Consider the following 63113-nt stretch of genomic DNA (forward strand, 5'->3'; position numbering starts at 1 on the left):
GTCTCCTACTTTTTATGATAGCGCGTGCCCGAATGCACTCGCCACCATTAGAACTTCTATTAGAACTGCAGTGTCACGCCAACGTCGCATGGCGGCTCTACTTATTCGCCTTCATTTCCATGATTGCTTCGTTCAGGTTCGTTTAATTTGTTCCCTTTCGAAGTTTGACCATCGGGTCCCACTACAACAATTGTGTCAAATTTTTTCAGACTTATAAACCTCTAAAATGCATTTGTTATTCGAGTTTATTATCTATTATCTTTATTATTATTTGATTTATCATTTATATAAACTATAATTTAAATATTAATATAGTAGTTATTAACATTTTATCATTATCTTGGTTAGTGTATAATTAACTCACTATAGTTTTCATTTCTTTTGAATTCTTGCACTTACATAAAAACATAAAACTTGCAGGGATGCGATGCATCCATTTTACTAAACGATCCCGCGACAACTGAGAGGACAGCACAGTCCAATACTGGGGTTGGAGGCTATGAAGTTATAGATGCTGCAAAATCCGCAGTTGATAACATTTGTCCAGGGATAGTTTCATGTGCTGATATACTAGCAGTCGCAGCACGTGATGCTTCTGTTGCGGTAATAAATGATTTAAATATATATAACTTTTTAATATTGATGAGTTATGAATAATTTGAAAATATTCAGGTTGGTGGTCCTTCATGGTCAGTAGGACTTGGCAGAAGAGATTCTCCTGATGCAAACCGAGCACGAGCTGACAGTGATCTTCCACGAGCCGATCAGGATCTACCGTCGCTCATTAGAGATTTTGAGGCAAAGGGTCTGAATGAAAGAGAGATGGTTGCTTTATCTGGTTAGAATTTTTAAACTTGTACTCTATATATATATATAATTTGTAGCAAAATAATTAATTGTAAGCTAAATGTTTAATTTGTAGGAAAAATCTATAAAAAGGAACTTATAAACTTAGGGAATGTTAACGTGTCAACTGTGCAAAAGTAGTGTAATTACACTATGTTGTAATTACACTATACTATAATAACACTATGTTGTATATATAATTACACTACTTGATTCTCAATGTTAATACGTTAATTAAATTTGTATTTGATCTAACCCCAAAAACTTATACCCTATAATTTGTAGCTATATATAGTATGTGTAAGCTAAATGTTAAATTTGTAGTAAAAATTATATAAAAATAAACTTATTAACTTATACCCTATAATCATTTTATGTATGTGTTTTATGACACATGAACTATATTTTCAATAACCAGGGTCTCATACTATTGGTCAATCACGGTGTGTCGCATTTCGAGCCAGGATATACAGTAACGGCTCGGACATAGATGCAAATTTCGCTAGCACGCGTAGACGCAACTGCCCAGCGAATAGAGGAACCGGAGATGGAAACTTGGCACCGCTTGATTTGGTGACACCAAACTCATTTGATAATAATTACTTTAGGAATCTTGTTCAAAGAAGAGGTCTTCTTCAATCGGATCAAGTGTTGTTTAACGGTGGCTCGAGTGATAGCATTGTGTTGGAATATAGTAACAACCCTTCAAGATTTGCATCAGATTTTGCTGCAGCCATGGTTAAAATGGGAGAGATTGAGCCACTTACTGGTGCTAGAGGAAGCATAAGAACTACATGCAGTGTTGCCAATTAAGGAAAAAAAAAGTTACATGTTTATTACTTTAATTATTTACTTACACATTTTTTTTGAACCCATGTTGAAGAAAAATCTTGGATTGTCTTTTTTTTTTAATAAGTTTTGTCATATGATCTTTTTAATAATTGTAAATTTTGAATCAAAAATATATCTTGCATATTTTCATTTACTAGTGTTATTGTCAAGACCATGATGTCACAAATGATTGATTTTTAAGTGTTTGATGACAAGTTGTAAGAACCCATTAGTACCAAGATACTGAACATGGTGTAAAATTTAATGTTATGAAGCATAACTGGTTAAATTACATATATAACTTTTATTGTTAATATAGCCCAGCTATTTTTTATTCCCAGTATTACGAAGGTTATTTTACATTATTTGTTTTTAATATTTATATACTTTTTAGAGTTTAATTTTATTTATTGTAAGGAAATTAATAATATACATAGAGTTTGATGATAAAAGAGTTTTACAAATATCTAAGACGTTATAACCCAATTTAAAAGTTATCTGGGTATAGTGAGACCCAAGACCTCCTTATTTTTTTTACTATAAAACTGTTTCTTAATTATAAATAATATTTTTTTCAAAAAAAAGTCATATAATAATTTTTAGTATATCCTATTTTATAGGATTTTCACATCAATAATTTGATAAGAATAATTTTTAATTTAATGAGATGTTATAACCCGTTTAAGGAATATCTAGGTTTGGTAAGACCCATACACATGAATTCGGGTAAAATACATGAAAAACCTCAATTTACAAATAATGCAATCTATTGGTTTGAGAGAATGTAGGAAACAACCGGTGTTTTATATTATTTGTTTCTAATATTTATTTATTTTTTGAATTTTTATTTTTTTATTGTATGAAAGTTAATAATATAGTTTGATAATATATTGTTTCACAAATAAATGAGATGTTATAACCCGGTTTAAAAGATATATGGGTTTGATGAGATCCAAAACCCATTTATTTTTTTACTATAAAATTGGTTTTTTAGTTATAAATAATATGAATTTTTTTGTAAATAAATCAGATATTAATTTTTAGTGTAATTATACTTTATAGGATTTTTATATCAAATATTTGGTGGGATTAGTGTTAAATTTAAGGAGATGTTATGACCCGTTTAAGAAATATATGAGTTTGATGAGACCCATACCCGTGAATTCGGTTCAAATGCATGAGAAACCTCCATTTAAAAATCAAGCAAATCTGATGACTCCAAAAAAAGGAGGAGCGACCACATCGCGACACGAACGTAGGATTTTTATGGTTTCGTTTATATATATATTATAGATGATATCAAGGTGGCTAATAAGGTGGAAACCTGTCAGATGGTGAGGATTCAAGTCTCGTATTAAACAAAAACAGTGTATCATTTGTCGCTCAAAAAGAATAAATAAGATAACTAGTCATTAATGAAATGCATGATAATCAAAGTTAAAGATACATATGTAAGTGGTAACATAGCATGTACTCTAAACGAATTGTAAAGTTTTGCAAATCTTTATTAACTAGAAATATATTAACACCAATTCACCAACTTTATAAACGAGCACTCCTTGTGTTCAAAGATTTTCTCGTTTCTCTCTTTCCAAATCAACCAAAGAGCTAACGCCAATATCGCTTGTATTACCTTACGTACCTTTTCTCACTCAACACTTTGTGTTGCGCACGTAGATTTAAAAAGGTTGTACCGATTTACACATACCGCTTATAGGTAAATTCACCCACGAAAGGATGATTGACCTAAGTAGTTTTATGTCTAATATCTGCAGTGTACGTATCAAAAGATGATTTGTAGTTTCTTTATGTTGGCCACATAAACCACATCTCACGATCGACATGATTATATATACTTCCTAAAGATGATTTGTAATTTCTTTAGGTAGTCACTATTCACGTGTTAGTATTTGTTTTATCGTTTTTATTCCCACTAGGTAGCGTTTGGTATGCAGGAATGATAAGGGGAAATTGATTCATTGCGTGAGAATGAAGAAAGTGGTGTTTGGTTACCCAATGGAATGGAATCATCCATTACACATGGAATCCCATTCCATCAAAACCATTCCTTCTCCCCCCCCCTCCCCCCTTCTTTTTTTTATTCCATTCCTCCATCACCCTACTTTCTCAACACCGCCACCACCTAACAACAACAACCACCACCGCCACCTGACCGTCATCGTCACCACCACCTCCGCCGCCACCACCAACGCTACCACCACCACCTGACCATAACCGCCACCACCATTATCACTGCCTGACCACCACTACCGTCACTGCCACCCTATCATCGCCATCACCACCAATGCTACCACCGCCACCCCCCACCACACAACCACCCCGCTAACCGCTACCACCACCACCGTCGCCATTTCAGTTTTTTATTTTTTATATTTTGTAAAAAAAAACATATTTTGGGATAGGACTATTTTTATCATTTCTATTTCATTCTTACAATTTTTTTATACCAAACAACAAGTAATTATTCATTTCATTCCTATATGTTAACCAAACAAGACAAATGAATGGTAATGATCCATTTCATTCCCTTGTTCATTCCATTTCTTCTCTCATTCTATTACTTCCAACCAAACATACTCTAAAAGAATGTGTCTAAGAGTTCGAAATAATTAGTTATATACTTACTATTTTGTACATAGAATGTTAAACATTTATATTTTTTAGGTTTACATATATGTTATATTTATAGGTATATTGGTTTTTATTAGTCTCAGCTATCTCCTTTTGGTCGATGTCGGTCCCAACTAACGAATTGGCTGCTGACGGTCCCAACTTTTAATGTATTTGTTCCCAACGGTCCGCGACTAACGGAATCCTAACATCGTTAGTTGCAGGTTACCAGAAAAACGTTTTTGGTCGGAAAAGTCACATTTTTTCAAGAAACACCGCCACCACCACCAATTGACTCACCACCAACCAACCACTACCACTTGAGCACTACCAACCGTTTCCGACGATGGTTCTAGAGTTCCGACGACCTCAATAATTGAGGCTTTTGCTAAAAAAGATTCCTAAAGGTCCGACACAATGTTACAAAGATGTTTAGGACAAAAATGTTGAGTTTCCCCGGCAAAAATGTGAGTTTTCCGGACAAAACATTTTCCCAGCACCTTACAACTAACGACGTTAGGATTCTGTTAGTCACGGACCGTTGGGACCAAATACGTTAAAAGTTAGGACCGTCAGCATCTAATTCGTTAGTTGAGACCGACATCGACTAAAATGTGATAGTTGGATTAATAAAAACCAATATAGCTTATTTATATAATATTAATAGGTACTTGATACTAGGAACGAATGAGAGATGTATTAAAAATTATAAATATATAAACGGTTGTTTTTGTGTAACGAATATTACAAGTTTAAGTTTAGCAAGTCGATACGAATAACTACCAACGGATCCATCATTCTTAAACACAATTGTAATCGTCGTTGACCATCTTGACTTTCCACACCATCAAAATATTCACTCAGGCCTATTCTTAGATATCTCAACAATATCCCAATAATAGCTTTTTATTGACACAATTAATTTCAGTCGGGTTTAGAAAAATAACATTGCAAGTCCCATTTTATTCTCTTTTACACTTTGTAGGGAAAATTCTAAAAATGTCCAATAGTCGTCACGCGTATATTGTTAGTGTCAAGTGTCAACGAGTAGTTTATAAAATACTAACGTGTAACACCAAAACTGTCTGGGAGAGGTATTTTAGGAGAACAAAATTACATAAACGAGTATTTTGTAGAACAAAATGTAAGGTGCGGGTATTTTGAAGAACAAATTTGCCAAGACGAATATTTTGTAAAATTTTGAGTTTTTGAATATTTTATTAATTTGGCTCATAAATAGTTTTCTTTTATAACATTTAAAATATAAAGTTTTATAAAATTCTGAATATAACGTTGAGCGTGCTTTCTTTTTAATCTACGCCCCGACATAAATATTATTCAAAACAGAGTCGCATCAAATTTATATCGAAACGTGCTTTGAGTCGTTTAAGGTGCTATTAATGTTTTTTCCTAAACGACTTGGTTTTGTTATCCAAAAAGGGATGGCGGCACAACTTGTTGTTAGCTTGCCTTTTGTATTGTTTTAAACGCTACTTTTTTCAATGATATATAAAAACAACTAAAAATGTATATGAATTAATAAAATATAAACGAACTAATCCCAAGCTTTAGGAAAAGAGCACGAGCCTAGTTAAGCTCAGCTCGTTTACAACCCTACAGTTAGGTGTAACAACTCGGTTTTTTCACACATCCAATACCCGACCCGTTTTCGTGTTTAGATTATTTTTTTTATATCACGTTTATGGAGCTAATAATAATTTATCCTTATTGGTTATTGTATTTATTCAACTTATGAAAATAACTTTTATATATATACATTTTTCACCTAAACTATATTTTCACTCTATGATGTACCCATCTATTAAGTTGAAGGACCATGTTTGCAAATCTGTAAATATATTAGTATATTATATTATTTACCCATTGACCTTTAACCCAATTCGTTTACCCGTATCCAAACCCTAACTCGTGACCCGTTTACATTCCTTGAACCATAATTATCGTAATAACTTGGAAACTGAATCAATACATGTATTATACATACCATATACGGCCAAACGGCGATTTAATTATGTTAATGATCTGCTATGATCCGTTTTTCTTAATATGCACAGCCGACGCCACCTAGTCCTTATTATACACGTTAACGAACACCATAACGCAATTAAACACACAGTTACCACCCTCACTCCATCTCCAACGTAACCCCTAAGGTTAATTGTATCAACACAGCATCTGCATATCGATTCGTGATCCATATTTGGCCGGCGACTTGTTTTATCAATCAACACTCGTTTAAGCATCATTAAAGGTAATTAAACATACTGTCTAACTCTTTTTTATGCCTGGGTCCTTAACCCCATCTTTAATTAAACAATTATAGTCTGGATCGATGTATTTCGAATTCTAAAGTTTATATCTTATGGGGGTTTGAACAGATTTTGTACTTAAGTTTTTGTTTCTATAGCCTTATCAACTAACATCCTGGCGCGTTTAGCTTGGTGTGCGTGTGTTTCAGTCATGAGCCGGCTGGGGGCGCAGGTTCGAGCCTCTCCCAGCCGAGCCTTTATTCTTTTTGTTTATGTTGTCTTTATTGACGTAAATAGTTTATATATATTATAATTAATATTAAACATCAAATAAACTTAATTCTATCAAACCGACACCTTTAAGTTTTACGTTTCCTGTCAAATAATCTTGTTATAGATTTTTTAGTATATATGTATGTATATTATCTTTAATAAAGTATTATTATAAGGACATTTTGCATTGTATTTATTTAAACATTATTAATCATATGTATTATAATTATTTAAAACATCTGTTTACTTATATTTTATCTATTTAATATAATATCTATTACATATAATTCGTTACTCATTATCCTCATTAAAAATGATTATTTATATACTTATATTTAATTTATCATAGTCGTATATTAAATTATATCTAAACTAATTATTTGTAAGTTCGATTACATATTATTTATAATTAGGTATAATTAATTGTTCAATAGTTATAATGTTAGAAATCAACCGCTCAACTAACATCTTACTAATCGCGAATCATAACTCAAATCCTATTAAAATCCTAATTTATTAAATCATGTTATATCGCTATAATTAATATTATTATCATATTTAACTAGGAATCCTTGTCGGTGTATCCCGAAGGGTTCATCATTCTCACATCATCATCGTTTGTGTTTCGTTCATCTAATCAGGTGAGTAATCACTCCCCTATTTTACTTGTTTTCAAATATTTTCGGGACACTTGCGTACCATTTATCATATTATTTATCTTATTATTTCTCAAACACAAACTGTGATCTTTGTGGTGTGTATCAATTGAATGATTGCATGTTACTTGCTATTTGCTTACTTGCTTACTTGAATCGCATTCGGAGAGGTCCAACATAATCTCATTATAGTATGATCATACGACCGTCGTAGTGGCCAAAGCCCGATCGCATTGGCAATGGTTTCACCGACACCTCATTTTTGGTAACCAATGCCCATTCGCATGGCAACGGTTTAGCCATTTCTTTATGGTTGATTGTTTATGTATGTGCTATGGTTTAATTGGTTATACTCACAGATAACAGTTTTGCCTATTTTTTATTCACTTATATCATTATATATTATTATCATTTTTGTTTGTGTCAAAACTGGTGATCTACTCACTCAACATGTGTTGTTGACAAACATATATTTTGTACGCATTTGCAGGTTATAGATTGGATTGCTTATCGAACTGAAGCTCACGTAGAGATGACCTTATAATGTTAAACATAAACAAGAATAGTTGGTTTGTATTGTAATTTTCTCTATTTTTGTTGTACTTAAATGTTCGTTGACAATTAATAAATTAATTAGATATTGTCGCTTTACAATTGCTTGATAGTACCTTGTGAGCTGTGGCAATCAGCTCACGCCCCGACATTTCCGCCATAGGTTGGGGTGTGACAGATTGGTATTAGAGTCGAAGGTTTAAGATAGGTCGTTAGAAAAGTCCTAGAAATATGCTTAGGACTCCATACGTGCCTATTTGTTTACCTTATGTGTTATATTTAATTGTTTACAGCTTACGTAATTACCTGCTAGACTAAGCACCTATTTAACTGTTTAGTTTAATGCTTATTTTACTGTCATGCACACACAACTACGAGACTATGTCTCACCCTCAAAATATTTTTATAGCTCCGAGGCAATGCCTCATCCCCATGATATATAGTTACTTTAAATTTTTGTTGATTGTTTTCATTGACGGGAATTTCTTTTAGGATTTCCTAAGTTTTGCATTTACATTTTAAGTGTTTAACGTAATCAGTTAACGGTTACATTTTTCCATTGCGTTTTATTATTTTATTACTTTTTAAATGTCTAGTTGGGTGAAAAATCCATGGGACGCCATGGACACGCCAGCTATTCATTTTCAAAATTATTATATTTACGATATTTGGTTGAAGCATTATCACGTGTGGTGATACATCGATAAACTTACGTTATTTATTATTATTTGTTTATGTATTTTATTTTATTTGAAACAAGTTACGATTTGACTCAATTATTTAATTATTCAATTGCATTGAACCAAGACTTATTGATTCAATTCATTCACATACTCACAAATATTTTCATTCCCATGATGGAGCACAAATCATTCACTCACTGGGACTCTGTTATCACAAGTCCATTTAAACAATTTACTATTTAATTATCTAATCGGTCATCTCGCACTCATATTATCACATTCACAAATTATCAAGAACAATTAATAACTATTTTCTCATACGCATATTATAACATCATTAACCTATCAAATATAATAAACGTATTATTAAATACCTTAATATTTAAACAATATCCCTCATGTTCACGATTATCACGTTATCAATTAACGAACTTATCACAAGTAACTCAATACCCCCAATAACAATCAATTACATCTCACTTATCACCCTCAAATTTTAAGTATTAACATTTTAATTTGTTATGCTTCGATAAAATCTCATATCAAATCACCCCATTGATTATATCATCTACTTAACAAATTGTCGCATAGATTATCTCATTTAAATTCTGACTTATCCTTAAGTCATGATTAACGCTGGCACAACTTATGTCGAATTTCATTTTTTTTTCCTTAAAAGAGATTTACACAATTTATTATTTATACTCATTTAATCTCAATTTACATAATTATAGAATGATTTCTACATCACAATATAGATCATATATTCTCTACACACGCTTTATGACCGTAAGTACAGTCAAAGAGATAGCTCCTGCAATCTCTCGGGCATAAATTCTAACTCAAAACACTAATACAATCTATTTAATCTTGTCCACTAATTTATTTCAGAGAAAAGTTCGATTCATTTACCCTTACTCACCCTCATAACAACGATAATAACAAGCGCAAGCTTAATAATCGAGTTTAGGTTACTAAGTAAACCAATTATCAATCTCAACGAAATCATAGTGTCCCAACAAGAAACCTTACACCGGAATACGCTCGTTACGTCTTGTAAGGCCCCGTTACCGGTAGCCCTACTTCCGTGTTGGATTTACTCATAAACGCAGTTCTAAATATCAGAGTTAATTAAAACATTCGCGGAACATTAAAAACATTCAAACCATTACATTCCATAACCATAATTCTTGTCTTATCGGGCATTCATAGTCATTTAAAAACAAAACATAGTCTTTTAAAATAAAACATCATAGCAAAATCTTCAGATGCCAGCTTCGTCCAACTCTGCCATGTGTCCTCCTCAAGCTACCTGCCTCATTCTACTCACCTGCGTGCATACTAAAAGTCAGCTACGCTGAGTGAGTTCTAGTTAATCATATAATCATACAATACCTTCTTACATTTCATACTTAACCTCTTAACTTTCTTTCACACACACATAAGTGCATATACTTTCATTCTTACCTTCATACTTTCTTTACATACATAATCATACGTTTTAAAGAGCCTTTCGCCCTATAACCTCACAGATATTATAAGGGTCTGGTCCATAACATCACAGATATTATAAGGGTCTGGTCCCTAACATCACAGATATTATAAGGGTCTGGTCCCTAACATCACAGATATTATAAGGGTCTGGTCCCTAACATCACAGATATTATTAGGGTCTGGTCCCTTTGTTTCGTGTAACTGTACCATACCTGTTCATACATACTTTCCTTGACAATACGTGCAATCCCCGAAAAGCGTTCACGTACCATCATCATAACATACATACATTATGCATACATCATATATTTATACATACATCATATCTCTCATCATACTTATCTATCATATCTTAACTACCACCTGACGGTTCATGCAATATCCGAAGATCGTTCACGCACCGTCAAGCAATCATCATACATAAATCATACAAGGCATACACTTATCACTTAAGATAAGTGTATTAACTATCACATCGAGTATGCACACAGCCCCGAAAACATAACAAGGAAGTGGGGCTAGAAACTCACCCGAATCCTGTTACGCTCTCCGTTAATCGTTATTCCCTTCTTGAGTTGTGCACGGCTAACTGTATAATATTTACATGTATCAATTAACTACTACTACTCATGTTGTATTTCTATCTTTATATAACCCACAACGAACGGGGGTCCGGGGGCAGCGCCCCTGGCAGCGGGGTCTAGGGGCGGCAGCCCCTAGCAGGGTCCAAGGGGCAGAGCCCCTGGCTGGGGTCGAGCTGCCAGGTCAGCTTGGAAAAATTTATTTCCATTAACTGTCTTAACACATTTTTCATTAGGTTTTTAATTTATTTTCCAATTTGCTAACTCCAGCGAAATCATTAAGCGAACTTAACAATATTAAGCGAACTTACTGTAAGCGAACTTAGTGTTAAGCGAACTTAACATCAAGCGAACTTACTGTAAGCGAACTTAGTGTTAAGCGAACTTAACATTAAACGAACTTATCAACAGCGAAGTTAATTGCAGGCGAAGTTAGACATCAACGAACTTGGGGTCTAGCGAAGTTAATCATAGGCGAACTTGTCAACAAGCGAAGTTATCAGTTAGGCGAACTTGCTTGCAAGCGAAGTTAAGCTTGCAGGCGAAGTTATGGCTGGGCGAAGTTAAGCTTGCAGGTGAAGTTGCCCAGCTGCGCTTCTGTTCAATCTTAATCCCCCAAAATCATCATCGTTTTACTGAGAAATCCATGGGTATGGTATTTGACTAACCCGCGATCATTCCTATGGTCGTTTTTGGATAAGATTTGACCCGAAAACACGTAAAGTTTGGACCTTTAATTTCATGAACGTTCAATACAAGATCTACGGTTTATCTTAAACGAACCGTACATGTTTATGGGTTTACTAGGTTCGTCCTAGAATCAAGTTCGCTACTTTACGTTTCGTTTAGACCCGATCTATTACCGTTTCAAGCTTCAAGGCTAAACGTTCAATAAAACGTAAACTTTAAAGGTCAAGAACATACCTTTTGTGCTCGTTCGATCTTGGTTAGCTTGTTTAGGAACTCCAGATCTCGTATCTATCTTGAATCGCGTGTGCTTGCTCGGACCTCACCTCTCTTTCTCTCGGCCGAAATATGGTGGTGTGTGTTTTTGAGTGTGTAGAGATTTGGATGGATATAAATGAGGGTTTAGGGTGTTAGGTTGGTTTAAGAGGGTATTTATACCCCTTGAAGCCCATGGACCTAAAACCCATTACCACTTAGTCCACCTTAATTAATCTAAGTCCATGATCCGTTCTTAACTCGATATTAATTAATTAATAACGCGAAATCATTAAACGTAACTTTCGTTATTCAATATTATAAAATTTAGGATGTTACACGTCTTATTCGCGACTTTCGTCATCCGACTCAATCCTTGTGTCATTCTTACACTAGCTATAACCGTTATGGTTATCCCGTTAACACTTGCCGTACACTGCCTACGACACACGACATCCCACAACGGTCTATGTCGTCGACTTAGCTTTATACACCTGCTACACATGCCTTCTACAATTACGGAGACCCTAATCATCTACGCAATGCATTGTTCTTTACTCATTCACGCCGAGATTAAATTATACCGACACCGTACCATACTACCCATGCTCATTTAGCTTAAACCTACCAACTCTATGCCTTTCAGACTTTCTTCATGTAACAAGGTTGTTCTCGCTTATTCGATTCTAAACCCACAAGACCTAATTTCATCAAGCTTACCTTAGTCAAACCTCGTTTTCACAAACCTATTCGAGGTGGCCCAAATAATTCGATCTTAATTATTTAAGTTTTCATAAGCTCAATTAACAAAGGTGTTTTGAATTAAACCAATCGTAGTTATGTTTTCACGAAGAAGATTTTTATCGTCGTCATCATTTTCGTCTAAACGTATTTTGTATTCAATTATACCTTAAACGATTATTTGTAAATTAGTTATTTTGGAACAAACCCAACTTGGAAAATCCATCATTCTAAGTATCTTTTTCGCATACAATAAAATTTTTCTTATCTTTCCAAGGATCAATATTGTTGGTTGCGTACGTATCTATACGTTTGGTTTTACTTAATAAAAAATAATAGGATTTGGTTCATTAACATTTCGTCAACTGAGCAAAATATTTAGATCCTCATAAATCGAAACATTTATTTATTTATTTATCATTATTATTTTTTTTTTCAATTATAAAAGACACAATTTCGACAGTCAGTTATTAGTTGACCATATTATTCAATTTACCTTTTCTCATTTACCTTGTTTGCTTATTAAATTATTGACAACGTGTCAATTTCTACTTTGATTTTTTTAACATTTTCATACGTCGTGTATTTATTGATCTCGTGCATTACAAGTTACCTTTCATCTTGTAAAGTTTTATCATTGAAATTGAATTGTTATAGTTATATTATTATTGAACTTGTCCTCATTTAAACAAAATTATTTCCGCAATTGCGACGTTTCAATGTTGTATAAAGTTCTTTTTAAATTTCATGAGTTTCTCATTTAACTAAACTAAACCCCTCAAAGTCTTCGTTTAATGTTGTTCAAATTTGTGCTCTTGATCTTATGAATTCTACCTCGAATGTTGCAATATTTAAAAATTTCACAAGTTGAATTGTCAATTAATTCCTTCTTAAACTTTTGTTGATGTTATCCTTGCAATCATAGAATTTTTGGTAAGTTCACATAAATTTGTTAGTTGGCTCGTATCCCCACTCTCTTTCTTCACAATCGATCTTGTCGACGCATCATCTATCCCAACTTCAATGTTTTCGTTTCTCTTAACTTTTAAGTTACTTTAAAATTTTCACTAATTTCATTATTCAAACTTGAAAGTTCACCTAAATTGCGTTATTAGAAATATTTTATAAAATCTTATGATTTTACACTTATAATAAATCAACTCCCAATGGTCTTATAATATGTTAACAATTTCCTCATATTCATAATAAATTAATAACTTTTCTCACAAAATCATGCCTTACAAATATTTTGTAAACCACATGATGAGACGAGTTATGTGGACCATCCGACGACCAAAGTAATTATGGAGGCCTACATAATTATCGAAGTCCTCGCATGGAAATCATAATGCGTGCAATTGTGTGTCATAATATAGAATTGAAAGTGGTTGGAATAACGGTACAAATGTAAAGATGATAAGAACATGGTGGATACGGTTTAGCCCTTTCTTTATGGTTGATTGTTTATGTATGTGCTATGGTTTAATTGGTTATACTCACATATAACAGTTTTGCCTATTTTTTATTCACTTATATCATTATATATTATTACCATTTTTGTTTGTGTCAAAACTGGTGATCTACTCACTCAACATGTGTTGTTGACAAACATATATTTTGTACGCATTTACAGGTTATAGATTGGATTGCTTATCGAACTGAAGCTCACGTAGAGATGACCTTAGGATGTTAAACATAAACAAGAATAGTTGGTTTGTATTGTAATTTTCTCTATTTTTGTTGTACTTAAATGTTCGTTGACAATTAATAAATTAATTAGATATTATCGCTTTACAATTGCTTGATAGTACCTTATGAGATGTGGCAATCAGCTCACGCCCCGACATTTCCGCCGTAGGTTGGGGTGTGACATTAGGGCTGTAAGTTTTACCCGAAACCCAACCCGAGATGTAACATCCCCAAAATTTTGGTCCAAATTTGACAACTAAGTAAAGTTGAAGGATCAAAATTATTCCCTAAAATAAGTGTTGGGAAAATTTAAAGAAAACAAGATCATTCTATAAGGAAATATAATATCCCATAAATAAAGTCATCTAAATGTTAAAGATATGGAATAAGGAAATTCCATCCCACATTGAAAGTTGTAAGAAAGTGGAAGCATTCCACATGGGTATAAATAAGGAAATTAAAACCCATCTCACATGGAAAGTGGTAAATAAATGAAAGCTCTTTATTAGTAAGAGAGTTTCTATTATAATATTCTTATATGCCTAGCATGCACCAGTGGTCCTAGCGGAGGGTGCGAAGCACCTGACGCACACGAGCTCGGGCTCGGGCGTTGGGCGATGGGCGCAATGTGACGCTTTGATGGCGCACTTTGCACTTCGCACGCTCGCATCGCCGCGGGCCGCTTAAGAGCCGCCTTAGTATTTTTGGATAACGAGATTTAGACCTAGAAATGACAAGCTATCAAAGACAAGGGGCTGAAAATGAAAAATGGTATATAGTGACCCATCGCGCTACGCGATGAGTCCAAGAACAGGTCCATCGCATACCGCGATGGTTCGTGATGACTCAGGGGCACGTGTCACACTCTTGTGACACGTGGCAGCAGGGAAGGACACGTGGCAGGCCACGTGGCGCTCATGCAGAAATGGCGGCGTCGCGCTACGCGACGGCTAAGGAAGAGGACCCATCGCGTACCGCGATGGGGCCCAAATTCAGCCTATAAAAGGGGGGCTCACGGCTCCTTCATTCTCACACCAAAACTTTCTCTCTCTAGATTTACTCTCTCACTACCTCGGTTTCCGTGCCGACCCGACAATCGTTACCTCGTAATCCGTGCCATATACCGACATTACCTCGAAGTACGTGCCATCCGGAAAATAACCCGACAATCTATCTCGAAGTACGTGCACAACACGACGACCACCATATGTCGCCTCGTTTTGCGTACCAAGCATCGTAGTGCGTGCCAAGCTCTGAGATTCCAACAATTAAGCTCTAGTACGCGTTAGAAAGTAGAAGTGCTGCTCAATCAATCTTAGTAATAGAACTTTGAATACTCGTGCATGGTAGGGGTTCAGCCTAAGTCATTATTTTATTATTATTATTATATGACTTAGACCATAGTCGAGGGTATAGCCCAAACCTTGATCATAAGCTTTTAATATACAAAGGATTATAGTAATGTTTCTTTACAATTAAGAAACACATAATTTTCATTCATAAGGATTTAGTCAAAATATAGTTTCTTAACGATTAAGAAACATAGCATTTCATACACAAGGAATATAATAAAAACATTATTTCTTTATGATTAATAAACATAAGATTTTACATTCAATACTAGCAGTCAATGAATGTTTCTTCTTGAAGAAGAAACAGATTATAGATGTTTCTTCATGAAGAAGAAACTCAGCATATGATTTGGTAAATAAATAAAATACTATATGTCTCAATATTTTATTCAAACAAATGATCAATCAAGGTTTAAAGCTATCAAAACCACTAAGGGTCTGTAGCCGGATCAAGTAACGATCTGGATAATTATATGAACCTATTTTTAGGTCAATCAATCATTCACAGTCAAGGTTTCAAACGAGATCACCAATCATTCAGAACAGACAATCACAGGTGAATACGTTAACCTTTTCAATCAGTCAAAACATATTTTATACTCAATAAGATGAACGGGTCTTTGTTTAACGAGTCAGTCAATGTTTGCATGAGATTAAATGTTCTCTAAAACGTTATAATACAATATAGACAATAAAAGCAACTCAGACCGAGTACACATGTGTCTGGATACAAACATAACTGTTCAGTCCATCAATCAATGGCCAGGAAGCCGCGGGCAAACTGTCATAACGAAGTTCTCCTTGAAGGGGCTATACGCATATAGCTTGGGGGAACAATTGTGTGTGTGTAGGGGAGTGGTACAAATCCCAGATGTTGCCATGCATCTGCTGAGTGTAAAGAAAACTATCATTGTATTGTAATTGTCAATCAAAATATTTTATAGAGTCATACGTGTTCATCAGCATATAGCTGACGTATTTTCCCCACATTTCAGGAAATACAAATTAGCACAGGTAGCAAGACATTCATGGAGTTAGATGCTCGCAAGGTAATGATGGCTCAATTTTAAATCATTAAAATATTATAAACAAGATTCAAAATACGATTTATAAATCAAACACTCGGTATTTATTATCAGAGAAGTTTTCAAATAAATTAATATTATATTCAAACCAAAGTCTTCCGCTAAAATAAACAGCAACTCTGATGTATTTATAAAACAGGTACCAACTATTGGTCATGCGCCTAGGCCCTAAGCCGTGGTGTGACACGAGAAAATCCGTACCCGAACTCGAACTAACCCGATCCGAGAAACCCGAACCCGAGAAAAGGCTAACTCGAATCGAAGTAATTCGGGTTGGTTCTTGAGTCCAAATTCTAGGTTTCGGGTCAACCCGAATAAACTTTTAGTTTTAAAACCATATATATTTTTAGGTATTATAGGCTAAGTTTTAGCCGCTGACGTTGTCAGAATTTAGTCCAAATCGACCGTTCTCAAACCTATTATGAATCCATTGTTTATTTTTTATCAAGGTTTCAAATTTATGACTAAAAGCAACTATAATCCAACACCCTAATCACGTCATACTAAAGACGATTATGTCGGTCTTGTTTATTATGGTTGAATTTTGTTAAATTTTACTCTTTTTAGGATGTTTTATCGGTTTATTTATGTTTTATTGTTGGTTTATTTACATTATGAGTAAAGAATAATGTGTTTCATTTAATGTAGTTTTTTTCTCCTATGATACTCGAAACCCGATTAACCCAACATGAAGAAACCGTGAGAGATTTGGGTTGAGCTTCGGGTCTAGATTTAGAACTTTGAAACCCGAAGAGCCCGACCCGAAAAACCCAAAAAACTAACCCGAATAACACCCCTACCTAGAGTTGGGTACCGAAAGAAACAACATTTTGTTTGGGATACTTATTATCTGTTATCTAGTGTCTACTATGTATAAAACAGAAGCTTGGTGTCGCAAGGCATCTCATTATGCCAAGTGGCGGTCTGGCATTGGACAGTTTCAACGTCATGGATTTTTGCTTTTCGTTCTTTTTATTTTGGTATCATAATGAACGTAATTGAAGCCAGCTGAATTCATGTCAACTCAACGCCACAACGCTGAGACCGACAACGCTCAGGTAATACCGACTCACCGTCACAACGCCTAGGTTTTATCGACCTTTTTATTTTAGTTTTTGTATGGTAACAAACATAAGCGAGACCGACCGAATGCGCATTGACTCACCACTGCAATGACCAGGACTAAACACTCAGGTTTTACCGGCTTTCTTTGTTTTAGTTATGATACCGTAGCAAACATAACCGAGATTGACCAAATTCACGTCGACTCATCGCCACAACGCCCACGTTCTAAATGTTAACAATTTGTCCCAAATGTCGTATGCACATATTGTATGACCGTATCAAGAAACATTGTGGTAGTAATGTGTCTTTCCTCTATACATAGACTTAAGTTGTAGCTATACGTGGTTAATGCAAGTGTGTTAAAACTTAAAAATATACAATGAATCATTCTAGAATATAAAAATAAAAACGTAAAAATCGTATATTGTATAACATGTTAAGTTACGCTTTTAGTTTCTATCACATTTTCTATAACTAACTTGATTCTCTGAAGATAAGTTGTTAGGATGGACCACTTAAGGCTAAAGTACAACACACATTTCTCACAGTCTAGAAAAAGCCAATTTCTTTACAATAATGTTGTTAGGGTACGACGCATGCTAAAATTGGCCAATCGCCCATTTCTTTACAATAATGGTGGCCTAAAATATTTTTTTTTTATAATTTTGAGCTTTGGCTTCCGGTATCGTAACAGACGTGATGGAAACCAACAACTTAGTGTAAACTCACTGCCTTAATGCCCGGGATTGACAACAGTCGAGTTTTCCTAACGTTTGAGTTTTACCGACCAACGCCACCCCGTTGGTCCATATGATGGAATTTAGGGTGACAATTGGACCAAACCGCCGTGGTGTTTGTCACATGATCCGGTTTGTCAAGATATTTTTGTCAACTATTTATGGGTCACGTAACTCCTCTCGTAGTAGCTACTGTTATACCGTGTTTATCAAAAATATTATTTTTGTTTTCAGTTATAAGATCATTATGACAAAGTTGGCATATATAAGATAGAATTGGTGGAGCTTGGGATTGAAGATGATGATAAAGATGAACGCAAAGCGGAGTTAGATTTTAGAACCCGCACAAGGCAAGAAGGTTAGCTAATGGCGTAAAGATGTAAACTTGAGCAATGAGTTATGTATTCAAGGTATCGATCACTATTTAATCACATGTAACTAAAAATAGGAGTGATATATTCAACAAATCTTAATGTTGTTCTATGTTGCAATATGGTTAGATTATGCAATTTCACTAACTAAAAGTTCATACTTCATTAATCATGATCAATGAAGGAGATCGATACACATTAAATTGTTGCTACAAATTAAACTAGTAATTGACTTGAACACTAAAATCTGACGGAATTTTGACAAGATCCGATGAAATTTGATAAAATCTGAAGTAAGATTTAACATACATAATTGCTTTTAAAAATCATCACGTGTATAATTGATATTGTTAGGGATTGCTTATTTAAACTACTTATTAACTTATTATATAAGTTTAAAATGTGTTATTTTGCTACTTCTTTTTTAGGAAGAACATGACTTTTTGGGAAATTTGGGGACTTAGTTGATAGAATTAACTTTTTGCACGAGTATATAGTTTTAAATAAGCTAATCCTAGTCAATCTATCTATCTATCTATTTATATAATATAATATATATAAACGAAGATGTAAAAATCCTACGTATCGCGATATGGTCGCTCCCCCTTTTTTTGGAGTCACCAGATTTGCTTGATTTTTAAATGGAGGTTTTTCATGCATTTGACCCGAATTCATGGGTATGGGTCTTACCAAACCTAGATATTCCTTAAACGGGTTATAACATCTAATTAAATTAAAAATTATTCTTACCAAATTATTGATGTAAAAATCCTATAAAATAGGATATGATAAAAATTAATATCTTATTTATTTTAAAAAAGATATATAAATTATTTAAATTAAAAAACCAATTTGATAGTAAAAAAAATAAACGGGTCTTGGGTCTCATCAAACCATAAGTATATTATTAACTTTCATATTATTTATAATTAAAAAATCAATTTTATAGTAAAAAAATACCAATTTTATAGTAAAAAAATAAACGGTTATTGGTCTCATCAAAACCACATAGTTTTTAAACCGAGTTATAACATCTCATTTATTTGTGAAACAATTTATTATCAAACCATAAATATATTATTAACTTTCATACAATAAAAAAATTATAAATTCAAAAAATAAATAAATATTAGAACAAATAATATAAAACAACCCCCGTAATACGGGGGATAAAAACTAGTTTCCCATAAACTGTTAAAACTTATGAGAATTACGAAAGTGCCTATTTTCATCTCTTAGAGCAATGGAAATGCCTCTCACAGGGGCACCGTGAGAGGGCTTTTGGCGCCGTGAGGGCGTGAAACACCACCCCCTTCCTCCGTGAAGGGGGCGCGACCATACCACCGCCACTTCTTTCACGACATTGTTGAAGGGGGGCCACTTGATTTCAAACGGCTATATAGCCGTTGGAGGCTATATAATTAAAAAAAAGTCTTTTTACCTATAAATTCCCCACTATTTTATACAAAAAACATATCAACCTCACACCTTTCTCTCTACTTTTTATAAACTTTCTCAACTTTTATAAAAAAAATATCATGGTTCCAACATGCCTCGTCTAACTCCGGAGCAATACGCGTTGTGGCTCTCCCAATATTTCGGTCATATTCCCGCACCAAACGTCAACACACAACAACAAGGTATTCCGGAGCCGAGGAAGTCGGCAAACTAATGGTTGAACAGATGCGAGTGTTCAACCTTAGGGAGGATGAGAGGGAGAGGCGGAGGATCGAGAAGGAGGAGATGGAGATCATGGCTGTCGACCTTGACACGTTAACGGGCTTCAAAAGGAGGTGGTACGAGAAAAAACAAAAGGAGATAGCCGAGAAAAACGAGTGGGTTTAGGAGTTTTTTTAATAAGTAATGTAGTTTTTATTTTATGCACTTTTTTATTTAATTTATTTTTATTTATTTAATGTAGCTCTTTTATTTAATTTAATGTGTTATTTCAAAAAATTTAATTTTATAAAAATATTAAAAAAATTAATATAATAATGGTTTCACCCCCTGTTTCACACAACTCATTTCCAGTAAAATATGTGCATGTGAAATGTGTATGTGAAATCTGACGTGGCGCATACGTGGCAGTAAAAGGGTGTTTCACCCCCCTGTTTCACCCCACCCATTTCCATTGCTCTTAAGTTAAAGTTTTGTCCAAAAATATTTTTGCTCCCAACATGTCTATAGTAATAAGGTCATACCTATCTTATTCTTGTTGTCAAACAACTTTTTCTTGACCACTTAAAACATAACATCTGGCAATACTTCCAAAATTTGCTCCATAAGTTTACCTTCATTGTTCTTTTCTCATTCTGCTTTCATCTCTTTTTTCTCTATTTATCTCCTTTACCTCTAGATGATAGTACGAACACAAAAAACCATTCTCCTTGTTCATTATTTCAATTTGAGATCCTCTCTCAAACTATATCAATAATTTTCTATTTGCTGTGTGTGCTAGCACGACCTACACTGAAACTTGGTGACTAAGTAGCACGGGAACGGGTACAGGACCAGGAAACGAGGACGCTACGGGTACGAGAAAAGGCAAAAATAAAAAATCCAAGATACAGGTACGCCAAGGGTACGACCCAAAAAAATTTTAAAAAAACAAAAATAGATTTAAACAAAGTCCAAAAAATATAAAAAAAAATACAGTATGGAGATCTGCTCACGATTTTGAGATTATGGAGTATAAGAAGATATATCATATAATATGGACGGTTTGTTTGTTTTTTTATGCCGTCAAACTAAACTCAAATGTCTCATGTTATAATTAATTTATAAACCTATTATAGGAATTTGAAAAATTAATTAAAAGCCCTAAAATTTCAAGGAAATGTTTCAGAAACTTCTATGATGCCGTACCCAAGCCCGAAAACTTATAACATCCCGTCCCCGATTTTTAGAAGCGGTCGGGAAACGTTTCGGCGGCGTTTCCCCGGCGTACCCGTCCCCACGCCGTCCCCGGGACGGGGACTCCACTTTGTTTTGCGTTTCCGTGCTTCCTAGCTTGGTGAAACCAACATTGTAAAAGATGACAAGATTATTACAAAAAAAATTGTAACCGCAAAATCACTTGAGAGGTGGGGACTGATTGATATTACTGAAGGGCATGAGAATCAGATCGACCACCAAGTCTTCATCGGAAAATTGAAGAACCTGAAACTTGGTGAAACAAAAAGCCTGTCAGGAGGAGATTGCTGACTTTAGGAGTTTGTGTTTGGGCCTGATCAATAAGTATAATGAAGTCAACGGAGTCAAACCGGCCCATATCGTCGTGTTTCGTGATGTTGTGGGCGATGAGCAGTTTAACTGTATAAGATGGTGTTGGACAGAGAATTGGTTGGTATGAATAAAGCCATTTGCACCAAAGAGTACAGTCCGTTTTTCACGGTTGTTGTGGCGCAAAAAGGACACACGGCCCGCTTATTTTTGGATAAAAGGTCCGGGAACGTGCAACCAGGAACCGTTGTGGACACAGACATAGTCCATCCGACTAATTCTGATTTCTACCTTTGCAGCCATTTGGGGGACATTGGAACGACATTGCACGGTTATTTGGGACGAGAACGGGTTCCCACCCGATGAGATGTAGAAGGTGGTGTACCACTTGTGCTACACTTTTGCACGTGGCACCAATATGTTATCATTGGTCCCACCTGTGTTGCGGATCTTGTGGCGTATAGGGGTCGGATGCTTCAGGAGTTGGAAAGGGGTTCGGGTTTTGACGACCTTAGTGAAGATGTTAAGGACTCCATGTTCTTCATTTAAGCTGGGATGGTGAGAAATAACGAGTGAGTGAGTATATATATATTTGTGTGTGTGTAGATCTTCATCAGGGATGACTAAGAACTAGAGGTTTATTTGTTTTCATTCATTGTTAATGAATAAATCACTTTGAGAAGGACATGAGATTGTTTATTGCCAAGATTGAATCTTAGACATGATTGAAATGAGAGGATACAATTCACGACTCCAAATTTACTGAGAATGTATAAATGATACTAGTTATTAATATGGTGAAACGTTTTTCTTTAAGCAACGTAAGAAAACAAATGATTTAGAGTTGATCAAAACTATAAATGTAATTAAATATACATCTATAGTCATGATCGACCCATGTTTATGTAAATATTAATATTTGATATAGGCATATAGTAGCTTTTAGAGAAAATAATAATAAAATACTTTAAAGGAAAAAGTTGAGTCAATGTTTAATTGGTTGCTTCTTCAGTCCTTCCTAGCTCCTTTTATACTTCATTCTGTTATGGGTCACAATCGTTGTACTATTTATGTTATAAAAAATGTGATAATATAAGTCTATTTGTATTTTGGTATTAGTTAACCATACTTAAAATTAACGTGTAAATGTTTTTTTTATACTATTCGTAATGTTGTGTGCGCCCTTATTCCCTTAACTGTCACATTATCTGTCACATAATACGTTTGCAAATCATTAAAAACTTCAATTTTATTTCCAACTCTACAAATATCCTTAGTCTCTTCATTTTCACATCATCAGCTACCCATTACCAAAAACCTTTTTTTATTATTTTGGGGTCCACTTTTCACATGAACGAGACAGACTCATACCATTGTGTAAGGTCATACGTAGTGAGGCACTATTGTGGGTCAAAATCTTGATCATGATTATGAGTCGTAACTTGCCATCTGGATCCATAACATGTTTGGTATGATGAACTAGCATTTACATTATCTTAGTGGTTATTCTTGCAGGTTACTCTACTCGTTCGATAATAAAACGGCTAGTAGACCAAGTCTAACGTAGAAGTTAAAAGACCAGTCAATTAACACGTGAATGATCCTAGAGGAAGTCCACAACAGTCACTAAATGGAGCTCACATGGATGCTGGATTTACCTCTTAGTTTGTTACTTTTATTTTATTATATACTGAGGTCGACGCAAGTTAAATAGCACATCTTTTACACTCGGTCTTTAATCAGTTTCGTTTTCATTTCGATTCAGTTAACCTGTCTTAAACCGATTTTGATGGAGAAAATTACCAACCAGTTTTCAAACTAATCACTACATAATTAGTTTCAAACCAATTACAACCACCAGCTAATTTGAACAAAAATAACCAAAATATACGCACACTAAGACCATCCGTACTCACCGCGTTTTCGCGGCGTTTTGCCATATCACGTCGGGGCCAAACACCCCCCCCCCCCCGTTTTGGGTATTTCTTTTTTCCGGCGTTTTCTATACAACGCGAGAAATGGCTCAAAAATCAATAATATATCCGTTATATATGTTTGTTGGGTAGTAGAGCATGCTTGTTGGGTGGTGGTAACCGATGAGAGGACGCCGGAGAATCGAAGGACGAAAAGGATTCCGGTGAGTGGTGACCGGTAAGGGTTTTGTTGGGTGGTAGTGATGTTGTGGTTGGATGTTTTCCGGCGAGTTTTCCATGGATGGTGGCGATCTTGTTGACGGGATCAACTGGCGGGTTTATCCGATGGATGAGAGAAGAAGATGATGATGATTTATTATTTATTATTCTTCACTATTGGCATGCTGCTTCTATATTATTATTATTATTATTATTCTTCATTCTACCACTACAATATTTATTATTATTATTATTTAAAAAACAAAAATAATAATAGTGACTGGGCGCCACGTGGCGCATAACACCTGAGGATAGGGCTTTATGACTACACCATGTTTTTGTATAAAAACATAACTCTGACTAGGCGGCACGTGTCGCATAATGCCTGGATCACGGGCTTTATGACTACTCATGGTCTAAGGCTATGTGTAGTGAATGGGCTACAATTGGGGGCGAATTGTGACACGTGGCGCCCAGTCAGCATGGAGTGGAAATTTGTTTTTGGGGTGTAATGGTGTAGGAGCTACAAGTTGGGCCCACGGTTTTTTTTATTATTTTCTTTTTATAACTAAACTAAACAAATAAAAACCAATTTATTCAAATAATTAAATAAAAATGCATTAAAATTAAAAAGAAATACAAAAAAAAATACATACCTAAAAACATACATAACTAAAAATATAAAAAAATATATACTGTAGCTCGGTTGGCGTACATGTTTAGGTTCGGGTTGAGAAATTAAAACGGATAACTCGGTTGGTTTAGGTTCATCGGGTTCCATTGTAAGTTCACGTTCGGTTGGTTTTGAGAACCATGGTGTTGACCGAAAGGAGGGAATGGGAATGGGTGGTTCGGGTTGTTTCTAGGATTCATTTTGCATATACATATATACACATACACACAACATATATACATATACATATACATATACATATACATATATACATATATACAATATATATATATATATATCACACACAACATATATACATATACACACATGTATATATATATCACACACACAACATATATACATATACATATACATATATATACACACACAACATATATACATATACACACACATATATATATCACACACAACATATATACATATACATATATATACACACACAACATGTAATAAAATAATAATAAATCTTCTTCTTTCACGGCGACAAAACTACCCGTCCCCGCCTCATTTCGCCCACATATCGCGGGGGCGGTGTTTGCGCCCAATTTCGCCCATTTGTCGCCCGAGCCCACGCCAACTACACTCAGCCTAATAAGTAAACTAAATGGACCCACACGTTTGTTTTCACCGAAGATTCTAGACTCCTGTTTTTGCTTGGTAGCCAAGCCACAAGGGCAGTATCGTAATTCTACTTTACATCAAACAGTTAATAATAATAATATAATCCCATTTTCTCCTCTTTATTATTATTATTATTTATAATAATATACTATGTATCACTTGTCACTCTCTCAATCATTCTCACATTTTTAAACTCATTTAGTTATTTAGATCCCTTGTGGGTCATTACTCAACTCAAAATAGTCTTATTCTTATATATATAAAAGCAAGTGTGTTAATGTTTATTTATTTCTTCTTTTTTTTCGTTTTATATTCTAATGTCATGTTTATCCTTAAGTAATAAAATGAAGCAATTTAGCTATAGAAAAAGAACATGCCAAATGAGATTGAAGTGGTCGGAACATTGCTTTATTATTTTTTTAGTATTTCAGGTATATAAAATTAAAGTCAATTATAACACTTTCTTCTTTAAAAATTTTCATTATATACATTGACTATAATATCATAAATTTGTTTATTGACATACTAACCATTTAAATTTATTCTTTTGGTTTGTTTTGGAATGCTAGAATCATGTTCTTCTTTTCTTAGCTATCATATATATATAGCTAGCTTTTATTCCCTGTAATACGAGATTGTTTTTATATTATTCATTTATAATATTAATATATTTTTTTGGATTTTAATTTTATTTATTGTAAGGAAGTTATTAATATACTTAGGATTTGATGATGAAAAGGTTTCCCAAATAAATGAGATGTTATAACCCGGTATATGGGTTTGGTGAGATCTATGACCCCGGTTTTTTTTTACTATAAAATTGTTTCTTAATTATAAATAGTATCTTTAAAAAAAACCGGATACTAATTTTTAGTATATCCCTATTTTATAGAATTTTCATATAAAATATTTGATGAGATTAATTTTTAATATAATGAGATGTTATAACCCGTTTAAAATGTTATATGGGCTTGGTGAGACACATACCCGTGAATTCAGTTTAAATGCATGATAAACATTCATTTACAAATAAAACAATATGGTGGTTTAAGAGAATTTAAAAAGATTTCGTTTATATAAATATATTTAAAATTAAGATTTAATACATAATCTTGTTTTATTATATATTATTGGCTTGTACTTGAAAGAACCTGTGTTTTCACACAGACATCTATATCGCTTTGACAAGATTTACATGCAAGTATTGACTAACTTTGATTATTGATAAACTAGGTATATTGACCAACACAACCGCAAACGTATTGTATAATAAATTTTTTCTTATTAGTAAATATTTGCGTAATGTTTCTTTAGTAATTCCTATAATTTTAATATAAATTGTAATTATATTAACAATATATGATAATTGTGTTGTCGATTCTGTTTTGATTAATGTTCATCAATTCCCCCGTGTAATACACGGGGCTCAAACTAGTAATAATAATAATGTATTTGTCTTATCTTTTAAGTGACGTGGACGAATGCGTTTTTGTTCAATATAATAACGATTATAACAAGATTTTCATTATTAAATAATAACTTAACAAGTGATTGGATTCATGAAACTTTTATTGTCACGGGGCGAAACTAATTTTTTTATATCTTCGTAATTTAAGCTTTATAACAAACTATAATGATATTAACCTACCTTTGTGAGAGCAACATATATTAAAGGATTTTTCAAAATGCAATTTATAAACATGAATATAAAGATTGATTAAAACTAGTGAATTAGTTTTTTTTTCTATCGAAAAGACTCAAAAGAGTTATTAATTACCATATTAAACTAAATGCTTATAAGTTATAACCCAATGGTACGAAGGTAGATAAGATGGAGCCCCTCTCGTGTTAGGGGTTCAAGTTGAGGTGACTCGTTACATGACACTTATTTATCCATTCTTTCAATTGATCGATAATTCGATACATATCTAAGGTGTTTTAAAGTTTGAGTTTCATTTGAACAAACATTTAGGCTGGGTGGTATGGGGCAGTGCCCCCATCACCCCCTGCCACCTCAACCCAATAACGCCCCTCACACCACCTGTTTGTGTAGTGCTGATGTGGCGGGCTCTATTTCATACCACCCGACCGTAGAGTTTAAGATTTTATGGAGCGTGAAACCTAAAAGACATTATATTTAATTTGTAAAAGTGTTTTTAAGTTTAATATTTAATAGATCATAGTTAAATCCAAGATATTTAAGATATAAAATAAGAAAAGAGACTTGATCGAAGAAGAAAGTTAAGTCAATGATTCATTAGTTGTTACTTGTTCCTACCTTTGAAAGATAGCTTTGGCGTTACATAGACTGCTTTATTACTTTATATAAATAATATAATTCTTTTTGTTATTAGTCACAATCGTCGAACTACTTTCTTTTAATAACGTTTAAAATTACTCTAATATCCGAATAAATTTTTTTAAGACTGGATTCCAAACGTTCATATGATTTTGACGTTTCAGACATGACTCACCCAGAAACATTATTAAGGAGGAAACTTATCATTTTGGGAAAACACCATTGTCAGGTTTCAAACTTAAGACCTCAATGATCTTGAGTTTTAACCATCACCCCATGCTACTACTAAGATACAAGGCCAATTGCTCGTCAAACTATTCATATTAATGATCTAATATTATTTTTGATTATAACTAACAACTAATGCTAAGTGGTTTTTCATAAAAATATATATTTCTTGTATTTAGATTCGCAATTAAAATGAATAAGTGATTACACTGATATTAAACCTAGACCGGTTAGATCGAGAATCGTATCCCTTGATGATTTGGTTTGCATGGAATAGAGCATCACTTGTGGTCGATTTCAGTTTTGAGATTTAGGTTTACCCGTTAGGTCTAGTCAAGCTTGACTTTTGGACGAGTCCGGTTTTCAAATTGAGTAGAGTCATATTTTCAGGACTCCAAATATATAGAGAATGAATAAATTAAACTTATTACAATAAGGGGGAACGTTTTGCTTTAAGTAACGTAAGAAAACAAATGATTTAGAGTTGAAACAAAACTATAAATGTAATTAAATATATATCCATCGTCATGATTGACCCTTGTTTGTGTAAATATTAATATTTAATATAGTAGCTTTTGTTATTTGATTGCTAGCTAATATGAAAGTAAAAACTTGCATATATTTTTATACTACTAACTTTATGTTTTTATATGATCTTTTAAACTGTTTTTTTTTCAACCGATCAACAAAGCCCGGTTACATGAGATGACTCCGTCCCTCACCAGTTTTAGAAGAAATCCACCGTCCGAAGTCCACTGTGGTAAACTCATGGCTCGCGCACGGTATAAATTTGTCAAAAATGAAACTTTAACCAGCAAACTCCTCAAGAAAAAGTCACTTAGGTACCGCTAAAGCACCGCTCCTCTGGTACCTTTTAAACCGTTTAACTAGCGAACTAATAGAGCATCCGATTTAATATATTGTTTTTTAATTATCAAGAGGCAAATAATAACAAACACAAAAGGTGAAGTAAACGACTACTACATGTTCTTTACTTTCTCAAGTTCTTTTATATGTAGCTTGTCACACCATGATACCATTAGTAATTTTTTTATTAACTTATATTCTTGTTGTACCGGCAATATCTAGGCATATATTTTTAATTTTGTCTTATATTTATCGCAATCCTCGTACTATTCGTACATAATAAAACAACAATAACATAAGTATCATATTATTTATAACTATAACTAATGTGATACGACAATATTATTTTTGAGATCCAACGATTATATGTAATTCAACGTTATTTCGATGAGATCCTACGTTATTTTGTGAGATCTGACTATATTTTAGTGAGACCAATGGCATACAAAAACATTTCTTTTTTTAAAATCATCACATGTCATGTTTAAACCACCAAGTTCACCAATTATAGAATAAATAAATCAATAACTTTGTAATCAAATATGATTCGACAATATTATTTTTGAGATCCAATGATTATATGTGATTCAACGTTATTTCGATGAGATCCTACATTGTTTTTTGTGAGATTTGATTGTATTTTAGTGAGACCCATGACATACGGAAAACATTTCTTTTTTAAAAATCATCACATGTCATATTTAAACCGCTAAATTCACCAATTTTAGAAAACATAAATCAATAACTTTGTAATCAAATATGATTTGACAATATTATTTTTGAGATCCAACAATTATATGTGATTCAACGTTATTTCGATGAGATCCTACGTTATTTGGTGATATCTGACTGAATTTTAGTGAGACTTTATGACATACGGAAAAAATTTATTTTAAAAAACGATCACATGTCATATTTAAACCGCCAAGTTCACCAATTTTAGAATAAATAAATCAATAACTTTGTAATCAAATATGATTCGACAATATTATTTTTGAGATCCAATGATTATATGTGACTCAACATTATTTCGATAAGATCCTATGTTGTTTTGTGAGATCTAACTGTATTTAGGTGAGACCCAATCGCATACGGAAAATATTTCTTTTAAAAAGCTATCACATGCCATGCTTATATCGCCAAATTCATCAATTTTAGAATAAATAAATCAATAACTTTGTAATCAAAATATGATTCGACAATATTATTTTTGAGATCCAACGATTATATGTGATTCAACGTTATTTCGATGAGATCCTAAGTTATTTGTGAGATCTGACTGTATTTTAGTGAGACCCGATGACATACGGAAAACATTTCTTTTTTAAAAATCATCACATGTCATATTTAAAGCGCCAAGTTCACCAATTTTAGAATAAATAAATAAATCAATAACTTTGTAATCAAATATGATTCATCAATATTATTTTTGAGATCCAACGATTGTATGTGATTCAACGTTATTTCGATGAGATCCTACGTTATTTTGTGAGATCTGATTGTATTTTAGTGAGACCCGATGGCATAAGGAAAACATTTCTTTTAAAAAAGCATCACGTGCCATTTTAAATCGCCAAGTTCACCAATTTTAGAATAAATACATCAATAACTTGGTAATCAAATATGATCCGGCAATAATTTAGTGAGATTTGACTGTATTTTAGTAAGATCCGATGTATACAAATATAACAACTTTATAGAACTATCGCCTGACATATTTAACCCTCAGGTTCACCAGTTTTAGAATGAATATTTCACACATTTTATAATAAAATGCACATTCTCTTCCTTTTAACTCTTATAAACAAACATTTTGGTGACAACCTTAGATCAAACTCGGTATGTTTTTAGGAAGTTTTTACTCTTTTAGAAGCTTCAAGCTAAAAAAAAATCTACTTTAATAAAAAATATTGTTTGGTTGAAAGAGTTTGAAGCTTTTAGGTTATGAAAAAAAAATCAATATTGAAACGTTTCTACTATCAACGTTTAAAAAAACTACAAGCTTCTATAACTCAAAATCACTTAATTAATTTTCCAAAATATATACATTCAGTATTACGTTCTTTTTTTAGTTATGCCCATTTTAATCATTTTATACATCTTATTAAAAGTTTCATCTACTATATCAAACACTCAAATACATCTTAAAAACAAAAACCAACTTCCAACTAGAGGTGCACAAACTGGTTTAAAACTCAAAAACCAGTTTGGGTTGAAATCAGTTCGGTTTGGTTAACAAAAGTCAAAACCAGTTTTTTATCAGATTCGGTTCCAGTTTTCACCGGTTTCGGTTCGGTTAACCCCAGTTTTCAAACCAGTTTTCTACATAATCGGTTTCAAACTAATTCCAATCACCAGCTAATTTTGCCAAAAAATACCCAAAATATACACACACTATTAAGTAAATTAAGTGAAATAAGTTGGTTGTGGCTCAATGGTAAAGCACTCACTTTACAAGTGAGAGATAGGGGGATCAAACCTCACTACCACCAACTTATATGGGAGATATGAGGGATGACCCTGGCTTGCCAGGGTTCGAGTCCTGATCTCACCCGGTTTTACCGACTTCTCGCTGTCGGGTTTTATCCGGCTTCTCGCTGGCGTGGGGGTCGGGTTTTATCCGGTGAATCCTTCAACAGGTGGACCGCTAGGGGCTCCGTCTGGCCGGACTAGAGGCCGGCTCGGGCTACCTTTAGCCAATGGGGGCCGCGTACGGGATACCCGGCGTTACTTAGTTGCCCGTTCAAAAAAAAAAGGTAAACTAAGTGGACCCACACGTTTGTTTTCCCCGAAGATTCTAGACTCCTGTCTTTGCTTGGTAACCAAGCCACAAGGGCAGTATCGTAATTCTACTTTACATCAAACAGTTAATTAATAATAATTAATAATAATAATAATAATCCCATCTTCTCCTATTTATAAGCAATCCATCACACAAATCATAAGTCACAACATTCTTCATAATTCACATTCAAATAATAATAATAATAATAAGTAATGGATCGTAGCAACTACAACAAACGTGGTGGTGGCCGGAACACCGGCGGCGGCAGAGGCGATTACGGACGTGGTGGTGGTGGACGTGGCAACTGGAATCAACAACAACCACAACAGTACGGTAATCAAGAGCAGCAACAGTATGGTAGAGGTAGAGGTGGTGGTGGTGGTAGAGGAAGAGAATCCGGTGGTCAACATGGTCAACATACTTATCAAGCACCTGCTGCAAACCCTAACGCGTGGAATCGGGTTGCTTCGGGTCACCCGGTTGGATCTCAGGCTCCTCCTGCAAACCCTAGCGCGTGGAATCGGGTTGCTTCGGGTCACCCGGTTGGATCTCAGGCTCCTACTGCAAACCCTAGCGCGTGGAATCGGGTTGCTTCGAGTCAGCCGGTTGGATCTCAGGCTCCTACTGCAAACCCTAGCGCGTGGAATCGGGTTGCTTCGGGTCGACCCGTTGGATCTCAGGCTTCTTCGGGTCACTCGCAAACCCTAAATCCGAATCGACATGGTATGAATCGACGTTATTATTTATTATGAATCTATTATGAGTAGTTAATTAGTGTATTAATTATTGGTTGATTGAGTTAATAAAGTTTAATTGGTGAGAGATTGAATTATTATAGGATTTGACCATGTGTAGTCATAAAGCTCCACAGGGATTATGAGTCGTGTCGTCCAGTCAGAGTTATGGTTTTGTACAAAAACAGGTGGGAGTAGTCATAACTCTCCACCCCAGGCATTATGCGCCAGGTGGCGCCCAGTCATTATTAGTTTTATTTGTTTTTTAAATACTAAATCATTTAAATAAATTAACATAAAATTAAAAATTACACTAAACTTCCAAATAAAAAATACATTAAACTAAATTAAAAAAATACATCAAATTAAAATAAAAAAACATAAATAATACTAATAAAACTAAAACTCAATTATATTTTTCTAAAATTTTCGCTCGTCGATTGGCTTTTAGAGATTGGACTATCGGGTCGTCTTCGGATAGCTCATTCGTATAGAAGTGGAAGTAGTGTGTTAAAAAAAATGAGGTTGGTTTGTTTATATAGAATAAATATAATTAATATAACTCTTTTTTAAAAAATTGCCAACGGCTCCAAACCCTCCCAACGGCTATTTTTTTTATTTGTGTGCCAACCCCCGCGTTTTGTATACAACGCAGCCAAAAATCAATTTCACATAACGCAGGGAGGGGGGGGGGGCGGTGTACCCCCGCGTTTTCGTCCTCAACGTTGGTAGCAACGTTGCCACTACGGGTGGTCTTAATAATTGCTATTAATTTGGGGGTTTATAGTTTTTTTTTGTGCTAGTTTTGAGTAATCATGTTGGTTTAATTTTGAATAAATTTAGGGATTTTACAGTAGGGGTGTGCGCGGTGCGGTTTTGGGCTAAAATCAAACCGAAAACCTCAGTTTTTGGATTTTGAAACCTCGGTTTTGTCGGTTTTTGTCATTTGATCTTGAAAAATTTAGCTCGAAAACAAAATTAGGCTGAAAATAATGAATTTAGGTATAATTTAGGTATAAATAATGTTGTTTGTTATTAATCAGTGGCTAAAATTATTTAAGTTATAAACCAAACCAAAAACCTCAGTTTTTGGATTTTGTAACCTTGGTTTTGTCGGTTTTTGTCATATGATCTTGGAAAATTTAGGCCAAAAACAAAATTAGGCTGAAAATGATGAATTTAGGTATATATAATTCTGTTTGTTGTTATCTAATGGCTAAAAATATTTTAGTTAGATATTTATTAAATTCTTATAAATTACTTAACATAGAAATAAAAATGTAGAAATTTGGTTTTTTTTTTTAAATTTGGTTTAGATTTTTTCGGGGAATTTTTTCGTTTCAGATCGGTTTTTTTGGTATCTTACACACCCCTAATTCACAGTTTTCACTTGATTTGAGTAGTCATAAAGCCCTGTTTTTGAATCAATTTTGAGATTTACAGTATCTACACGTTTGATATAGCCCTAAATTTATTTTGAATTAATTTAGGATTTACTGTTTTTATTCGTTTAAGTAATTTTATTGCTCTAGTTTTGAACCAGTTTAGGAATTTATTGTTTCCACTCATTTTAGTAATTAATTGTGTTGTTTTTTGTTTTCAGATCTTCAAGTTCAAGAAATTTCAAATCGGATGCCATCTCTTAGTGTTACGGACCACTCAAAAGGTGGTTTAGTACCAATTAAGCGTCCTGACCGTGGTACACTTGCAATGAGACCAGTGAAGCTTCTTGTGAACCATTTTCCTGTGAAGTTTAATCCATCGAGTTCAATCCTCCGCTACGACGTGGACGTTAAGCAAGAGTCTGATCAAGAAGCATCATCTTCCACTCGACAATTGAAAAAAGCAATTCCAAAATCGTCCTTGCGACAGATTCAAGAGAAACTTTGTTTGGATTATCCTGATAAGTTTCCATTAAAACAGCTCGGTTATGATGGTGAAAAGAACATATTCAGTGCAATTGTGTTGCAAGCGGGCACTTACAAAGTTGAGTTTTTTGGCCGGTCTTACTCGTGCACCATCAAGTTTGGAAACGAGCTAAACCTTTCAAAGCTTGATGATTTTGTGAGAGCAAACGCATCGCAGGTTCCCCGTGATGTTTTACAGGCACTGGAAGTTGCAACAAAGGCGAATCTTTATAGGGAAAAGGTGTCAGTGGGTCGAGGGATGTATCCACGCGAGCATAGAAAAGAAGATGATCTTCATTGTGGTGTGGCTGCATACAGAGGATCCCAGCAGAGCCTGAAGTTCACTTCGAACGGGCTAATAATGTGTACAGATTATTCTGTGATGCCTTTTCGCAAGCGAATTGATGTTCTTGACTTCCTTATAGAACACATTCGTGAGGTTCAGTCCGTTGACGACATCAATAGGTATAAAAACAAGGTTATGGCCGCTTTGAAAGGGCTGAAAGTGAGCGTGACTCATCGCCGTACAAAGCAGAAGTACACGGTGATTGGTTTGACTGATAAGCTTACAAAGGACATATCTTTCGAGATGGAAGATATTGAAGGTGAGAAGAAACCCCATATGGTTATGTTGACTGACTATTTTAAGGAAAAGTGGGGTAAGGAAATAGTGCATAAGCGTATCCCGTGTTTGAAAGTGGGAAACGAGAAAAAACCAAACTTTGTTCCCATGGAATTCTGTTTCTTGGCGGAAGATAGAAGGTTTCCGAAGGAGAATCTGGGTAAGGAGGCTGCAAGGAAGCTTAAAGAGTTGTCTCTTCTTGCACCTGAAAATAGGAGGAGGCAGATACTCAACATGGTTCATGATGAGTATGCACCGGGCAGACATGGGTATGTTGTATTTATTTTCTCAACTTTTTATTTTAATTTCTTTTTAAATATATACATTTTAGCGAAAATATAGTGTGGCATGTTGCTACTATTTTATTTTCTTTATGCTAGGTTTCCACATGTTGCTTTTAACTCATGATGGTGTTTTGGCTTTTCATTTTTGAATTGGCAGCATGTAAGAAATCTAACATAAAAAATAAAAAAAAACATAGCCATGAAGATCTAATACTAAATTTGTTTAAATGATAGTGTCTGTAGAAAACCATTCCAGGTCAACATAACTTATAAACTGGTTTTGATGTGTTGCTTTGATAGTGCATCAGTTAAAATAATTTAATTTTTATTAATTGAAGTAGTGTCTACTAAATACTGAATTGTGTTTTACTAATTTAAATTTTTTTATTTTATATATTTAAAAAAAATTTGAGTAGCTATATAGCCATGAAGGTCTAATACTAAATTTTTTTAAAATGATAATATTCTGAAGAAAACCATTCCAGGTGAACATAACCTGGTTCGTTCTATCCTGTTAAAAAATTACCCGTTTTGATCAGTTGAGTCACCCTGGAATGTTTTGTTAAAATATATTTCACTATAATCAACCACTCTAATCAGCCTGTTCATAAGTAATTATGGGTCGGGTCGTTGGTCCTCTACCAACAAGTCAAAACGGGTAAATCTTGGACCATCTTGGACATTGGTCGAATGGGCCAGATTTCTTTCACCCAGAACGCTTTCAACAGTTTCTTATCACAAATATTAGTTTTGTTATATTTAGTTAATAAGACATTTAATAAGACGAATGAAGTAATTTAGGAGGTTTTTATACTTTACAAGCACATGCTTATTGATTTTTGTGCTGTCTTTCAAACTTGTTTCTTCTTAAAGATAAAGCGAAATTCTAATATTGTTGTTTGACATTTGCAGTGCGGAGGTGATTCAAAACTTCGGGATCAGTGTTAGTATGGAGATGACACCGGTTGATGGGCGTGTGCTGGAACCGCCTAAACTGAAACTTGGCAGTTCAAATGGCAAAACCAACTTTGTTACACTTGACAGACAAAAATGTCAATACAATCTTCTTCGTGGAAAGTTCGTAACCGCAAAACCACTGCAGAGGTGGGGTTTGATTGATTTTACTAGAGGGCATCGGGATTGGATAAACCTCGACGACTTCATTCCTAAATTAAAGAACCGTTGCACAAATCTAGGGGTAATTATGGAAGAACCTCTTTATGTGCATGAAACCAACATGCGGGATTTATCTAATGTTAATGCAGTTAGTCGCCTTCTGAATTGGTTTGTGGAAGAATGTAGAAAAGAAGACAAGGGACGACTGCAAATGATTATCTGTGTGATGCCCGAGAGACACGATGGGTACAAGATTATTAAACATGTGTCGGAGCTCGAAATCGGGGTGATGACACAATGCTGTTTATCTCAAAATGCCAACAAGTCAAATAATGACCAGTTTCTTGCCAATTTAGGCCTGAAGATTAATGCGAAGCTAGACGGTAGCAATGTGGAACTCGTTGAACGGTTTCCCCATTTTAACGCAAATGATCATTTCATGTTCATCGGAGCTGACGTTAACCACCCTGCTGCAATGAATAAATCGTCTCCATCGATTGCAGCCGTTGTCGGTTCAGTCAACTGGCCCGCGGCGACTCGGTACGCGGCTCGTGTGACCAAACAAGCCCACCGCAAAGAGGAGATTGTTAACTTTGGGAGCTTGTGTTTGGATCTTATCAAGAAGTATGTTGAAGTCAACAAAGTCAAACCGAATAATATTATCGTGTTTCGTGACGGTGTGAGTGATGACCAGTTTGAGATGGTGTTGAATAAAGAAATGGTGGATATGAAGCAAGCCATTTACACCGAACAGTACCGCCCGTTTGTGACGTTTGTCGTGGCGCAAAAACGTCACACGACTCGGTTATTTCTAGATAACAAGAACGAAGTCGGGAACGTGCCACCGGGAACCGTTGTGGACACGAACATCGTCCATCCGACGAATTTCGATTTCTACCTTTGCAGTCATTTTGGGGGTATGGGAACGAGTAAGCCTACGCATTACTCGGTTATTTGGGACGAGAACAAGTTTTCATCTGATGAGATGCAAAAGATGATATACGACTTGTGCTACACTTTCGCACGGTGCACCAAACCGGTGTCGTTGGTCCCACCTGTGTACTATGCGGATCTTGTGGCATATAGGGGTCGGATGTTTCAGGAGGTGGAGATGATGGAAACTTATGGTTCGGGTTCATCAAGTTCTCGTTCGGTTTCGGGTTCAGGTTCGGTTTCGGGTTCTGGTTTGTTTGGTCAGTATGTCTACAACCTTGACCAAAACCTCAAGGACTCCATGTTCTTCATATAAAGCGATAACTGTGAGATGGGGTTGAAGTGCCTTATACGCATATTAAACGTCCTTTCTAAACTGGATTAGCTAAGGGGTTTGTGCGTGAATCTAAATGCATTTCGTTCTTTTTCAGTGTCTGTTTTAGTACTATGTGTGTTGAATAAACCTACAGATCTCGTTATCTGTAGTCGTTGTGTCGGTTTGGTTGGGTTGTTTTGTGTTTTACCTTTGATCTCCGTGTGACGGTTGAAGGGTAGTTTATGTTTTTATGTGTGAGACAGTGTGTTTATGCTTTAATGTGTGAGACAGTTTGCTGTTCTGTTATATTATATCGTGTGCTTATATATTGTTGTTGGATTATTGCTTGCTTCCGTTGAACAATGTTTTATTCACATTTTTATAAACCAAAATATAACTTATGAAATATTTAAAATATGAATTTGTGTGTACAAATTATAAGCTATTAAAGATGAACAGAAACACCAGATGTAGTAGATGCACATCAGAATCTCTTAACACATTTCAATCAAAAGTTCGGTTTGCTTAATGATACACAAATTAAGGGTTTCGACTCGTATCCCCTTGCGACAAGAGGTATGCAAAACCGGTTTCGGGTTGAGTTTTGCATGGGGTTGGTTTAAACCGGTTTCAGTATAGAACAAGTCGAACGGATCCAACCAAGTTCGGTTTTGTTTAGAACTGGTTTTAGGAAAAAAAAATAGTTTTAAAGCTGGTTTGACATTGAAAAGGCCGAACCGCTATACGAACCGGCTGTTCGGTTCGGTTTGGGAGCAGGTTTGACTAAAACTGGTTTTAGATGTGAACCGGTCCGGTTTGGTTTTCGGTTAACCAGTTTTTTACACCTTTACTTGCATGTATACGAGATTTTAGAAGCGAAAAGCAAAACCATTTCTTGCGATATGTTTCATTACAATATGGTGTCTGTGGAGAGCAACGGATGAATGATTTGACCGATAAATTCGCTAACATGGCCCATTTAAAGGATTATGTAGCGAGGAGAGAACTAAAACACGTCATCGCTTCATCTTTTTTCGGGTTCCATCAGGTTAGTGTTAACTAATCAGGTGATATAGCCATCTATATCTTTATATCTTTCTATTTAATCATTTGTTGTGTTTGAATTTGAGAAAATACCAGATCAACAAGCACTTATAACATCTTCGAAAGTGTATATAACGCGTTTAAACTTTGTATTTGTATTTGTATTTGTATTGAGGTCTTGCTTGAAAAAAATACATATCTACATTTGCATGTTTAGCTTTTTAACGGTTCACATATGCACGTTACTTGCTTAAATTTTTGGTCGTTCATAAAATATTATTATTGTTGTTTTTGCAATAACTTCACGTATTTTTCACCGCCTTATAGTTATCACAATCGTCTTACTAACATACTATTCTTTTGTTATTTTATCCTTGAACCACTCTACTAATCATCTAGATGTCACATATATTAATTCCATAGCACTAACTCACTACAGTCAAAGAGTTCATGTATTAATGCATTATAATTATAAGGTATGTTGGTTTTTATTAATTATAACTATCATCTTTTGGTCGCTGTCGGTCATATCATGTTAACAAAAATTGTTGTTACTTGTTAGTTGTTAGTGAACTAAATGTATTGTAAACTAAACTATGGTTCACAATATGGCCCAGTGTGGGCTAAAATAGGATTATGTGAAATGGATATAATAATATGCATATGTACCTATGTACGTTTGAAAACTTCTTTTGGGTGAGTCATGAATTCATGATCGTGGACCATCCTACTCACAAGTCACAACTTATGTCCTTCAAATTTCTAATGGGCAATTGGGCACAATAGCTAGGGTTGGACCATTTCATTCACGCTTCATTATAAGGTTATGTATCATACCTCACTCTCGACTGTTTTGGGTCACTTGTCACATCAGCACTCATGAAACATTCGTGTTAATTGAATCAATTTTCTTGAATTGGTATTTGGAAATTGAATTAGAATTGAAACCCGGTTCAATCTAGACATAAAATAACATATTCAAATTTTAAAGTTTAAATTCGGTTCAAACTCAGTCAGACTGCTTTAAGCAAACCCAATTAGATAAGAAAAGCATACGTGTAAAACATTATGTATGAACGTTTGTATATGTTTTGAATTTGGGTTGGGGGAAAGTCGAATTTTGAAACTCCATTCAAAATTTATGTCTTGAATTCATTAAATATATAACCAACTAAAAAATTAGAAAACAAAATTCATATATGAAAAATTGAAAATCGAAGTTTTTTTTTATTTGAATTTTTCGAATTCAATTTGAATATATTACACTCGTTTAATTGAATTTAGTTAACGTCTAATTTAGTGAGAGTAAACATAATAAAGAAAAGAATAAAATAGAAGGCAAAGACGATGGGATAATTTGAATTTGATCATTCCCTTTTAAAACCTTGATGAACAAAAATTGCAATGAATATCAAATACTCACATTTTCCGTAATCTGTCATTTTCAAATAATAAAACGATATTTGTTGTACTTCTTGGACCTTTTACTCTTTTGAAGTGTAGGAATTTTTCAAATAATAGACTTTTATTCGGAAATTGGATTTTAATAGCAGTTTACGTCATCAAAATGCTAAGATTATGTGGAGCGAATTGAGTCGATATATAGTCGCGTTTTACATCACTATAGAGGTTTTTTTACAATAAAAAGGTGTAGTGGATAAAGCCTCTTCAATCATTACCCAATTAATATTTTTTTTCCTATATTTCATAAAAATAAAGAAATTGATTGGTTGGTGTTTGTGAAGAAAAAAAAACCTGATAGGTTGGATGAACAATAGGTGAGACACTTTGTAGGAAACGCCCAAAACCAACATTTACCCCAAAGCGCCCTGGGGTGGTGTGCCCAAGCGCTATGAGACTTTTTTTTCGGGGGGGGGGGGATATAGCGCCCACTAGGGGTGTTCACGGTCCGGTTTTGACGGTTTTTAGGTCAAACCGTAGCAAAACCGTTAGTAACGGTTTTTGGTTATCATAAACCAAAACCGAACCGTTGAGATTCGAAACGAACCGAACCGTCAAACCAGTGACCTGTTTGGGCGGTTTCACGGTTTCAAACCAAACCGTGAACACCCCTAGCACCCACTACGTTTGGTCTAATATTAACATTGGAAATATGATGGAGGGTAAAGTGGGTAAAGGTAATAACATAAGGTTTTGGATTGATGTTTGGCTTGGACCAAAACCGCTTAAAGATACGTTCCCTGATTTATTTACCATCGTTTGCTAAAAGTATTGTCTTGTGTCATGATCGTTTTAATAGTCGTTCTCAATCATGGACCTGGAAGTGGAGATAAAGACCCTTGAATGTAATAGAATCGAGTGAATTGATGAATCTCTCAAAACTTACTTTTAAACGTGAACATCGGATAGAAAAGACAACTGGAGTTGGATCGAGGATAAGTCAGGAAAAATCACGGTAACATCGATGAAAAGAGCCATGTATAATGCTACGGTATAAGTACAACATCCCCATTTGTAATGGTATGGAATGACTAGATACTAAAAAAAGTTAATGTGTTCATGTGGAAAGCAACCGGGGATGAATTGGATGGCAGCCCGCTTGGATTGCAACATCAAGATGCCCTAATCGAGTCAACAGATTTGTTGTCTTTGTGAGGAGTCACCAGAAACTATAGAGCATATATTTACTTCCAGTCAATTTGTTAATCAAGTGTGGAGAATTGTAAGTTAACGGTGCAAGATTCCTCCCATTTATACGTTTACGGTCTAGATAAAATAGCCTCACTATGGTTAAAGAAGAAGAATGCTCTACATGGTATCATAACGACGGCCTATTGGTGCGCGTGGAAGGCTCGAAATGAGGCGATTTTTAATGCAGAAAGATAATCAGGCCGCAAATATTAAAATACATCAAATCTTTGGGTTTCTTTTGAATAAAAAATATGTACTTTTAATGTTTGTTTGTGTTTGATTTGCCTCTAGCATCTTGCTATGTTACTATTTTAATTAATGAAAGTTTTTTCAAAGAAAAAAGAAAAAAATGTAAACTTGTCAAACGTACTTGAATTAAAGTTAAGTACTATATTCTGAATTTTTTTTCCTTTTAAATTTGAGGATGCTTGTAGTCAAAAGTAAAATATTAAAAAAGATATATTTGGGCTTTTGGGGAGCCCACCAAGAATCCTGAGACGTGAAAGTTTCAAATACATGTATAGTTATCTACTGTCTTTTTGTCTTTATTCTTTTCATACTTCTTCTATGGGTGTTATGACTTATGACCCTTCAAAATTATGCTTTTTTTTGAAATTTTGATAGATTATTGCGTGTTTCAGTTTAGTCTTAAATACGAAAATTCAACCTAATATTGGTTAAGCCGTTAAGATATGAACCAAAATTTTAATATATAGAAAAAAAAATCATCAAAGTATATTATATTAGGTGATGTGTTTGCTTAGAAGAAAATAAATATTTGTTTAATTGAACTATTATCGCATATTTAGATCTTTTGATTTGAATAAAAAATAAAATGTTTTGTAAACTCTCTATATTCTTTATTCTCTGATTTTATAATGAACTTGTTTTTGTTCCTCGTAGTCGTTATTCAAACATGTGATTTTGACTCTTCAATATCACATGTTTTAATAGACATTGTGTGTTAACTTGAAGGAAAAGAGAATAAAGAAAAAAATTGTCATATATGAAAGTTAAAATTTAAGAAGAATAACGATAAAGTGGTCATTTATTAAATTATTATTAATGTATGGGGGTATATATGATACTTTTATAAATTTTGTAAGGGCATATATGATATTTTAGTTAGTTTATAAGGGCGTATATGATATTTTAAGTTTTGATTGGGTAAATATGATATTTCTGATGTTTGTAAGGGTATATTTGAAATTAATCAAAAAAAATAAAGGCAAGGAAATATAGACAAAAAGAGAGCAAATTTCATAATTTTTTTTATTTTAGTTTCTTTCGTTATGAGAGGCAAAGATATGGAGGAAAGCCTATAGAACAATGTTCTCATCTAGGGACGACAATCAAATCCAAAACTCGATGGAAATATATGAAACACAAAGCAGGGGGGGGGGTAATCGAGTATTAATTGTATCCATTATGCGATTACCTAAACCAAACTTGACCCATTGTCATCACCATTCTCATGCATTATTTTCTAATTTATTTGCGTTATTAAAACTAAAAAAATCACCTACATGTGGTAACTTTTATGGTCAGGCTGTGTAGTAACTGGTTGAAACAAGTTTGGATCATAAAACTTTAAGAAAATAATAGGGTTGAGTTTGACGATGTTCATGGCTCTATTCGAGATGAACCAAATCTCCCAATAACATGAAGTAAAAGAACGAGAAAACAACTTAATTTCAATTATCAAAAACAAATCAAACAATGTTGAATTATGATAAGAAGATAATAAAATTAAATAACAAACTTTGCCAAATAAATGTTGATTAGTTTATTAATAACTCTTTTAGACTTTCATCCTTACCTTTAAATCTTTAATAATGATTAACCCATAAAACAGGACGGCTTGTTGCTTATCCATAAACACGCTATCTAGAATTCTAGATCATATCATGTTGATAATATAAGTACATAAATACACCATAACAAGTATGTTCTTTTTGTTGACTTTCATATATTCACATAAACTTTTTATTAATCTAAATTTAGTAAAGTTATTTAGAGAAAAATTCTAACATAGTTCATTTATAGAAAACGATTCTAAGTTTGTTTTTCATAATTAAAGCTTTAAGTTTTGTCTCTTACGTATCTCATCGTTGAATAATGTGTTAGGGAATACCGTCGATGTGTTAGTAAACCAATCAGATAACGTCGCGTGGGATGCAATACGCATGGTCGACGATGTGTTAAGTGTTAACTTATGATTGATGATGCGTTAAGCATTAATTTATGCTTTACAATGCGTTAAGTAATGCTTAACACATCTTTGACCATGTATTTTGATTAACAAATCGTTGACAATGTATTAGCTAACTCGTCGATAGGACTACATAACACATCGTCGATGACACGTTAGAATAGTGACAAATCTGGAAAAACAATTTTGATGGGACATATTTGGAATCTTTGGGATTATTTTAGAAATCTTCTGTTTTTAAGATAAGACAAAATTATAAATTTTGTTCTTTAAATATATGCGATTTATCGATCAGGTCATTTAAAAAGTTTATTTGTGGACGATGTCCTTTATATGACAAAATACATTCGTTTTTGTCCTTTACACTAACTGTCATTCAAAAGCTCACTTAAATCCAAGCATGCCAAAACTTAACGGGATTTTTGTTTAAAATAATTTATTTAGTTTTTTTTCCTAATAATATATTTAATTTATTTTTTAATTATAAATACTTAAACACTATGCGTAAAAAGACTTAATGCCCTCACAAAAAAGAACAAAATAAACTTTTTAAAGAACAAAATCCATTAATTACACCTATTTAAAGAACAAAATCTGCAATCTGTCTTTAAGATATAACCAAAATAAGTGTCATTCAATTAGGCAAAAGATCCAAGACAATAATACCTTAACGTACAATACGTAAGCGAATCCTTTTTTTTCACAAATCGATCCATGAAATCACATCCCAACATATCGGAATCATCAATACATGCCCAATTAATCATCGATTCAACGAAAAAAACAGCTTTGGATAGTTAATCGATCTTTACCTTTTTTTCACGAAACCCGTTTTTGAGCGTTTTAGATTTCCGGCTGAGCGTTTTAGTATTTTGCCTTGTTTTTTTTCTTTGAGCGCCTCGCGTACTTATCATACGTAAGCTGTATAATATTATTATACAGGATGTCGACCATGTTCAATCAGTCTATACCCAAATTAAATACAAGTTGTTGATTTGATTTGACACGTCTTGTTTGTTCCTATATAAAAATAATATCTACCTGTCTTGCTGTATTTGCGGGAATCTTATATGATACTCTATCACAAACAAAACAAGTGCTTCAACCTTAAACACACGTCTCCTTAAAAACCAAACCACCAACACACACACACAGAGGTTTGATCTCATCATGGGAACTCACGAACAAGAACAAGCATTGCTCTTAGAAGATGCACTCATTGAGGTCATTATTATTATTATTAATTATTAATTAGTTTTCAGTTTCAAATCAAAACTTATTGTTAAATTAATTTTGAAGTAATCTACATATATGATTTTGCAATTTTTGTTTGTTGATTTGTGATCCAGCACTAATTTTTATTCCGGGTGTGCTTGGTTCGGTTTTGAATTTTTGAAAACCGTTCGGTTTCAGTTTTTTTGGGTTTTGGGTTTTTTGGATTCGGCTTGGATTTGGATTTTTTAGGTTTTGTCATTTAAGGTTGAAAATTTTTGGCCCAGTACCTCTATCCAAAGGGATAAAGAGGTGGCTTTCAAAGAGACCTTCGGCTCTAAAGTACATTATACAATGTATAATGGAATACAAAAGGAAATCAAAGTCAGTAATATAAAATAGTGATAATACTAATAATAATTATAATACTAATAATACTAATAATAGTAATAATAATAATACTATATATATGTATATGTAAAGAGAATATCATTCTGGTGTGTGACCAAAATAAGGAAAATTGAAGCCCTAATGTATTCCTTTCTCCCTAAAAACCTTAACTTTAATTCTACTTCTCCAAGAATTCCTATCCTCAACCATGTCCTCGGAGAGGTTTAGGTCTATCAAATCATGCCTAATCATCTCGTCCCAAGTCAATTTAGGTCGTCCTCTACCCCTCCTCCCCTCTATAATAATGCTTTCTACGGATCTAACAGGATTCGTCATCTGTCTTCTCTTCACATGTCCAAACCATCTCAATCTCCACTCTCTTATCTTGTCTGCTATGTTCGCTACCCCTAATCTCTCCCGAAACACAACGTTTGTTATTCGGTCTAACCTTGTGTGCCCACACATCCAACGTAGCATTCTCATTTCTGCTACCTCCATCTTTCGCACTTGTGCCTTCTTGATGGCCCAGCAATCTGCTCCGTATAGCATTGCATGTCTAACTGCAATCCTATAAAATTTTCCCTTTAGTTTAGTTGGGAAGCTTTTGTCGCACAATATACCTGGATTATTTTGTTAGCTAATAACAAATTGATTAGTATACATTTGGTGAAAGTATTTGAGTTACACGTTTATTAAGTTAGTGAAAACAACTTAAAATAAAAATTCAAAATCTATAAATTCGGTTCGGTTTGGTTTTTTCAGTTTTTATTACATGTGAAACCAAAACCGAACTTGAACAGGAAGTCCAGTTTTTTCAAAAACATAAAACCAAACCGTCGGTTTTTGTTTCGGTCGCGTTTTTCAGTTTTTTTTTTTGGTTTCGGGTAAGTTTTTTTGGGTTAATGCACACCCCTAGTTTTTATTATGGGATAATGACCAAAAGGTCCATTTGATTTGACGCGTCAATGTCGACAAAATGCCCATTTGACCAACCAATACCAAAATTTCCACCTTAAAAGTCGTTGACATGATCACTTTTTAATAATTATTAGTTGGGATTTTTAACCAACTAGATTATTCGCTAGTTTTGTCACCAACCAAACTAGTCGCTAGTTTTTTTAACCAACCAAACCAGTCGCTTTTTTTTATAGAAAAATCGTTGTAGCCAACCGGATTATTTAGGCGTCAAACGAGGTTTATTTTGGTGTTGTCTATTCTGGCTTCGGACGAAATTTATATGGCTTCCGACGATATTATTTGAACAAGTGGCAGAATCTGGTTGGTTAAATATCCTGTCAAGTAATGATTAAAAAGTTATCGGTTCGACGAGTGTTAATATTAGTCAAAACTGGCGGCGAGTAATGATTAAAAAGTGATCAAGTCGACAAGTTTTAGGGTGGACAATTTGGAAATTGGTTGGTCAAATGGACATATTGTCGACATTGACCGGTCAAATCAAATGGACTTTTTGGTCATTTTTCCTTTTATTATGCTTTACTTCACAGTGTTATGATGCCATTATTTGCAGCAAAAGTTTACTGATACATGAATCCTTCTCAAGTTTATAAGTTATAACCACTCTGTTAATTACCTGATTAATATCCACTAATTTATATATAGTTATATTCACTGGACTATTGATATCAAAGGATTAGTAGCATTCACATTTTTTTTAACAAATGCATTTGATATAATAACAAACACAACATATATATAAATCACAGTGAATGTGATCACTTATGTTCTTCTAATAATTAACCCGATCCTTATTTGTTTGACCCGTACAAACATACGACACGTTATTTGCATATATTAATGTCACGCATATTAATATAATACTAAGTTTAGTTTAACATCTTTGTGTTTTGTGTAGAATGAGAGCAGCCTGTATACCGGAGACGGGTCAGTCGACATTAAGGGACAACCCGTTTTAAAAAGCGATACCGGGACTTGGAAAGCCTGCCCGTTTATTCTCGGTACTCTTCACAACTATTACTTTCACAACATATATATATTTTCCAGTGTTGGTTTTGTAACGGTTTTGAGGTAAAAACAGGTAACGAGTGTTGTGAGCGTCTCGCTTATTATGGCATAGCTACTAATCTAGTCAGTTACCTCACCAAAAAGTTGCATCAAGGAAACGCTGCGGCTGCCGCCACTGTTACGACGTGGCAAGGAACTTGTTACCTCACTCCGCTTATTGGTGCTGTGTTAGAGGATGCTTATTGGGGAAGATGTTGGACTATTGCTGTCTTCTCTGTTATATATTTCATTGTAATGATTTAATGATCATATCTTTAAACTTTGGTATTGGTTTTTATTTATCCCAACTATCATCTTTTGGTCGCTGCTGGTCCCGACTAACGAATTGGCTGCTGACTGTCTCATCTTTTAACGTATTTGTTCCCAACAGTCTGCGACTAACAGAATCCTAACGCTATTACTTGCAGGTTGCTGGAAAAACGATTTTGGCTAGAAAAGTCACACTTTTGTCGAAAAACTCAACCTGAACACCGCCCCACCGCCAACTGACTCACCACCAACCAACCACGGGTCGTGGTTGGTTGGTGGTGGGGACGGTGTTCAAGTTGAGTTTTTCGGAAAAAAATGTTTTCCCGCCAAAAACGTTTTTCTGGGCAACTTGCAAGTAACGGCGTTAGGATTCTGTTAGTCGCTGACCGCTGGTAACAAATACGTTAAAAGATGGGACCGTCAGCAACTAATTCGTTAGTTGGGACCGGCAACGACCAAAATATGATAATTAGGATTAATAAAAACCAATATACCATAATAATAAAATTCTTTTTATTATTTTGAAATAATTATTAATCTTATTGTTCACAGGGAATGGGCACATTGACACTGTCCCGTTTTTAAAACCGGTCGAATGCATAGACACAGTTTGTCCTGAGGCTACGCCTTTACAGTATGCATTTTTGTTTACCGGGCTTTACTTGATTGCACTGGGAACCGGTGGGATCAAACCGTGTGTTTCATCGTTCGGTGCAGATCAGTTTGATGACACGGATGCAAACGAGCGTGTGAAAAAAGGGTCTTTTTTCAACTGGTTTTATTTTTCAATAAATATCGGGGCGTTGGTGTCGGGTACTTTCATTGTTTGGATTCAAGAAAACAAAGGATGGGGATTGGGGTTCGCGATTCCAGCATTCTTTATGGGCGTTGCTATCGTTAGTTTCTTTATAGGAACGCCTCTTTATAGGTTTCAGAAACCCGGGGGTAGCCCGATTACCCGAATGTGCCAGGTTTTAGTTGCATCATTTCATAAGAGAAATATTTCGGTCCCGGATGATAGCTCGCTCTTGTTTGAAACCACCGACAAAGTGTCGGCCATTGGCGGTAGTCGGAAAATTCTCCATACTGACGAGCTCAAGTAATTTTCTCAACTCTAGTTATTTACTTATCGATTGTATATTAAGTTTTTTCAATATTGATTTACAAGTTAGCAGACTCTTACCTGGACTTTAAAAAAACATAACTTTAAAAAGGAAGAGCATGGGCCAAAAGTGAATTACGGGCCCAATTACCAGTCAATAGAAAGGTCTCAACAAGCCGGACCATGTGGCCCGGCTGTCGGACCCAAGCTCAGCTCGGGCTCAGCTTGTTTGTTATTTATTAATTAATTTGTATACATTTTCAATTATTTTATATATTTTGAGAAAAACCTTAATACCAACCTAAGCTCAGCTCGAGCTCGGTTGTGCAGAGTAAATTTAATACATAGAAGTCCAAAAGAGTTCATATAAAAAAAATACATGTTCGAGCTCGGGCTAGGTAACTAATCGAGCTTTATCTGAGGCTCAGGCTCAGCTCGGGTTCGATAAGGCTCTTCTCTTTTCGAGCTTTCTATCGATCTGATCTCAAGTAACTCGCGAGCGACTCCACTTGTTCACCTCTATTACAGTCAGCGGACAAAGTCTCGACGAGCCGGACCATGATGACCCAGTTTTCAGGCCCAAATTCCATCATTCAGGCCTCTAATTTCGCCAATAAAGACTTTTTCCCCAATTTTCGCAATATTCAAACCTTTTTCTTTATTTTACGCGTTTTTTCACTGATTAGCATAATTTACTTTCTTAGTTTTAGTTTTGAGTTAAGTATTTTTAACCATTTATTTCATTGAGAATTATTTCTCCGTATTCTTTATTTTCTTGCTTCCGCTTTGCGTCACTAATTTTTTTAACTTTTCTTTGCAGGTATCTCGATAAAGCTGCGGTAGTGACATCTACCGAGCACGAAACTGGAAGCTACTCAGACTCATGGAAACTATGCACCGTAACACAAGTCGAAGAACTCAAAATCTTAATCCGAATGTTCCCAATTTGGGCAACGGGGATCGTGTTTTCTGCAGTGTATGCACAAATGTCAACATTATTCGTAGAACAAGGTATGGCAATGGACACGACAATCGGGTCATTCACACTACCCGCAGCCACACTTTCAGCTTTTGATGTCTTCAGTGTCATATTCTGGGTCCCAGTTTACGACAGGCTGATTGTTCCATTCGCTAGAAAGTTCACTGGCAATGGGCGCGGTTTTTCAGAGCTGCAACGAATGGGTATAGGTTTGTTTCTATCAATATTTTGCATGGCAGCTGCAGCTTTGGTAGAAATAAAGCGGCTCGACGTTGCAAATTCTTCTAATTTGGTTAACCAAAACGTTGCAGTACCGATGAGCGTGTTCTGGCAAGCGCCTTAGTATTTCTTTTTAGGCGCTGCTGAGGTGTTTTTCTTTATTGGGCAGGTCGAGTTTTTTTATGACCAGTCGCCTGACGCTATGCGTAGCTTGTGCAGTGCGCTTTCGTTGCTGACTACTGCGTTGGGGAATTATTTGAGCTCGTTTATTTTGACGGTGGTTACTTATTTTAGTGCGCGGGGTGGGAAGCCCGGGTGGATACCGGATAATTTGAATGAGGGTCATCTTGATTACTGTTATGTTGTGGTCTCCGATCCATCATGGGTCGGGTCCGGTTTAGACGAATAGACAGAATTAGGAGATTAAGCTGTTTGAGTTTTGGCCAAGCCCAAAAGCTCTAATCAGGCCCAGTTTAGTTAAAGGGTTAAACCCTAATTGTCTAGTCTATATATTCTCTCCTGTACTTGTAAGTTGGTATCACTCAATAATAAGAAAACCCTAGTTATCGACAGTGGACGTAGGTCATACACCGTGACCGAACCACTTAAATCCTTGTGTCTCTTTCGTTTATTCTTTCGGTTTTACTATTGTATTCGTGTTTGTGTGTGACTCCGAACCTAACAATTGGTATCAGAGCCTGGTTCTCGATTATACACACAGTTCCGCCGCCGCTGCTCCGCTGCTACAGTTCCACCGCCGCTGCTACAGTACCGCTGCCGCCGCTACAGTACCGCCGCCGCCGCTACAGTACCGCGCCGCCGCTACAGTACCGCCGCCGCTGCTACAGTTCCGCCGCCGCTGATTAGGGTTCCGCAGCTGCTGGTTCGTTTTTTCTGATCAGTTTCCAGTCCTTTTATTCCTTGGGTAGTTTGGTTGTTTGCTGTAATCAAAACTCAGTTTGGATAATGGCTGAGGACGGAAAGATCAAGATTGAGAAGTTTGATGGTCAGGATTTTGGATGGTGGAAAATGCAAATTGAGGATTTGCTATGTCAGAAAGACTTAATGGAAGCACTAGAAGAGAGGAAACCGGAAAGTATGAAAGATGATGAGTGGAAGGTACTTGACAGAAAAGCCATAGCTGTTATTAGACTCTCACTAGCTAAGAATGTGGCATTCAATATTGTAAATGAAACTACCACGTATGGTCTTATGAAAGCCTTGTCAAATATGTATGAAAAGCCTTCTGCATCAAACAAGGTATTTCTGATTAGACAGCTAGTTAACACCAGAATGAAGGAAGGGGCATCTGTTACCTCTCATGTTAATGACTTCAACACTATTATTTCTCGTTTGTCTTCTGTTGATATCAAGTTTGATGATGAAGTTCAAGCGTTACTCTTGTTATCCTCGTTACCCGAAAGTTGGTCAGGGACTGTTACTGCAGTTAGTAGTTCTTCTGGGAATACTAAGCTTACTTTTGAAGGAGTCCGGGATTTGATTTTAGGGGAGGACATAAGAAGAAGGAATTCTGGTGAGACATCTAGTTCTATATTGAGCACCGAAGGGAGAGGTAGGAGAAGAGAGAAAGGTAATGGCAGGGGTAGGTCAAAGTCTAGAAGAAGAAGTCAGTCAAAGCCCAGAAAAGACATTGAGTGTTGGAATTGCAAAGAAATGGGGCATTTCAGAAACCAATGCCCTAACCCCTCAATTTCAAAAGAAAAGAAAGAATCTAAGAAGGAAGTTAATCTGGCCACCGGTTCAGATGATTCAGAAGGTTCAGAAGAGACTCTTATCTGCTGTGTTGAAGAATCAACAGATTCATGGATTATGGATTCTGGTGCATCTTTTCATGCCACTTATAGCACGAAGAAGATGAAGAATCTCCGAACAGGTAATTTTGGTAAAGTTCGTTTGGCTAATAATCATGCTGTTGATATCACGGGGATGGGGGATATTGAACTAAAAACTTCATTGGGCACCTCATGGACTCTAAAGGATGTTTGGGTCGTTCCTAGCCTTAGAAGAAAGCTAATTTCTGTTGGGCAGTTAGATGACCAAGGATATGATGTTATGTTTGGTGGGGGTCAATGGAAAGTTGTGAAAGGGAATCTTGTGATCGCCAGAGGTAAAAAGAAGGGCACTTTATACATGGTTGAAATTCCAGCTGATGGGGTAAATGCAGTGACCAGTGGACCGACTCAGTCTAGTTTGTGGCACCAACGACTCGGCCACATGAGTGAAAAAGGGATGAAAATGCTCGTTGCTAGAGGAAAAATTCCAGAACTGAAGAAGGTTGAATCTGAATTTTGTGAACCATGTGTTTTCGGTAAAAAGAAGAAAGTATCTTTTGTGAAGACCGGAAAACAACCGAAAGCTCAGAAATTGGAGCTTATTCACTCTGATGTCTATGGACCAACTTCAGTCTCTTCTTTGGGAGGATCGCACTATTATGTCACCTTCATTGATGATTCGACACGCAAGGTATGGGTTTACTTTCTTAAAAATAAATCTGATGTTTTTGATACTTTTAAGAAATGGAAAACTGCTGTTGAATTGGAAACTGATTTGAAGGTGAAATGCTTGAAGTCGGATAACGGTGGTGAATACGTTAGCAAAGAATTCCGTGATTATTGTGAAGAGTACGGTATTCGGATGATCTTTACAGTCCCTGGCACTCCTCAACAAAATGGAGTGGCAGAACGAATGAACAGGACGTTAAATGAAAGGGCAAGAAGTATGAGACTTAATGCCGGGCTTCCAAAGACGTTCTGGGCAGATGCAGTTAACACTGCAGCTTATTTAATTAACCAGGGATTGTCAGTACCGTTGGGTTTCAAGACACCAGAAGAAGAGTGGAAAGGTAAAGCTGCAGATTATAAGCATTTGAAAGTCTTTGGGTGTAGCGCTTATGACCTAGTGAAAAATGACAAGCTTGATGCTAAAGCTAAAAAATATGTTTTCATTGGATATGGGTCAAACGAAATGGGCTACAGGCTTTGGGATTTAGAAAGCAGAAAAGTAGTCAGAAGCAAGCATGCAACTTTTAATGAGGCTGAGTTATACAAAGATAGAAACACTTCAAAATCAAGGGTTCAGAAAGAGCAGGTTGAATATGAAATTGATGCTCAGAAAAAGACAGTTGAGTCAGCTACCGAACCCGAGACAGAAACTGAAGAAACCACAGTTCCTGAATTTGAAGATGATGATATTGGTGGAAATGAAGAGTCAGAGGGAGTCTCTGACAGTGGGAGTTCAGAGTCTGAGGATGAACAGTCTCCACAAGAACCTGACCCGCCTCAGCACTGGGTTAGGAGGTCCACCAGAGTTTCTAAACAGCCGGTACGTTACAAACCTTCAGTTAATTATCTCCTTTTAACTGAAAATGGTGAGCCAGAGAGTTATTATGAAGCACTTAAGTTGAAAGATTCGCTCCAGTGGGAGCATGCTATGAAGGAGGAGATGAACTCTTTGAGTAAAAACCAGACATGGGTTTTAACCAAGTTTCCACCAGATAAAAGAGTTCTACAGAATAAATGGGTCTATAGAGTCAAGGAAGAACATGATGGGTCTAAATGATACAAAGCTCGTTTAGTGGTCAAGGGTTTCCAGCAAAAGAAGGGAATTGATTATAATGAAATATTCTCTCCAGTTGTGAAGATGACCACCATCAGATTGATCTTAAGTATTGTTGCTGCAGAAAATTTACATCTAGAGCAATTAGATGTTAAGACAGCATTTTTACATGGTGATCTTGACGAGGAGATCTATATGGCACAACCTGAGGGATTTTAGGTTGCCGGGAAAAAAAAATGGGTCTGCAAATTGAAGAAAAGCTTGTATGGTCTGAAGCAGGCACCTAGGCAATGGTACCTAAAGTTTGATGATTTTATGGTGAGAACTGGGTACAAGAAATGCGAGGCCGACCATTGCTGCTACTTAAAGAAGTTTAAAGGCTCATATATCATTCTACTTCTTTATGTAGATGATATGTTAATTGCAGGATCTGATATGAAGGAGATTCGCAAGTTGAAGAAACAGTTGTCTGATGAATTTGAGATGAAAGATCCAGCCAAACAGATTTTGGGGATGAGTATATCCAGAAAGAAAGATGGCTCCATAACACTATCCCAAGAGAAATACATAGGGAAAGTGTTAGAAAGATTCAGGATGAATGATGAGAAGACTAAACCGAGAAACACACCTCTGGGAAGTCATTTCAAACTTACCAAAGACCAGTCTCCCAGAACAGAGGAAGAAAGAACAGAGATGGCTAAAGTTCCGTATGCATCTGCTGTTGGCAGTCTCATGTACGCCATGGTTTGTACACGGCCAGACATTGCTCATGCTGTCGGGGTAGTTAGTCGTTTTATGTCGGATCCGAGAAAGGAACATTGGGAAGCGGTGAAATGGTTACTCAGATACTTAAAGGGTACTTCCAGTTTGGGGTTATGTTTTAAGGGGAAAGATACAATTCTCAGGGGTTATTCAGATGCTGATCTGGGTGGATGTAAGAAGACGTTTAAAAGCACTACTGGTTATGTTTTCACAGTTGGGGGAACAGCAGTATGTTGGATGTCCAGACTTCAGAAAAGTGTTGCTTTATCAACCACTGAGGCAGAATATATGGCAGCAGCCGAAGCAAGTAAAGAATTAGTATGGTTGAGAACTTTTCTTGAAGAGTTGAGAAAGAAACAGGCAAAGTTCTTCTTATATTGTGACAATGAGAGTGCAGTGAAACTTGCGAAGAATCCAGTCTATCATTCGAAGACTAAGCACATCGGGAGGAGATATCACTTTGTCAGAGATTTGATCAGTGATGGTGTTTTCAGTTTGAAAAATATCTCAGGTGCTAAGAATCCAGCAGATATGTTCACCAAGCCGGTGATGCTGGATAAGCTGAAGCTGTGCAGAGCTTCAGCAGGCCTTCAGAAATAATGTTGAGAAGGCGAAGGGTAACTAGGAGGTGCAAAACCAGATGGGTTTTATTTTACATGTACAAGGCAATGCAGGTGAAGACATTTTACGTCTCCAAATGGGAGCAGGTTGAAATGTTTGACGCATCCAAGTGGTGGTTTAGAGAAGATGTCTCGAAGCCCAAGTGGGAGATTGTTATGTTGTGGTCTCCGATCCATCATGGGTCGGGTCCGGTTTAGACGAATAGACAGAATTAGGAGATTAAGCTGTTTGAGTTTTGGCCAAGCCCAAAAGCTCTAATCAGGCCCAGTTTAGTTAAAGGGTTAAACCCTAATTGTCTAGTCTATATATTCTCTCCTGTACTTGTAAGTTGGTATCACTCAATAATAAGAAAACCCTAGTTATCGACAGTGGACGTAGGTCATACACCGTGACCGAACCACTTAAATCCTTGTGTCTCTTTCGTTTATTCTTTCGGTTTTACTATTGTATTCGTGTTTGTGTGTGACTCCGAACCTAACAATTACTTCTTTTGGCTTTTGGCTTTTGGCTGGGCTTAGTTGCTTGAACATGTTTGTTTATATTGTGTGTGCTAAGGTTTATAAGTTTAAGGCTGCTTCTTGATTAGATTAATGTTGGTATATAATTTGTTGATATTGTACTTTAGCACATTGCTCTCTCTTTTGTTTGACTTTGAAAAGTGCATATGATATTATGATTTACACAAAGTTTGATGATTATGTGTTGACATCTACTTTGGATCTGAGTAATAAGTTTTGGAAATAAATTAGTGGGTTCTTTTTTTTCGAACTGTGACTTTTACAGTTAAGCTATCTCACTGCGCGAACACGTCGCGTTACAAACTTTGAATAATAAAAGGGAAGGCTATACGGATATCATTGACATAGTATCCATACATAACTAACAAGTTATACGGGTCATATATTTTTTACATATCATATGTAGTGTGTAAGTTTATTATGTGAGTTTATACAACTTTACTAGAAATTAAGTGATGTAACACTTATGTGTTATGTTGTGTTATGGTCCTATGTTAAGAGTTATATGGGATATTCGGACATATAACTTCATATGACTTATATGATGTAACATGCATGCTTATGTTTAGATTAGAGGTGGTATACCTATAATATCACGCATAGAATTACCCATGTAGGGAAGAGGCTATCGACGATGTACAATGCGAGGAGGTGGCAAAGAATATCACATGCCGGATGGGGAAATCTTAGATGCATATGGCTTACGAGTTACAAGTCATACTTTTGAGTTAATAAGTTACCAATGAAATTAAATGCATATTGTTTTGTAAATTGTAGTGGGGCGTTGGAATGTACCGAACACCTAGTGATTACATGTCTGGTCTTGAAACGAATTTGGCTGGCGAATCAATAAATGCAATCGCTTTAGTGACATTTTGGTGGATATATGGAAAGTAAAAAAAAATAATAATAACCCCAAGCACGTTATATATATTATTTTGTTACTTATACAGGTTATAAGGAGGTTAAATAATAAAATCCCAAATACCCCCATTAATCTTTGTTTGTAATGAAATTTTTCTTTCATAGCTTTTTGCTAAGTTTTTTAGAATACATCGCCGTCAAGACAAATAGCATCGCCTATGTTATTGATTAATTAATTATTTGACATGGATTTTCGAATAACGTTAGCTTTAGGTTATGCAAATAAATTGGATGTAGCTCAATGATAGAGTACTTACTTTACAAGTGAGAGGTAGGGGGTTCAAACCTCATTATTACCAATTTATTTGAGAGATATGAGGATGACCCTGGCTTGCCAGGGTTCGAGTCCTGATCTCACCCGGTTTTACCGGCTCCTCGCTGTCGTGCCATTTGGCGGGCGTGGGGGTCGGGTTTTATCCGGTGAATCCCTCAATAGATGGACTGCTAGGGGCTCCGTCCGTCCAGACTAGTGGCCAGCTCGGGCTACCTTTAACCAATGGGGGCCGCGTACAGAGTACTCGGCGTCACTTAGTTGGTCGTTAAAAAAAAGTACTGACATGCCATCTAACGCCTAGACAACAACTAGACTTTAGTATAATATATGCCACGTGGTATTTATGCTAATTAAAAATTTTAAAGCTGGAATAGTTTTCTAATAATATTATTTATTTCGAGTATTTAGTATTTGACATTATTATTTCAAATATAGTTCTAAGAAGTTTGAAAACCTTTAATTATTGATTAAACTAGTCAGGTGTCCGTGCGATGCAGCGAGATACGCACGAACGTTATCGATGTCAGTGCGTTCCTCGCAACAGTACGTGCATATCCCGATGATGGTATGTGCGTAACGTGACATCAGACATGTAACCGGTGTTGGTAATCCCGTCACACAACGCATACATGCAAGTAATTTGGTACGCATAAACAAGGTCATCCACGTAACTAATGCCTGAACGCGCGTAACCGGTGACGAAAATCAAGAAGCAAAGATGAAATGTACAGTAATTTCAAGTAGACCATTTTTTAACCCAACCCGTTTTGACGCGAAACCCATTCCAACCCAACATCATAGTTTTTGTTAATTTATATAATACTTACACTTTTGCCCCTTATCCTAAACAAACTACCCCCACGACTTTTAAACGGCCTTAACTTTTTCACACGTTAATATTTTTTTAAAAAAAATTACATTATAAAAACGAGAATTTTATTATCTTTAATTTGAGTATCATATTGTTATAGTTTATTAATTTTAAAAAAATTAACATATTACGTGATTATCAATTAGTACCAGCAAAATGTCGGACATGTTCGGCTCATGGGTCATAACAAATTATGGTCAGAATATGTCGATACAAAAAATGGTTAATTTGGTTCGGTTCTCTATGGGTTCAGGTCAAAAGAGGTAAAATTGTAATTTATTTTTGACAAAGTTGAACTTAACAGTTTATTATATGGTTAAAGACAAAAGTGCCCTTAAAATCTTATAATTTGATCCATTAATTATTGTACAAGTTGCATTATTGATTGGACCTCTTAAAATTTAAGAGGTCCTTCACCCACTCTTTATATATAGTAGAGATGAAAGAGTCTAAATATAATTAACTAAGTTTGTAAAATGTAATCAGGATTAAATAAGACGTTAAGAATGGTATATGAGTGTTTCATCGACACAAATCCATTGCTACGATGGGATCGATGGAAAGTCAAGACTCTGAGTAACGTGAGCCCGACAAACAATTTTCGTAATTTAGTTTGCGTGTCAAGTGTGGAAAAATGCTACAGTTAATTTTGTCTCTACTTTTATATTTTGTTAAATGCATCAAACTTTTATCTATTATTAAAAAATAGTTATACCATAAAACTGAGTATTTTATTTTTGTTAAAAGAGTCATTTTATAAATAACCGTCCTAGCAAGACGCTAAGACTTTAAAAAACCACATTAGATATACAATAAAGAATTCTTAATCCACTCGATTCTAATCTCTAAATATATATTGCATTTCTAGTTCATATTATTAAGTAGTTTAATCTGAATCCAAATCCCCCTTGCGAGTTGCGAAACCGCATCTAATTGGGCAATTGATAAAGAGAGCTCTCCAAACCAAACCAAACCAAACCAAACCAAAGTAAAACAATAATAATAATAATAACTTTAATATGAATCCAATTATTACAATTGTATTCAATTCTTATATTCTCGTTTTTAGATTAACAATTGGGTCTCTAATAAGCCCCTTTTCCGCCATTACTTGATTTTTTTTGTTAGCAAAAACTAAAATATCAAGAGTTGGTAATTGTTGTTGGAGACTTGATCTCCAACACACTAAAATATATTAACTCTTTGGAAATAAAATGTAGACAAATTAATTTTTTTTAAGAAAGAGTAGATGAGAACAATAAATAATATGCAATTCTATTTGATCTGGTGAGAATAAAGATGATCGGACATGTTAGTGGCCCGTCGGATATTTAAATTAACCGTTAAAATAAATTCTATTTGATAACAGAGGCCGTGAAATCAAAATTTGAGAAAGGGTGTAATTTATTAATTGACCACATGGTAACAATTGTTTTGAGACAAACGAATAGGACAATTGAGGAACAATTATTTTCTAATTTTGTTATTGATTATTTGTATGTATGATTTAATTTTATGTATGGTAAAATTATATTATATTTGTTATTATTACTCAGTTTTTAATATGATCTTTTAATACCACACAATGATCTTGCTTCGAATACTTACTATTAAGAGCATTCACATCTTGTCAATTAAAATAAGTGAAACACGTTTTTATAATATATGAAGTGGTTTATGGTGTTGTGCGTAGATTAGAGAGAAAATCAGTAATTTTATAGTATATCTGAAAAGTTATTGTTCACCCATCATAATTTTTTTTAATATTTTTTAAAAATAATTGTAAATGAAGGAAAGAGAAAATGTAATTATAAAAAAATAAAAAGAAAATATTATTTAGTAAACATGAATGAAAAACGCAGTCCACGGATGACGGACACTCTTCCCCTCGGCTTCCCTTCACTTTTTTCATTAAAAACAAGGTACACTCCACGGACTCCGGTGAAAAGCTACCCGGGAGTGATGTTCTCACCAGGTGCCGACTTCTTCATGATTCTCCACCGAAACGACTCCGTGTGCTCTTATAACAAGTAGTAGGTTAGCAAATACGTACACCACTAGCCGGTACTCAGTAGTCACAAGACTAAAAGTTGGTTTAATTTGAATTAGCAAGGTGTGGGGCCCACATGCACCAACCGAAGACCATGAAATTTGATTTTGTTTCCAGAATTCTCAACAAGTCCAGCATGCATATAGAAGGGGGCCCTGGGCCCACACCCAATATAATGTCCTGAAGATTTGGCCCCACCACAATAAAAGAAAGCCTGGCCCACACTTACCAATTCTCACAACAAACTGACAAAGTGAACAAAATGTTCCAGTAGAGTACACCACCCCTCTAATCATTCACCTTCAAGTCTTCAACAATCATAAAGTAAAGTGACCTAGTCAAGTTGTATTAAATTACTAAACTAATATCACTCTTTTTTTTTCTCAAAACTAACAAGTTGAAATGTTTTAAAAACCAGCCTTTTACTTGTACCGGATATGGTTAAATAATAATCGGGTTAAATAGTTTATCTTATAATTTCATATAATACAGCTTCAACTCATAAAATAACACAGAAGTACATTCATAAATATCACAAATGAACCAAACTGTACGCATGAACAATGATCGAGTCAACTAAGAAGTGTATACTTTGTATACGAAATTAATCAATTACAATAGGTGTAAAAAATCAACATTGGATTTGCAGGATACAAAATTGGTTAATTACCAATAATACTGCTATAAATGAAATTTTACTGGGTATGTTCGTTTATTTGAACATGGATTTATAATACGTGAAACAAAAATGTTTTAGCATAAAATTATGTTTTTAGTTAAGAGAAAACCGTGAAGAATACTTTTTGTTTCTATTATATTTCTCTAGTCATGTAACTATCTCAAAAAAATGTTTATATACGAGATTAAGCTACTTACAAGTCCCATATTACTATTATTCGTGTATAAGACCTTTTTCTTTCACTCATCAATTTAACTTTCGGGTACCATGATGTTCGTTTTGTGGAGTATTTACAGGAGAGTTGTATCGTCAGTCTATGGCGGGTGACATACAAGCTACATGATGCTTGTATATTTAGTTATCGTGTTAGACACTAATGGGTGACATACAAACTACACGATGCTCGCATGCAACGTTCTTAACTTACCATATAGTGAGAGTACGATTAGTGAATGGTTTATGTGTCGGCTACTCATTCTGACCTCAAATTGACCTTTGTCGTGTCACCTTGGAGATTCGTCACCCCGCATAATAACCAACTAAATACCTTTATGTTACCTTCTTTCCCTAAGACATATATTCCCATAGCTACACCTGCATTGTTGGTGTTTACATGCTCTTATCTTATTAATTTAGGGATGTGTTATTCATACACTCTTTATAGGGTGTATATAAAGATAATATGTGTGTTAAGAGGGTGTGTGAATAACCAAAAAGGGTGTGTGAATAACCATTGCCTTAATTCAATAACTTATTGTCAGTTTTAATAACATAACACCACATTGGCATCATACAATGCTTGGTTATGTTGCATGTTTTCTCGATATAAGAAGGTTTTGGAAGAAAAACGGCAAATATATAGTCATTGTATTAGTGGTTAATACTTTGTCAAAGTAAGCATAGTAAACACATATGTTAAGTGCTTAGTTTGGTCTTCTCCATTAAGATATTTATGTTATTGGGAAAAAAAACATGTGACAACCAAGCAATGTTGTGCTACCTAGTTGCATTATGTTGTTAGCCTCGTCCACCAAGTTAACAAGGTTAAAACATAGTGAAAACATTCTTAGCTTAATATAAAATAAAAATACTTGGCCATCAGCAATATGCAACACCCCTTACAATGGTGATGTCCATATTTCTGAGCGTGTTAATTATGAGCCGTGATTTGAACTAGGGCTGGCATATCGTGTATACCCGTACATGATAAGAAACGAACACGAAACATGTATACCTGTACACGACACGAATACTTATCGTGAACTTGTATCCCAAACCTGAACACGGACATGTTACAAGGTACACTGTACACACGATAAGATACAGATCTGTTAACCAGTGGCGCCACTGCAATTGCTTGGAGGCCGAACTGACGGAGAATCGGAGATGTGGAGAGGTAGATCGGAGAATCGAAGGGTTGTGACTACCGAAAATGTGGATTGGAATTATTATTATTTGTTTGGTATAAAAATTTAGGGTTAAATATTTTGGGTATGTAACATATTATATTATTATATAAATTATTTATAACAAAATCTATCAGGTACTAACAGGCACCTAACACGTAACAACTATTTTACCTATTTAAACACGAAAATTAACAGGTCGATTCGTGTCTACCTATTTAGTACACGAAACCTATTAAGACCGTGCCCGATACCTGTTAAAGTCTTGTAGATTCGTGTCATGTATTCGTGTATCGTGTCTAAACTGCCATCCATAATTCAAACTTGAGACCGTTAGCAGAAAATATTAAAGTAGTGATTGCCTAGTTACAAATGGAAGAATATGCAATGACATTCAAGGATGTTTTTGATGACTATGATGAAACATGACTCTCCTACAATGAATACCATCCACGTAAATTAACACTATCTTCCTTTAATCATCAGTGGTATACCAACGAGACTAAACTAGAATCGATAATTTACATTTTTTTTACCAACATATGTAATAATTACATAGACTAAATTGTTTGACTTTGACTTTATTTTAACTTCGTTTCTAAGTATTTATGTATTAACTATTAAGTATCACAAGTTCATTTAGGGTGTTGAAATTCGGATGTTCGGAAATTTCGGACAATGGATTTCAATATTAGAATCTGAATCCGAATTTTGGGATTCAAACATAATCAAATTTTCAAAAGAAAAGTTTTAAAACATTTTGATAAACTTAATGATGTTTATAGCTTATTATTATTTTTTAAATCTTTTGTATGCCTAGACTTTGGGTTCACAACTCACAAACAAGTCAAGCATAAACTTTATAATATTTATTATTCAATACTTTTCTAATAATATTTTGAATTTATGAATTTTCAAATATTATAGTTTGGAATTTCGGAGAATTTGGGTTCGGTTTCGATTTCTGATTTGACAATATTTTTCACACCCCTAAATTCTTTGCACTAATTACTTTAGAGAATTAGCGAGAGATCGAAGGAGTGACAAGCAACCATAGAACACAAAGGTTTGATGATAAATCACTCTAAAATATAGTACATTTATTGTAACTTTAATTGAGCAAGCGGGAGGACACCCAAATCACTACACTACTGAAGGCCAAGTAGTCCCCGCATACAATCAAGTTCAAGTAGTTTCGATGGTTTTTCTTGAGTGATAGGGATATAGATAGTGATGTAGCCTACTGTCCATGCAAGTTAGCGCAAGTGGAGAGAAACGACCAAAGTATTGTGCAACAAAAAGCTCCCAATATATAAGACTAAAAGAAGAATTATGTAGGGTTGAAGTCCGGCTGGATAAATTAATAACAAGAAACCAACTGATGGGTCACCAAGAAGACACAAACGTGAAATATGAAGGTAGTAGAGATAAGGATGTTAACTGTTAAGGTGAATCTATGAAGACTCAAAGTTTTGACCAGATAAGATATTATCTGACATTACTAGAAATTAATAACGTTGTTTTAGCATTTTCTTTCTAATTACATTATTGAATATAACCTATACTTATACTAAAAACAAAATTGGAAAGAAAAAAATGAGGAGATTTGAATTTTGTCTGGTAAGCATGTTCTTTGTCAACATTGCTTTTTTGCACTTTGCATATTGGACTTACCTTATTCAACTCCAACAACACATCATTCATATCATAACCACTACAATTATTTAGTCTCCCACACCCTTCCCCAAAAGATCAAAAGTAGTCCCCCAAC

At 34.9% G+C, this 63113-nt stretch overlaps 2 protein-coding genes and 1 pseudogene across 4 annotated transcripts in view; all 3 read left to right on the forward strand.

The window, feature by feature from the left end:
* The window catches only part of LOC143582610 (lignin-forming anionic peroxidase-like), a 2021-nt gene extending 127 nt beyond the window's left edge, over positions 1-1894 (forward strand). Inside the window, exons 1-4 of the mRNA XM_077065130.1 lie at positions 1-136; positions 421-603; positions 673-838; positions 1265-1894. The exon at positions 1-136 is cut by the window's left edge and continues 127 nt beyond it. Of these exons, the coding sequence (XP_076921245.1) occupies positions 1-136; positions 421-603; positions 673-838; positions 1265-1659 (880 nt within the window). The 3' untranslated portion in view covers positions 1660-1894. The remainder of the gene's footprint in view (positions 137-420; positions 604-672; positions 839-1264) is intronic.
* A 29965-nt stretch (positions 1895-31859) lies between these two features.
* LOC143582607 (protein argonaute 2-like) lies at positions 31860-37867 on the forward strand. 2 transcript variants are annotated; one of them, XM_077065125.1, is made up of 3 exons: positions 31860-32370; positions 33985-35179; positions 36107-37867. In XM_077065125.1, the coding sequence occupies exons 1-3, from the start codon at positions 31860-31862 to the stop codon at positions 37557-37559; spliced, it is 3159 nt and encodes a 1052-aa protein (XP_076921240.1). In that variant the 3' UTR covers positions 37560-37867. The 2 variants fall into 2 exon arrangements, with proteins under 2 accessions (XP_076921240.1, XP_076921241.1); XM_077065126.1 differs by having other exon boundaries at positions 36239-37867.
* A 6659-nt stretch (positions 37868-44526) lies between these two features.
* On the forward strand, positions 44527-55308 carry LOC143582608 (protein NRT1/ PTR FAMILY 8.3-like; annotated as a pseudogene). Its single transcript, XR_013144001.1, has 6 exons — positions 44527-44691; positions 46943-47045; positions 47126-47343; positions 47914-48460; positions 49284-50017; positions 55114-55308. The product of XR_013144001.1 is annotated as a protein NRT1/ PTR FAMILY 8.3-like (transcript).
* The last annotated feature ends 7805 nt before the right edge of the window (positions 55309-63113 follow it).

Source organism: Bidens hawaiensis, unplaced genomic scaffold, assembly GCF_021521415.1.
Source record: "Bidens hawaiensis isolate Kalapana, Puna unplaced genomic scaffold, B.hawaiensis_p1.1 tig00031803_1, whole genome shotgun sequence".
NCBI lineage: Eukaryota > Viridiplantae > Streptophyta > Magnoliopsida > Asterales > Asteraceae > Bidens > Bidens hawaiensis.

Excerpts from the sequence above, each read along its gene's own strand:
- LOC143582607 (XM_077065125.1), top strand. The coding sequence starts at position 31,860 with ATGGATCGTAGCAACTACAACAAACGTGGTGGTGGCCGGAACACCGGC. Across the intron at positions 32,371-33,984 it reads CCTAAATCCGAATCGACATG|ATCTTCAAGTTCAAGAAATT; the intron begins GTATGAATCGAC and ends TTTTGTTTTCAG. Across the intron at positions 35,180-36,106 it reads TATGCACCGGGCAGACATGG|TGCGGAGGTGATTCAAAACT; the intron begins GTATGTTGTATT and ends TGACATTTGCAG.